The sequence below is a fragment of the Stegodyphus dumicola genome, chromosome X1 (genome assembly GCF_044657685.1).
Source record: "Stegodyphus dumicola isolate Sdum_Otavi_A_Nest chromosome X1, ASM4465768v1".
NCBI lineage: Eukaryota > Metazoa > Arthropoda > Arachnida > Araneae > Eresidae > Stegodyphus > Stegodyphus dumicola.
In genome coordinates this window covers 76,735,049-76,807,137 of record NC_140780.1, presented here as the reverse complement: position 1 = coordinate 76,807,137, position 72,089 = coordinate 76,735,049, and the positions used below count along the sequence as shown (strand labels likewise).

The 72,089-nt window shown below is 32.9% G+C and overlaps 1 protein-coding gene across 1 annotated transcript; it reads right to left on the bottom strand.

The window, feature by feature from the left end:
* Positions 1-18,968: 18,968 nt before the first annotated feature.
* LOC118198852 (beta-1,4-N-acetylgalactosaminyltransferase bre-4-like) lies at positions 18,969-68,433 on the bottom strand. Its single transcript, XM_085807981.1, has 8 exons — positions 68,250-68,433; positions 48,019-48,631; positions 41,354-41,586; positions 33,276-33,463; positions 33,077-33,199; positions 27,041-27,136; positions 20,736-20,910; positions 18,969-19,636 (listed from the first exon to the last, which is right to left on the bottom strand). Exons 2-7 carry the CDS (start codon positions 48,431-48,433, stop codon positions 20,775-20,777), a joined length of 1,191 nt encoding a protein of 396 aa, XP_085664107.1. The 5' UTR covers positions 48,434-48,631; positions 68,250-68,433; the 3' UTR covers positions 18,969-19,636; positions 20,736-20,774.
* Positions 68,434-72,089: the final 3,656 nt, after the last annotated feature.

Here is a 72,089-nt window from a genome sequence, read left to right as displayed (position 1 = left end):
TTTTTTCTTGATATTTATTGTTCATAAAAGCAGCAAGAAACTTGTTATGTGAAAACAGACAAGATTATTTTAAACTTGAAAGTGTATAGACATCTTTCTATAAATCCAAATCATATATCAGCAGGTAATTGTCAAAAATTTAATATTCATAGGTATTTTCCATACATCAGCATTAAAACCACAATAGACATAAAAAACCAGAAGTATTAACATTTTTATACATTTTTGATGAAATAACATTTCATTCCTGTAAAATATATAAAGTTGTGAAGAATTTTACTGTTACTATATTAAATAACAAATCGAACATTTTCATCTGCCAGTAACAATTAGCAAATTAAAATAGAGAGTTTATGACACATAATTATGAAAAGAATGATTTCTACAGGAAAAAATCACATTTTGGTTTCTTCATTTGAATATATTTTTTTTATAAAAACAGTGGGCCCTTGGATCCTGGGTAAAGAAGAGTAGCTGTACGCAAAAATTGTCTTGGAGAATGATGCCAGCGTTGGTTTACAACACACTGACTGGTGGAAGATTTCAATGAAACATGGGGAAAATACACGATTATAGGTATAGACTGGTAGTTTTTTTGAGAAAATTGCATTTGTATTATTTTGCAAAATATTCATACCTAGATCATATACATTTTCTTTTAAACACAGTTTGTATTAAATGGACATTCTCTTTAATTAAATATGGTATTTATTTCATTTTGCTTTAGTACCATCTAGCAGCTCAATTTAAATGATCCTAATATCAGTAGATCAACTAACATGGAATTATTATTTGAGACATTATTCATGTATTACACGGTGAAAGGATATAAGAACGTGTCTGAAAGCAAGTTTTCGAGGAGAGAATCTGCTGCTAATAACAGTTAGTACTGTATCTTCATATTTGACATGCACTATGATTGTGGGGAAGAGATGGAAAGAATCAATGAATTATCTTTATTATACTTGTGGGAAATCACACCTTGGATAACAGTGGTTATCCCAGAATGAATTATTGTCATTAACCAAGGTACTATTACATTAGCCATCAATACAAGCATAAAATATAAATAAAATTCATATATGAAACCTAATTACTAGACGGTTGTACTTAGACAAATATTTCATTTAATGACTTCTTTCTCTACAAACTAAATCCATTTAGTATGTCTGGAGCCTTGTAATTTGTGGTTTAAAGTCAAGCAAAATGTTTCGTAAACAAATTACTGTTACAAGTAATACCTGATGAATATAAATGCTACTGTTAAAATGCAAAGGTAATCTAAGTTTTGCCATGATCCATCACATTTGAGCCCCCTTAAGGAATTAAAAATATCCATTGCATTTAAAAATCTATACAAAAAATAATTTTCTAGGCTATGACAGTGCACTTGGTACATAAAAGACGATGTTGGATATTTTCAAATCTTGTCAATAACAAAGTTAGTAATTCTGTGATATCATGCTTTCATTTTCACACTGCAGCAGCCATCAATCAACACATAAAATAATTTACATCTCAAAGACTGATGTTACGAACTAGATAATGGAAAGGTTACTGTCACAAAATCTGTATGCTCATTGAACGATAGATGTTTATAACATCTTCTTGGAAAGATGAGATTAAAATTATTGTTGGAAAAGATAGATGAGATGATTTTTTTTAATGTACTTATTTGTTTAATGTACATCATTCAACATTTTGGTTGCCATCAAAATGTTGAATGATGTACAATTTTTTTTCATATCTTTTCATAAATGATTATATTTTTCTAAGTCGTATTAAACTATTGAATAAAATCAAAACTATTCAAAACTCATAATTCAGTTACCTTAGAATAAACATGGTCAAAAGCTGAATGAGACATTAAAAATTTGCTGCAAAATTTGTTATTTTAAGCAATAGGATTTTGCATTCTATTTTTGTGCTGAAAAACAAAGAATAAACTTCTGTACTGCCAGAATTTAAGGATACTTTGTGAATCCTATGATATAAAAACAGCCAGAAAAACTAGCTTTTATTTAGAAAGAGGCAAACGACTGTTTAAAATGTTACACACAAAAGAATATAACTTTTGTGTAATGAAAACCCCACTGACTGTTAATCCAAATTCCAGGGTGCAGGTCTTCCTCCCCTCTGTATCCTAAGCAATGCTCTTGGTGATGACAGCTAAATGACCAATGGGTTTAACCATTTGGAACAAATGCTTTAGTATGTAATTCAGTTTAAATTCCTGACCATTTGGAAGAAAACTAATGAAGGGGTAGAATTACAAATTTTGTAGGATTTATTACCTAACAAAGGAATATATGTGTTTTTTTATTTACTTAGCCCTGTTTCAAATAAATGCTAAATATGAACAATTTTGTTATATTAATCATTAAAAAATGCTTCATATATATGCCAGTTTAATAAATTAATACTTACACTACCTTCCCACACCCCTCTTATTTTGGGAGAGGGCAAAAGAGAAACTGGAGATGCAAAAAATCCAGTGCAGAAATGAAATATATATATATATATATATTTTAAAAGTTTCATACTTCTTCAATACAATTTATTATTCTATTCCTTGAAAAACTTTTATTCCTGCCATATTACGCTTTTCTATTATTTCCAGACATATATGGAGATAATTCATTTTTTATGAAATAATATTATATGACCTGCAGTCCCAGATGTATAATTATATGAATTAGATATATTGCAAATGTATTTTTATATGTTTAGAAACTTGTAACACTGAAAAGTACGTCTACAATATACCAAAATAACAAAATTAACAAAAAGTGCATTTATAATATTCTAGCTGCTTAGATGAAACAAAATATTTAAAGCAATAATATTCTGGAGAACTGTGATTCAATTTAAGGGTATGTTATGGCATTCAGAGGATCAAGAAATATACATTTATATATGCATATATACAAGAGTCAAACTTCAAAGCCAAAACTGAAGGCAGCATAAGCAATAAGATTCAGCAAATCATGCTTATTATCATCCAGGATTCTGCATAAATATCCATATGAATATGAAAAATAGCCAAAAAATTGCTTTTAATTTATTTGTTAGTAATGAGCATAATACAAATACTTTTTCATATAAAATAATCCATTATTATTTCAATAATATTTTTTGTGGTAATTGTGTTTATTTTTGGTACCTAGAAAATGAATAAACTGGTTTATATATTTCCCATCTCGGTTCTGCAAATTCTTTTAGTGAACATACTTGATAGAGCAACAGAAATGCAGAAAGAGCTGATATCATCTACTGAACAGGGTATGCTTATTATTATTCCAGCAGATGCCTCCATAAGATATTATCAGATTTTGGTCTGAGACTGCAAGAGATTTTCACATGTTCAAATATGAACATATTGTTGTATAAAGTGGCTAAAGATGTAGATCTAATTATACTGGAATGCCATTTATATGCCTTTTTGTTCTGGTCTAATAAAACAAACTGGGTATGTTTTGGGATACCTTAACTAAGTTGGAAATTATTGCATGCATATATAATTATTTTGATAAACAAAACTTTTGAAAACAGAACTGAAGAAAAATCCAGATTTTAAATTTCATCATTCATTAAAAAAATGCTTCATATAGTAACAAGAAATTATATGGCACTGGTGGAGAACTAAGATAACACGCATTCACTTGAAAGTCGTAATGACACAGTATTTCCTTCATATTTGGTATATTCGTTTTTCCTTTCAAAGGAATGAATATTGTGTGAAAATATTAATGTAAACAATACAACAAAAACAGTGTTTTAAAAACATTACCTCCAGTTTCTGAAGAAAATATATTAAACGTTTTAAAATAGAAAAGAAAAAAGCTGAATATAAGATAGCTGTTTTACTTTATTCCAAATAAAAATATAAGATGGATTTGTAAAATAACATGGCTTTCTGCTACATACATTTTTAAGGCAAGAAAGCAGTTGCTTGCAGAATGCTACTAATAAACCACAAAAACCATAGCAATGCAACTTACTTTAGCACTGACAATGTGTGAAATCAGGCACTGTACAAAGTGCCAAGAAACCTATAGAAGGTCAAAAATGGAACATCAAGGTATGAAGCAACGTTTCAGCCATTTCTTACACATTATATGTCATGACGAAAGGTAAAATATACACAGTATAATTAGTAATCTGCCATTTTACTTCAGTCCATGTTCAGCCATGATAAACAAGTTCAGGTTTATACAACATTCAAGTACAGCAAGCTGTAGTGTCAAAACAAGAATGATTGCATACTGAAATGCAACAATGATTCTACAAAGAAGTATCTGCAGCAATTGATGTTTGACTGTGTGTGCTGAATTGGTTGCATGTTCTAGGTCAGGGATGGGCAAACTCCGGCCTGCCAGAAGGTTCCATCCGGCCAGTGGATAGAATTTTAATGTGCTGATACGAGGCAAATTAAAAGAAATTTATATATTATATATGAAATGTAGAATCTCGTACATTATTTGTGTTGTGCAGCTGGGGCAACAGGAATGAGACAAATTTTGGAATATAAAATGATACGTTTATTTTAGCATCCATCTCACAAGCATTCCTCCTGTACCTCGAGGAGAAGCCCTATTTATGGATATGTGTGCATCAGGTGCTCATCCAATCAGCGATATTAATTCAAACCACGAGGTGACGCTATCTTCTCATCAGGAGAGTTCTTAAGGACTTTATGTAATATGAGAGATTTATGAGCTTGGCAATTTGGCGGGCGCCAACAGGTTAATATAATTTATAAGAAAGAGAGGATTTTGCCAAAATTTAGGAAGAGGGATGCAATTTAGGTAGAGAATCACCAACACATTATTAAGCAATATGATTAGAATTTAATTTAATCAATTGATTTTAAAATATCATTACATATATACATCTCCTTTTCTGCTTTGTTTAAATATTATTTTTTTCTTCCTTTTTTTAAAGGACTGATGATCTTTTTACTTTCTTTATTTTTGTTCTACGAAACATAAATTGAAGGAAACAGTAAGCACAGACAGCTTTAAATCGGAAAAGTGTTGAAAGCGGAAGTCCTTTATTAGTTATAGCTGTATATTGGCACCAACAAGCGTTATCTCTTTTTCGGGGAGCAGACATATGACAACCCAATATAGGTGAATTAGTTCTCTTAAAAAAACTTAATCTGTTTGCTAGGCAGCTCACTAAGAATGACTTGTCTCACTTCCCAAGGTTAAATTCAATACCCTCAGTAAATGAAGAGAAGCTTAAGAATTATGAAGAAAGCTTGAAAAAACTGTATTTTGAGTTCGAACGAAGATTTCAATGCCATTCAAACAGAACTGGATATTTTTACCCTGCCTTTCAAAGTAAATTGTAAAGCAGTAAGGTCAGATTTGTAGTTTGAATTAACTGAGTTGCAATCTAACAATCAGGTCAAGCAGTTGTTTCTAAATATGCCAAAGTTAGAGTTTGACAAATCTTTACCAAAATTAAGTTTCCCAAATTTAATATCTCACGCCCAGAAAATCAGTGCTATGTTTGCTTTATCTTATATATGGGAAGAAGTTGAACTTCATCTTATATAATCATCTTATATCTTAAATAATATGGGAACAAGTGTTTTCAACTATAAATTTTAAAAAGAATTATTTCAGAAGTAGACTGACAGATGAGCATTTAGCCTCGTTCCTTAGAATCAGTACATCTCATTTTAAACTTCAATAAAAGGAACTTTTAAAAATGAAATCGTAATTTCATTCATATCATTGGCATATTTAAATTGTAATACTTGTATATTATTTTGTAAATGTTAGAAAAATTCATCTCGGCCCGCCAAACTTCTTTGTTTCGATTTTGGCCCTCGACCGAAAATGTTTGCCCATCCCTGTTCTAGGTAACGTACAACTGCAACATTGAATTCTAACTTCTTATTAACACGTTGAGCACCACACTATTTCATAGGCAATCCCGTTCAGGCCACTCGCGCCGCTTAAAAGCTCTGGTATTGTAGGGTCAGTGATTCTTATTGCAGTAGAATATAATTTACATTTGGAACGCGATTCCTCTAAGCATTCAATCAACACGTTACACGCCAAGTCTATTTTGTTTTCTTTACCATTTGGCCAATTAAATAACATTTTATCAAAATGGACTCGTGGCCAGTGTTCCTTTTACAACAAACCAGTTCATTGCAGTTCTTGGCTCCATGCAGACAAAAATTTTCTTTAGCCCTGAGCATCAAAATGTCAGTCCGAGAGTGTAAAAGCGATAGCAGCAGTGAAATTATTCTTGCTAGAAAATGGCCCAGAGTGGATGTATTTTTATCATCTTCTGAAGAGGAGGAGGATATTGTTGGAGAATGGCATAACCCGAGAATGGGGCCTGAATGAAAAGTCTAGTGTCAGCCACAGATGGCTGACGTGGCGCTTAACGTGTTAATTATGCATGAAATGCTTAATGATCATTAAAAGCATTATAAAAATATTGTCAAAATAAATTAACAATTAGGCACTAAATATACATCTAAGTAGTAATCAGTTAGCCAATTTTCTTCATCGTCTGACAAAAAGGAAATCCTGTTAGCAGCAAAGTTTTGAGAATTTTCTTGATGATCACTGATTAATTCCACAACTTTTCTTATATCATCTTCAGTCATAAAATCTGCAAAGAACTCTGGACAAAGCAAGTAAAGAGAATTCTCTGAAGTTCTCAATTACAGAAACAACAAAAATTCTGTTGCTAGGAAGAACTGTGCCTTCAGACAATTGAAACAAAAAGTTATACTTTCCTCTTTAAGACCAATAGAAAAGCTCACTATTGCTTCAATGTATACAACTGATGGTAAATTTAGGCTTTTTTTATATTCTTCACAATCCTATTAATAATTAATTAGCTTTCTGTAGATTATTAATGTGTTAGAATTCAACGTCGCAATTGTTCATGATGCACAACAACATGAAACCAAATGCCACTTGCCATCGTTGAATGATTGGGATTGTTGTGATGTAGTTTGCTGCCTGTGTGACAGAAGGCCGTTAACTAAGTCACAGAACCTTATAGCAAAATTCATGCCAACATAAAAAGGCTTTAAATATGCTCACAAGCTCAAGAGGTTTGCTCATGCTACAAAGTACTGCAGAACAAATATGCCTATGATTAAAAGGCAATCCGAGGAAGACTCCGCAGTGACTTTGCTCACTGTGAAAGACATAAATATTCAGTGCTTAATCTTCAAGTGCATTTTTAACACGAGACCAGATGAATCTCTCAAACATGGCCTCCCACTAGCAGAGCAGCTATGAATACTAGCCTTTTCTGATGGTACCATCTATTCGCAAATATTACAAACTACAAAGTGTTCTGCAAAAGTAATTTGTTCTTTATCACAAAAGTAATTTGTTGTTTATGTTATTGATATTAACAAATACGATGTCACTAGTCATATGGAAACAACCCCTGTGCTTTAAGTGGTAACTTGGTCATGCATTTCTAGACTTGGGTAAAATGACAAATGTATGATCAACACGCTCCACAATGCAAAAGGGTCTCAACTAGGTATACTCATTAACACTTGAGCCACAGCCGACCAATGCAATGGTTAATTAAATTTTAATGCAAAAGGCGTGCAACCACACCATAACGTACTATCAGCTAATTTGCAACAAGTAACTACATTCCTTAGCATTGCACTACAAATACTTGAAAGACCTCTGCCAGCAATTACAGCTCACACTGGAAAGCATCCATATATTAGTTTCATACGGCAAGCAGTACTTTAGACTTAGTAGTGCAATATTTGGCTTCTATAAAACAGACCTCAGTTTGACATACAGAATGGTTACTATCCTCAACAAGGGAGGGCAGACTTGTTGTCCAAGAGAGACAATAAGCAGTAAAACATGCTAATGTTGAGCCTCCACCACATATTTAAAGTATGAGCTAATGCTGATACAAGCTATGTTTTCTAACTGTAATAATTTAGCCAAAGTTAGTGATGTGAAAAAGGCTATGATACAATAATTACTAAGAAAGAATCAGAGACTGCTAGCTGCTGAAATGCTATAACTTAATGGTGGCAGAAAACTAAAGTAAGATGATATATCCTGTTAAAGAAAACATCAGTTCTATCTGGCATCACATCAGATTCTCAGATATTGATCAAAATTCATGAGGTTCATTTAGCTGTTGTGCATGGAAGATAAAATGCTAAAAGAACATTAACAGAAATTTAAGAACCGTACTTATCTGGACATATAATAGTACATTCATTTTTCTGAACTGTATTTCTTCCATTGAAGAAATAGCTTATGATAAAGTTTGTGTTATCTATTCAAATTCAATTCCCCATTCTGATATCCATTCCACCCATTTCCAGCACCAGTATGATAAAGAATACACATTTTTAACAGTAAATCATTTTATTAAATTAATATTATAAAGATTCTGACACTACAGACTGCAAATGAAGTATCATACAACCTTGTAGACATAGATATGTACCTTAGAACTAGTGATTGTAGTGTCTAATAACAATACATAATTTGCAAATAAGGCAATAAGTAGCTAGCTTTAAAGATCTTCCTGGGCAAGCCTTGCCACTTATAACTCCGAGGTAGCACAGAAGGAGCTAATCAAGGCACTGAAAATACTTCCATGCAAGATGAAATAATTGACCAATGGAATGGCATATTATATTTTGTCTAATTTATGAAGAACAGGGCCTTTCAATTTGGGATTAAAAGAACACAAAAGAAACTTTCTTACTTTCTTTGGTTGCAAATTTTAAAGGGTTTTACATTTCTAGCATCCCAACACATTTTAAAGACTGAGAGAAATAATTTACTGACTTGAAACAGTACAAGAAAATTAACACATCATGCTATACAAGATAGAGAACTTACTACATGAAACATTAACGATATTATGCTCACGGTGGAAGACATTAAAGGTCCGAAGGCATAGTTGAGGAAAAGCCTTACATTTTTACTACCTGTTCCATCTGTTTAGAGGAAACCTACGAGGGCCACATACATGTTGAGTCTGTCACCGAAACATTCATGCTATCTGCAGTTGTGCCAATAAATAAGACAAAAATAAAAAATGAAGGATTCTAATGTGTATTTAATAAGCTCTTTGTTTCATTATTAAGGTCACAGTCTAAGGTAAAATTACACTGAAACTGAATCTGGAAATACAGGAGAATCTGAGGGAGGAAATCCTCCTGCATCATTTGGGAAGTCATTGAATAACCTTCTATTCCAGATATTAACAAATGCTGAGATAATTCACGCAAGCTGTTGACTGCTGCTCCAGGTCTGGCAGTTGATAAGTTTTACAACTTGGAACTGCTCAACGAATTCTGAACTAATCTACACCATATCAAAATTTACTCTATTTCTTCAGATTACTTTATGACTTACTTAGAGAACGAGCTCATTACTATTCTCCGATCAGCTGTCATCCATCAGTCAATGGAAACTAGCCAAGGAAGCCAAGACCAAGCACTGAAATATGAAGTGTGCAAATATATATATAAAAAAATTGCAACTAAAAATGTATTCTAGCCTTTCTTGCGGTGAAAAGTAGACCCATACTACTAATTTTTTTTTTTATCAAGTCTTGGGCTTAATTTCTTCCCTTTTCCAAGCATGTCTTACAGATGCTTACAGGATTATCTTTTCATACTTTATCTACACAGTACTTGCTATTCTGTAAAATATGCTAGGTTAGGTGTTATACACAGTATCTAAAGAATATAACATATTAACGCAAACCTCCTTTTGTGTGTACGAATGTCAAGCATTCCGTATTCTGCAACAAGCATGGTTTTCATGCATTGTTGGTAATGTATTTAAAAGTTTCTATACAAAAGGCTTAAGCTGCACTCACCGGGAAAGAAATAAGGTTAAGAGATATGATTGGACTTCAGCCTATACAGAAAGAAATATAAAAAATAATTTGAATGCCTTCCAAAAAAAAAAAGTTGCACTCTGAATATCTTTTAGTTTTATAAAACAATTAAAGGCATTTGATTTATAAAAAATATTAAATTTTAATAGATTTCATTAAGGTAAACGATCAGTCTAACATATAGAAAAATAGTCAATATGCTGAAGGAAAAATTCAGATAATTGAAATGTTCAAGAGTATATAACTTTCTATAAAAATTTTATGAATATTTGTAGATATGTGAACAACATAATCAATAAAATGCCAAAAAGATGAGAAATGTATTTATAAGTTGCAGATCTTGTTGAAATTTGGTAAATGAAAATCAATTTTTCTTAGGGGGGGGAACTCTAAACAAAAATATACACCTATATAGTTTTATACAGCTAGCTCATGAAAGCTTACATTTTTGTGATAGCTTTACATGGTTAAGAAAAAGAAAGTAAGGTAAGAACAAAAGCGAATTTTTTTCCATACCCAGAAAAATTTCTATATGCATGCAATAATGGATCTACTGTGGTAGAATTTATGCACTAGAAACAGTACTGTATTCAAATATTAAACAGTTCAACTAATTTCTTAAAAAAAGCTTTCATTAAAAAGTATTGTTTGAAATAATTTGAAACAAGTTTAATGCTGGATAAATTTATTAATAAAGTTCATCACACTGATCCCTCTCTAAATTATCTAATTTATGATATATATCTACTTTATAATCATTTGCCAATGTGACTTTATTATTGACAAAATATTAGAAATATCAATCACTAGTTTTTATAAATGAATGAATCTAGTTCTGCCAAAATTGTCAATTTTTTTTAACAAATCATACAGATAAGCTCTGGTCAGTTTCAAAGACTGACTGCTCATTTTAGTAGTATTGCGCATATTGGAGCATGTGAATAAGATAAGCTTTGACAAGTGTACTGCCAAATTGTTGATTTAAAAAGAAGGTTCAGAAATGCTTAATCTGATAGAAATCAATTAAAAAATATCACATATAACTTAAGTTCTTTGGTTACTTTGAGAACAGAAATTGAGTTCAAAATGTAAACGTATCTAATGCAACAAATAAATTTAAATTTCTAAATCAATAAAAAATATATAAAGGAATAGCTACTCAAAAAAGGGATAACACTTATTTCTCTATATTACATACAAGACTGCACTATATAATGTCTAAATAATATAAAATGCATACAAAATGCACAGAAAAAACAAAGGTCTATAGAAATAAATGTTAAACATGTTCATATATTTAGAGCTTGTGAATAGCTCAATATGTTTGGAGATATTACATGAAGAGTCTTGGGGAACTTTAGTAAAATTTTGTGAAACTGACCATGCTTTCCAGGCTCCATAATTCAATAAAATCTTTCTTATAAGTTCAGTCCTTGAATATTATACTATTCAACTGCTCACTCAAGATTTTCTCCTGACAACTGAAAGTTGAGGATCTCGCAAGAATATAGTAAAAGTGCGGCATTTGCTGAATTTTCATTAGGAATTGTAATTAAGCAGTTTTATCAATGCATACTTCATATGCACATTTTTAGCTTAATGAATCCACATACTTTTACAGTCTTTTTAACTGCTAAGTTTATGATGATTTGAGATTCCCATTGGCTGAGCTCATTTCCTGGAATCTCCATTAAAAGGAAAATTCCATATCTCTACAAAAGTTCCCACCCACTCCCAGACTCATGAGTACAGAGTCATACGAGTTTAACAAATGATATTTTTTGTCTTAAAGTGCCTTTAGTGTTGCATAATCGAGAAAATATTGTTAAGAATTTTATTATTACTATTTTTTATTATTATTGTCTATTTTTCAAAAGTGTGTTTTTGTTTTATTATTGTGTGAAGTTGTAACTATATGTCTTTTCTTGTGTGGCAACAACGCTTCTGTAATTCTTCAATTTGAACTTTAGGATGTGTGCCAAGTTTGATGGCGTAATGCTCTGGTGAGAGCGTCGATTGATTGTGTAAATGAAACATGTTGTTTCAGAACGTTATTTCTTTAAAATATGTAAAATAAATGTTTTGTTTTCTGAACTCGGATTATGCAAACGTTATTTAGTTTCAACATAAAAGTTTGGCGTCCGTTTGACAGGACGTTTGTGTGATTTCGAGTAATTTTGATTTAGGCGTTTTGTTAAAATGGAGTTGTTAAAAGCAAAACGTAAAAGTGAACGTACTTCGTTTACGTTAACTACGAAGATTGTGGAAGAAGAATTGCCTACTTGTACGGATCCTGAGAGATTGCAAGTGTTGTTGGGGCAACTAATTGACAAATTTGAACGCTTGGACAGTACTCAAAGCAGTGTTTTAGAACAAACCAAGGAAGCGGATTTCGAGAATGAATTTAATACGGCTGAAGGATACAGAGATTCCTTTATGGCTTTAAAGGTGAAACTTCAGAATAAAATTGGACAATTGAATTCGATGAATGTTACTACAGATATTGCTTCACTTTCGATTTCGGATCCTAAAGAAAATAAAAACAGGAAGTTCAAACTTCCTAAACTTGAACTGAAAAAATTTTCTGGAGATGCAAGAGAATTTTTAGGCTTTTGGAGCCAATTCTCCAAAATTCATGAAGATGCGGATATTGTGCCGGAAGATAAATTTTTGTACTTAGTGCAAAGTGCAGTACCTGGCTCAAAGGCAGCTCAACTTTTGAACAGTTTTCCTGTTACCGCCGCGAATTATCCTAAAGCTATCGAGCAGCTGAAAGAAAGATTTGGTAGAGAAGACCTTCTGGTGCAGATCTATGTAAGAGATTTGCTTGGGCTTGTTACAAAGAATGCTACAACAGGCAGAACGGCGTCGGACTTAGGAGTACTTTATGATAGTATAGAAAGTAAATTACGAGCGCTGGAAAGCTTAGGACGCACCAAGGAAAAGTTTGCTGATTTCTTAGGACCTTTAGTGGAGTCGTGCCTACCTGAGAATATTTTACGTGCCTGGGAGCGGAGTCGAACTTCTGAACAAGGACAGGAAAAGAGTTCTGAAAGAACGCTTGAAAAACTAATGTGTTTTTTAAGGCATGAAGTAGAATCGGAAGAAATGATTAGATTAGCACAATCAGGATTTACTCATTCTGTTAAGCGTCTTAATAAAAATGTTATTTCAGGTAATTCAGATTTAGCAACAGCTGCCGCGCTGGTAAGTACAAATGAAACCAGTAAAGGTAAGCAAAATGTTTGTATATTTTGTGGTAAGCCTCATATGAGTGCTAAGTGTTTTAAAGCTGAAAATATGAGCTTAAATGAAAAGAGGCAACTTGTACAAAAGAAGGGTGTTTGTTTTTCATGTTTAAGAATTGGCCATTTAAAAAACCAATGTAAAGCCAATATTAAATGCCCCATTTGCAGTTGTGATCATATAAAATTTATGTGTCCTCAGAATGTTAGATCTGTAAAACAAAATGACTCTAAGTTGGATGTTTCCCTTTCTAATAATAGTAAGAGCGAGAAAGTTTATTTGCAAACTTTATGTGTTCTAATTAAAGTTAAAGATCGAGAGAGAAAAATTAGGATTCTCTTGGATTCGGGATCCCAACGATCATACGTTGGGGAGAAAATTATGAAGCGAATGAAGGCTGATCCTATTCGACAGGAGAAAGTAATTCATGGTTTGTTTGGGGGGAGGGAAACTGCGCCTGTAACCCATTCTGTTTTTGCTATTGACATAAGCAGTTTAGATAACACTTTTAGGTGTTGTTTTGAAGCTTTTTCTGAAAAAAAGATATGTGGATTTGTTCCAACAATCAAGAATGCTCAGATTATAGAGGAATTGAAAAGCAGGAAAATTGAGGTCAGTGACACATTTTGCGAGGAAAGTGAAATTGATTTATTGATAGGTGCAGATGTCATTGGTAAACTGTTAACTGACGAATACCTAGAATTACCCTCTGGTTTAACTGCAGTCAAAACAAAACTGGGTTGGACGGTTATGGGTAAAGAAAATGATACTGTCAGGGATAATGCCCTAATAAGTCTTTCCTTGCATGTAAATAATGCTTCTTTGAAATCTTTATGGGAGCTTGAAGTTTTGGGTATTTCCGACCCGACGGAAAATAGTAGAACGAAAAATCTTCATTGCGACTACGAGATTGATTTTCAGAATAAATTATCTATTCGGCCCGATGGTAGATATGAATTAGAATTACCCTGGAAATGCGAATCTACCAATTTATCAGATAATAAAAGCATTGCTTTGACACGTCATCAAAAAATGATAAAGAGGGCAAAAGAAAATAATTCTTTGAAGGAATATCAAGAAGTGTTTAGAGAGTGGGAAAATTTAAATATTATAGAAAAGGTTCCGGAAAAGGAATTAAACAATAAATGCCACTTTTTACCACACAGACCGGTTATTAAGATGAATAGTGAAAGCACTAAGGTAAGACCCGTTTTTGATGCTTCATCTTGTGAAAAGGGAAAACCATCTTTGAATCAGTGTTTATTGAAAGGACCTAATTTAATAGAATTAGTCCCTGATATTTTAGACAGAATGAGATTTTTTCCTATTGGTCTGAGTGCAGACATAGAGAAAGCATTCTTGCAGTTAGGAATTTCTCCGAAGGATAGAGATTACTTGCGATTTTTCTATCCAAGTGATGAGGGAGAAATAGTGTATAGGCACTGCAGAGTAGTTTTTGGGGTTTCCTGCAGCCCTTATCTACTAGGTGCGTCTATTAAATATCTCTTGAATAATTGTCCATCTGACTTTTTAGATGTGGCTGACAAATTAAAAAATTCGTTCTATGTAGATAATTGTATTACGGGTGTTTACAATATTGAGGAACAAGAGGATTTAATTCAAAAGGCCAAAAGTCTTATGTCGAGAGGCAGATTTAATTTAAGGGGATGGGAGAGCAATGTTGCTTCCAAATATACTACAAAACATTCTGGGGACACACCTCTTTTAGGAATATTGTGGAATTTAGACAATGATACTTTAAGGTGTAATATAAATGTAAATATGATAACTTGTGATACTAAGGCAACTAAGAGACTGATTCTGTCTATTGTACAATCAATTTTTGATCCAATTGGAATACTTGCACCAATAACTTTGCTTCCAAAAATTTTGTTACAAGAAACATGGAAGTTGAAATTTTCTTGGGACGAGGTATTGCCTCATGATTTTGTAAGTAAATTTTTTGTGTGGTTATCTGATATACTTTTGTTGAAAAATGTGGCAATACCCCGATTCATTGGAACCTTTGCAACAGTTGAATTGCATGTATTTGTCGATGCCTGCAAATATGCTTATGCAGGATGTATTTTCGCGAGAAGTATTGATTCATGCAGTGTAAAAATTACTCTCTTAAGAGCAAAATCTAGAGTAGCTCCTATTAAGAATTTGACGATTCCTAGATTGGAATTAATGTCCTGTTGCATTGGATCCCGATTATTATATTCTGTTTGTAAAGCTCTTAATGATTTTGATATAAATGTAATTTTATGGTGTGATTCCACAGTCGCATTATGGTGGATCAGAAATCCTGGTAATTGGTCAGACTTTGTAAGCAATCGTGTTAAAGAAATTACTAAGTTGATAAAACCTGAATCATGGAGGCATGTGCCTGGTAATATGAACCCAGCAGATGTGTTATCTCGAGGTTGCTCTGCTAAACAAATGATTAACTCGGAGTGGTTTAAGGGACCTTTCTGGCTAAGAGAAAGCCCTGAATTTTGGCCTACCAATATTGTTTGTCAGCCGAGCGAAGCTGACTTGGAAAAGAGGAAGGTAAAACTTATTAATGTTAACTTTTCAGAGGATACCACTCCTTGGTATGCAGAAAGAGTTTCTGATTATGAAAAAATGATTCGTGTAACCGGTTGGGTGTTACGTTTTATTTCTAACTGTAGGAAGAAGTCAAATTTGTGTAAAGAATCTAAACTAACTGTTGCTGAAATCATAAATTCCGAAAAAGTTTTGATTCGGTTGGTTCAAAGCTCAAATTTCCCTGACATTGGAGCTCTTAATCCACTTGATGTATTCATTGATAATGAAAAAATTATAAGAGTTAAAACTAGAATATTGGAACGCAAAGACAATTCTGAATTTTTAACACCAATTTTGTTACCGAGTAAATGTATCTTTACTACATTGTTAATTGAGTCAGTTCATAAGAAACATTGTCATGCTGGAACTCAAATGCTTCAATCTATTTTAAGAGAAAGATTCTGGATACTAAAACAACGTAAAACTGTGCGTAATGTGTTAAAAGGGTGTGTAATACGTCAACGATATAAAGCGAAACCGATGTCTTGCGAAGTGACTCCTCTTCCTGAAGATCGCGTAGGAGATTATAGGGCTTTTGAAATTTTGGGAGTAGATTTAGCTGGCCCATTGTTTTTGAAAAACGGTAAGAAGGTTTGGATGGCACTCTTCACATGCGCTGTGTACAGGGCAATCCATCTAGAACTGGTGACTTCGTTATCAACAGAATCTTTTCTTTTGGCTTTAAGACGATTCATAGCCAGACGTGGCAGACCACGAACTATTTATTCTGACAATGGGACTAACTTCCGAGGAACGTATAACGAAATGTCTAAACTTAACTGGGACATAATAGAGAATGAGGCAAAAATAAAGAGAATAGTATGGAAATTCAATCCACCAACAGCCTCCTGGTGGGGAGGTTGGTGGGAACGGCTAGTTCGCATGGTTAAAGAACTTTTAAGACGTTCTTTGGGAAAATCGGTTTTATCTTATGAAGAACTGGAAACCTTAATTTGCGATTGTGAGTCGGTAATTAATTCTCGACCTTTAACATATATTTCGGAGAACTCTGAAGATGCTATCCCTTTAACTCCGTCAATGTTTTTAATTGAAAATTGTACTTCGAATGTAGCAGATATAGATAAAATTGACTCTCAGCATTTTTTTAGAAGAATTAAATACCGCACAAAACTTCTTAAAGATTTAAGGAACCGTTTCCGAAAAGAATATTTGGGGCAATTAATAATGAAACAACCACAAAATAAAGTAACCCGGTTGCCTAAAATTGGGGAGATAGTCTTAATAGGCGATGATTTCAAAAAACGCTTGTATTGGCCTTTGGGTAAAATTATAGAGAAAATTCCTGGTCGGGATGGCAAAGTTCGAACAGTTAAACTAAAAACTCAGAATGGGATTTTCATAAGGCCCGTTCAGCGTATTTATCCACTAGAGATACAACTAGATGAAAATTATTTAGTTGAAGAGCCTAACGTTAACGACGATAAGAAAAACGATCAGACTGACGTACAGCATATAAAACAGAAATTTACGTCGTCAGGACGGCTTGTTAAGAAACCTAATGTACTAGACCTTTTTAATAGGATAACATATGTTTTTGAGTCGTTTGCCACTGACTCAAAAAGGGGGAGGATGTTGCATAATCGAGAAAATATTGTTAAGAATTTTATTATTACTATTTTTTATTATTATTGTCTATTTTTCAAAAGTGTGTTTTTGTTTTATTATTGTGTGAAGTTGTAACTATATGTCTTTTCTTGTGTGGCAACAACGCTTCTGTAATTCTTCAATTTGAACTTTAGGATGTGTGCCAAGTTTGATGGCGTAATGCTCTGGTGAGAGCGTCGATTGATTGTGTAAATGAAACATGTTGTTTCAGAACGTTATTTCTTTAAAATATGTAAAATAAATGTTTTGTTTTCTGAACTCGGATTATGCAAACGTTATTTAGTTTCAACATTTAGGAAAACCCTACTCATCTTAAATAAGTTAACAGTAAATAATAATAGTATTAATAAACAATCAAAAGCTAATTTCTCACTTATCCCTAAACTTCTATATCAAAATGAAAGATATTTATTTATTTCTCCTACAAGGTTAGGTATTCAAGACCATTTAATTACCTCAGTTTCAGAAAATCTTCAACTTACCAAGTTCATATATGTGAAAATTTATATGCAATCCTACTTTTTTCCCCCTTACAAAATATCTAAACAAATGCAGGATCATCCGACACGTAAGGCCATCTAAATTTTGGGCCAATATGGTAAAAAAGCACTACCAGATTGTATGGTGCAAGAATTATTGCCTTTAAACAGTTATACCCATCAGTAGGCCTGTTGACTGTATACATTCAGTGGCTAAGCTAATAAAATACATTATCACTGAGCACAAATGTCAGGCCATGAGCATATTTACACAGTTTAACTATCTTATTTCGCATGAGCAAGCTCAGTGTTTTCATTAATTTGCATTTCATTTCAATAAACAATAAGATTCAAGGACAAATAATTTAAATCATATTTAGAATGGATTTTAACTGCTGTTGGTGTTTTCAACTGCCAAAATTGTTTGCAAAGATAATTTGAGGAATTTTTGTTTTTTATTTTAGTAAAAATTTTCCAATATTGGATAAACCTATACTGCATAGCTGGCAGAGCAAACATGCATCTTAAATTGGTCTTTCTGCTCATAAAAGTTTGCCATGGATGCCATGGCAAATACTATTCGTGTCTATATAAATTGATAAACTGAAGCATCACTTTCTATTTCTTGCAACTGTGACACCACTCACCAGAAATTTTAGAGTAATTACATGCTAAACAAAGCAAAACTTAACCTATACATCATCATCAATAAAAATTCCTAATCGTTTAACATCTTATTAGGAAAACTAGATAGTGTTATTAACTTGCATTGTCAGTTCCATTCCAACCTATATGCCATTCCATTTCATTGAAACCTTAACTATTATATTTCATCATCTGTAAAATATTTTGAAGATAGGTTTCATGAAAATTATGTAATCTCTGAAGAGTTACACTTCAAAAAAAGAAGAAAAAACATCAGCAATAGTATCTGCTGTTACCTGCAGCCAGCAAATGTTTTTGAGACTTAAATTTTGGAAAAATTGGCTCAGGCCTTATAATTTTGCGAATAAAATTGATTCTATTCTTGTTTAAAAATTCATCAGCAATATCTTCAACAATAATTGAGTCATCCTATGTCTACAGTGTTTGCCATTGACTTGAGTCATTGTATGATCATTCAAATGACACACAAAACAAGAATCAACAGAACGTTTACATATATACATATTCACATACATGCATATATCAAATCTGACATTGATCATTTCATACATATTTACCCTATATTAAAAATGAACAATTTTTAATTAAGGTGAATGATACATAAAATAAAGTCGTAAATCTATGAATAAATAACTATATAATAGAAATATTTATAAAAAACACATATGAAAGTTTAAAACAATGACTTTTCCATTTCTACATGTAAATTTTAAACCAGTTCCTTTTTCTGCATATATCATATTCAAATGATGTAAATTATCATATTAACATATGTACTAGAATTTAAATAATTATACTTTTTCCTTGCTAAACAGAATGTAATACAGAAGATGACACAGCAACTTATTCTTTTCTTCACAGTTAATGAAGAACTTTTAAGTTCACATTTTCAAGGAAAAAATTTTAAAATAAAATACCACAGGTTATTTTCTCAAATTCTGCAATCAAAACAAACTGCTAGATCCCATAAGGATATACATACTTAAAGTTGAGCAACATTTTCAGTAAAGAAACTGATTCTTCCACATAATTCTGAAGATATGTAATTTCAAATTTTCAAATCAAGATAAAAAGTTAGCGAGAGGATGCAGAATTTCTAACTTTCAAAATACAGTATTAGGATTGAAAAGGACTCCCATCTGAAATAGAAATTTAAAAAACAGTCACTAAAGCATCACTAAAAACGTATAAATGACCTTTGAACTCAGAGAAAAGTTCAACTACAAGCATACATGAATCATGACATTTTCAAGTTTGCACACACAGAGAATAACAGACAGGCATTTTATCAAATTGAAATTAAATACAAAATAATAATCACTATACTACGTTGACAAATTTGATGAAATTTTCAAAAGTTGGATAACTATATACTTTTTGATAAAATTTTCAGATTAATACAGGTGTGAGAAATTTATGTTTGTTTGTATTAGTTGTTTTATAAGTTTGTTCATAGCACATCTACAGAAATATGAATTTAAACACAAATTCTAGGCAGTCACTACATACATTTCATGCTTTCTAAAACTTTATTACTGAAATCCATATTTAACACACAGTCTGCTCTTTCAGTTTAATTTGTCATCCTTTATATATTTAAATGCAAGCCTCTGTTCATCAAGCATTATTTTGCTCAACTTTCATACGTGATATATATTTCATTACTTATATTTTTCAGTGGCCAAAGTTTAAGAAAAAGAAAGATTTATACTTTGATGATTTTTCAGTTTTCTGCAATATATTTCTAACTTGCAGAATGCAAGCTGATACCTCCATAAATAAAGATCAAAGCATTTTTGCTCATACTTGACAGACTGTTCAATGATATATCTATTCAACAATACTGGAACAAAAATTGATGAATAATGTTTTCTCTGTTTGCTCTTGAAGATAGCAACTTCTAGAACTTAATGTATCTCTACTCCAAATTTAGCTTTATGTGATTCTGAAATACAAACCCCATAGTTTAATTACTTTCTACATTTGTGAACAGATACTTTTTCAAGGTTCCTCTGCAGGCTGTGATCTTGATGAGGTGCATGGACAGAAAAAAGTGCACAATATGGTTTTTAATCTTCTAATATTTTTCAGGAGTTCTAAATAATTTATATGCATTTCTCCTAAACATGTTTGGCTATCAATATAACTATTCTCAAATCTGAAAATTACAGAAAACTAATGAATTTCTGCAATTTATTGGCAAAGACATATAAGGAAATGTTATATAAAAATACTCACTGAGAAGTTCGCTAAACAGCAGATCACAAGATCGGAAAGCTATTTTTTAATTGCTTCTATTTCAACAAGTACCCATGTGTACAGTTTCTTTAAAACTACGTCAATAAGTTTATATTGTAAATTGCTTAAACCATCTTTCTTGAATCTGTATTTTCCTTTGTAAAGTTTATTATACCTGCAATATGTAAATAAATAATGTTATATTTTTCAGAAGTAATGAAAAAGTCAGCACTAAGCAATTACTTAGAATTGCACACAACTGACAGATTTTAACACATTTTAATTTTTCAAAAAGAGTAAACAAAAAGGGGGAGGAAAGCTTCAGCATCTTCCCCAAGACTGAAAAAAAAAAAAAAAAAAAAAGGCTAATTGCAAAAGTAATCATAAAAAATTATTATAAATTTAAAAGAAAAATATAAATACTATAGAACTATACGACAAAGAAATGTAGATACACTTAATAAATCTGAATTAACAACACTAACTCTGCATTTAAAGTTAATATTGTCATTAATTGGATCATTTTACTTCAGATAAGGGTTGAGTAAAAAAATTTTATCCATGCTTTACATCTTATGTTCAAATCTCTCTATATATAATAATTTACAAAGTTTGATTGCATACATGTTGATCCATAATGAAGAAAAACGTAGAAGTCATGAAGATACATTGTACAGGCAGAATGAATAAGGTGGCAGTCCTGGCAGATTTAAATATTTCTTATTTTAACTAACATTTGCAGCCACAAATCATTTGGCATACTAATCCTATCTGTTCCAAAACCTTTACATATTTTATATCATTGTAGTAAGCAGCAAAGGAGTGGCAAAAAGTGGAAAGCAAATGCGATGTTTTGGGGACAAAAATCTTAATTGAGTGAAAGACTTTCAATTTTAATGTCATTTCACTGGCTAATTAATGAAGCTTTAAAATGATTACTGAGTTTCAGTTTGCAAAATCACTTACCACACTAGAATTATGAGGAATTCATATGATGGCAGATATTAATTTTGAAATCATGCAGTTTAGAAAGCTTTACTGTAAGCAATTACTATTTTTAGAATAGAAGGCTGAAATAGTCAAATTAAAATGAAGAATGCGCTGTTGTAAATTTAAATTAAGAGTTTTGACTAATATATTTTTAAAAATTTAATGTGTATTTTTACACTAGATTAACTTGCAGAATGAAATTATTTTCAAATAAAGATCACATCAAAGTTTGAAAAAGGTGAGGAAATTGATACAAAATTATAAACCTTTAAGAAATCCAATTTCAAAATTTCAATCTAGACATCCCAAAATATTCAGCACTACAGATGCCTGATACCTTTTTAAGTTTTGTAAATTGTGTAAATGAATCCAAATTATAAGCAAGCCAAGCTCATATTTGAACACATTCAACAAGTTAAAAAGTAAAGTTGCTTATCCTAATCATTAGATCTTTTATATATGCTGCATATAGAGCGCACGCACACACACACAATTGGATTGGATTATTTAATTATGGCAAAGCACACGAGGGCTATCTGCCTAAAGGGACGGATGCCTTTGTGGAGGACTTTCTAAGGGAAGCTGGCTCATATACGCGTTACACATGGAGAAAACCACGAAAACGCCCATGCAGCCAGCCCATTCGCGGGATTCGAACCTCGGACTAAACCACCAGTGTTCAGAGTCTTTACCGCTCGGCCGCTGGTGGGCCCACACACACACAAATAAGGAAAAAAAAAAAAAAAAAACAAGCAACAATACCTACAGATCAATTTTCAGGAAACTTCAAACTGCAAATAAATATACAAGAAAGTTTTAGAAGACACTGCTTTTAGCTGAAGCAAATTCAGTGTATTTCATTGGTATGAATGGGGGAGGGCTAATAAAATGAAAAACGTTGTGCTCTTGGTTTCCATGCAAAAATGAGCTTACGGTCTGATGTATTCTTCATGATTTAAATAGATTTAACTATTTTCTTTTTATAAAATATTTTATCAAATATTTCTACATCAATACAACATTTTGCATTCATACAAGGGCAATTTGTGAAGTCCACGTAATTATGGTAAACCACCGTTCTTTTATCTTTTCAGCATCTTATACATTGAAGAATTTTTTCTAGACTTCATCAGTATATACATTCTTCTGCAAAAATATTTCTAGCATTTTGTTGCACATTAAAGAAAATGGTGCACCTGAAATTTCTTTTTTTTGGGGGGGGGGCACTACTAAAATTTTTAGGTAATTGCAACGTTAATTTAAGTGAAATTCCTTTTTTCAACTGTTATCTAATTTCGCATGTTTTATTGTGGAAAACTTAGTTCACCCATCATCCAATCAAGTAATTACTCACACATTATATGCTCAAGACGCGAATCATGCTTCATTCAATATAATTCATGAATTATTTATTTCATTAATGTGAGTAGCATTATGAATTAATTATTCACTCACATTAACTGACTGCCCACCTTATGTAAATAAAGGTTTATTTCATATTGTGTATTTCAAATTAGTAGACATTTTTTCACTTTCATATATTACTAGAATAAAACACTATCACAAAACAGATTTTCAAAGTAGAATGGAAAGATATTTTCCCTTTCATGAATTTGACCTGTGAGGGAACTAGAGGAAGTTTCTATTTTGAAACTAAAGTTAATAAGTTAAAAAAAAAAAAAAAAAAAAAAAAAAAATCAATGTCTGAGTTGTAAGACATCTCTTGAAAGCACTCATGGTTTAACTACAGAGACAGGCATATGAGGATTAGGAAACTGATGGCAGCTTTTAGGTTAGGAAAATAGTTTTCCTCAAAGGTAATAACAGATTCAATACAATATCTAAACACATTTCAGATAATCCAGAATGCTTAAATGTAACCTTGAAATAACATGGCAAATGGACCTTTAAACACATATTGTCACTTCACTGTTGTGATTAAAAATATGTGGTTTTTATATGTTCGAAATTAACTCCTTTCACCTTGCAAGTTACACAAATAAATACTGTTGAATATTATCTAGGATGAAAACAGAGATTTGAATTATTTTGACAAAATATATTTTGAGTGATGACTTGTAAAAACCTAGAACTTAATTACACAGGTTATTAACAAAAACCCTATTTTTTCCAGTGCTAAAAATTTATAGCTAGTTTCAGAATCACAAATATAATACAAACTAGTAATATTGTTTTAAATGTTTCAGGTAATCTTAAATTTTTTTAAGAGAGGCCACACCATCTAATGAGAGCAAACTACTCTTGAAACACAATGTAACACTAAATTTATGATACTATAAATATGCAACTCTTATAAATAACACTATATTGCCCTTAATGATTCAACATTCACTGGAACATTAGGAGTACTACCCATTTATCATTACCCCCTACAAAAAACTGGAAACCTCATAGTAGATATGTATTCTAGGTACTGCTAATTGAAATGAATTCATGATGAAAGGAGACTCAATGTGGCATAATGATCAGTGAACACAAATTCAATCATTTCATTATGAGGTTCTTGGCCAATTCTATTCTAGATATCACATGAAACAATGAATGACACAGCAGTGAAATGGAAAGATGTGGGAATTAAAATACATTGCCCCTAAACAAAAAAAAAAAAATTATGCAGTCAACCTACCTAAACCTGATTTCAGACACTAAAACCTACATGCATGATGATTCTCAGTATCTTAATAAGAGTGTTTGAATGCATGCAAATGAATGGTTATGAGACTAAGTTTTCAAACCTGCCCATTAAAATATTCCTAAAAATCTGAAATTTTAAATGAAAGAACATTGTAATAGGATTCCTGGGGCAGAAACTATTTCCCCCCCTTATTTATCAAGTTACCGGTTACAAAGTTTATAAGTCATATTAGCACGTGATAATGGCTGTTCTAAAAGAATCAATTTAAATTGAAAAATTAACTGATTTCAACTATTTTACATGAAAGTTTTGAAAAACTTCTAATATAAGAAGAATTACATATTGCAGTATTTGATGAACATAAAACAGTGATAGTTCACTAAGGAATGACCAAAAAAGCAAAAAACCTTTTATTGGCTTCAATATTCTTTATTCACAAATCATAAATGTTTTGTATAATAAATCTGCGAAAGTATGGCAAAAATTTAAGCCAGTTCATGAACATGTAAAATTAAACAAGCTACTTCTTTTTAGAAAAAATGTATTCCATTAGCTGTTCTGAAAGTTGAAAAATGCATGAACATAATGGCAGTATTAGAACTAGTGGAAAAATTGCATAGTATAAGTAAAAAAATTAAATTAATTTGATAGAATTTTAGTATGTTCTTTGTTAAATTCTTACACTGCGTTTATAACTGCTACTAAGAGTACATCACAAACTGAACTATAATTACAATATTCAAAGAAACTCAAGCACAATATGTTAAAAACAAATTAATATATAAATACAGTAGCTATTTTGAAACTAGGCAAGTTCATTAAGTATAATTCAGTGCTCTAAAAGATAAGAGTGGGGCTAAATCAAAATATAAAGTTAAAAGATATTGTAATTTTTGTCATAAAAATAACCACTTTAGAAGTAAGTGTTTTCACTTATTTCTCAAGTGTTTAAAATTAAAGGCTAGAATTTTTTCAAAAACATATGTAAATAAAAGTGAACTGAGAAAATATGAACAAAATCTTAAAAATAAATCATGCCCAATAGCAAATATGAAAACAGTAAAAAACATACAATGAAGTTAAGGCAAAGGCAGTAAGCATCTTCAGGACAGTGCTGATACTGGGAATTCGCAAGTTTAGTTAAAGCAAGCTCTAAAAGGTAGAACATATATATATGAAACAATAGTGCAAGAATGGATCATTGATTCTACAGCTTCAACTCATGTGACAAGTGATATGAACTTCCCCTGCCCTCAACTAAATAAGGGAAATAAACAGATACTAACTGCTGCCAATAGTGCTAAAGTAATTTCTAATGTATCAGTGAAGGTTGTCTTGAATTTCGACTTGAAACTGTCATATTACCCAGACAACATTAGAAAAATGCACTGTATGTATAAATAGTAACTTACATTTAGTTCAATGATGTATGAATAAAGGTTGCATAGTTACATTTAACAGTAATAAGTGTACTATTAACAAGAATAACATAGCTTACAGTAGAATTCAATAAGACTTGTTATATGTCGACTGCAGGTTCAGAGAGAAAACACTTTTTGGCTTATGCAGCATGATATTCTAACATAAACTGCATACTAAAATGGCACCAGAAGTTAGGTACCAGAAGTACACAGGCAATTCAAATGCTTGAGAAAATGATTTAGCAAATGGAATTAAACAAATGTACTTACAGCATAGCTAGGTTTTATTTATTTGATTATGGCAAATCACTCAAGGGTTATCTGAGGGGTACCTTTGTGGAGGACTTTCTATGGGATACGCATTACACATGGAGAAAACAACCAGCCCATTTGCTGGGATTTGAATCCTGGACCAAACTACTAGTGTTAGCAACTTTACTACTGGTGAGACAACTCCCAGTACAGACTATCAGACTTGCAGTTAATTCAATAGAAGAACCATATCTAAAAAAGGACTTTATATATTATAATACTTTGCTTTGATTTTAGTGCATACGGATATATGAGGGCCAGTGGAAGTAGAAAGCTTAAGAGGCAAATAATATTTTGTAAATTTCATTGATGACTATTTGCAATACACTGAAATTATTTTACTCTTTCAAAGGATAAAATGCTGGACAGACTTAATGAGTATATTGCAACGTAAAATTTAAAAAGAAAATAAAAGTTCTAAGACCTCATAATGGTGCAGAGTACTGTAATGAATCTAGTGAAAAGTGCCTAAAGGAACTTGGTATTTCATCAGACTTCATTTCATTAATTTCCAGCTCAAAATACTGTTTGAAGATATGAAAAATCTTTCATTAATAGAGAAATTTATCAGAGTTACTTGGAGCACAATATATCATAATCACTGATGCACTAAATCATTTCTTTGGCATACAAGTCTCCATTCCATTGTTTCAAATAAATAAATTAATTAATATTTGTATTTTAAAGTAATAGCTTTCATACTATTATAAACGGTTATATCAAATTATTCTTTAATTTTTTTAACATATGAACAAGAATGTAACACAGAAATACCAAAAATTCTATTCAGAGATTTAATAAATACATAAAGCAAATGCTATACATAACAGTATAAAAAAATAACTTTTTACATACATCAAAAGTACTAGTTCTTCGACACTAACATACAATAAAAAGCCTTTAAAATTAAATTTTTAACCTCATACCTATCTGGATTAGGTTCATCCTTCTTGTGCTTCAACATAGTATATCGAGCTATTTTAGGAGAATATCTTGAAATTTTCAATCCATGATGCCGTATTCTGAAATACAATTGGGAAAAATGCAATAAATAATTTATACTAAATAGAAATAATAAATATACACAATATCTAAAACTTTTTAATATTATCAAGTAGACACTTATTTATACATTAGAAAATAAAAATTTAATTACAGAGATTCCAGCTCTTGAAGCTTTACTTTTAAAAGGCATAATTTCATGGACATTACACTAATTCTTTTTACATACCATTATCTCGTGAGATAATTCGATCATACCTTAATTTTTTTATTAAAAATTGACAACTAACAAATACAATATGCACATCTGAAGAAAGAATTCCGAACTAATTTTAAAAACACACAGTCAGAAATGCTTAGGAAAGAAAATATAAATATTTCAGACCCCCCCCCCCAAAAAAAAAAAAAATCACATGAAACTTTATGAAAGAGTATAAAGTGATCAAACACCTTTAATAAATAAAATAAAGGGCTTTCTTTAGCACAGTTGCAATTGATGATTCTGCATTTCTTTTATAACAAAGTTCCTTTTATTCATTAAATCCAGACCTGATCACTCCAGACTTTAAAAACAAAACCATAAATACTTTATTTCACATAGATACTTTATTTACACACACACACACACACACACAAAAAGGGAAAGCTTTCAGATTATAATATTTTCCGCAAGGGTTTTTTTTTTTCTTTTAAACTTTTTGTGTGTTACCTTTATTTATTAAATATCACGTTCTTCGGACATAAAGCATTATTTTATGATTTACAGATGTTATAGTCATTACTATTAAAGTGCTTTTTTAGTTTACTTTTTTGCCTCTAAATTTGTGCATACTGTTGCATAAACTTAATTTTCTAAATAAACTGCCAGATGGTAAGAAAAACTTGGATTTTTATTTAAACTTCCAAATGATTAAATTTGATGCAATTTATGAAAGTTTAACACTGCTGAAACTACCAGTAATTCCTTCTATCAAAAAGAATCAAATTTAGTTTCAAGGCACCTGCTGTACAACAGAAATGCAGGAAAGTACATCTTAAAAACAGAGGTGTAAAATATGCACCAAAATCTCAAGCTTGTTCATTGAGTTTGAAAGCTACATTCACTGCCTCCTTTACGGCCATACCCAATTTTCTACCTATACAATACAGCACGGAAGGGACCAAATTTTTCTTTTTGGTCTCACTGTCAGTAAGCTTCTAAATCGAAAATTCCATATAGTTACAAAGGTAACTAATTTTAGCAACATTTTACCAAATACATGTAATTAATCACATATAAGGAAAACTGCAAGATGTGATATTTTCAGCTTTACTGAGCCTATTTGCATGCTCTAAATAGCTACACGCATAAACTACCATGAAATAAAATTGCACAAAGAATTGCATATATAAACACAAAACAAATATATATAAAACCATCTTTTTCTTCAATGGCTCGACAGCCCTGGGTGAATCCTGGCCTTCTCCAGGCATCTCTACTTTTGGCAACCGTTTTCCAGTTTTTAACCTTTAAAATATTAAGATCTTTTTCAACACAATCAATCCATCTTAGCGGAGGTTTGCTCCGAGGTCTATATCTCATGGGCTGCACCAACAATCTTCATTCATTCTAGCCAATTTAAGTCTCTGTAGTTTGACGAATTTTACAATATTGGGTTGTTTGTAAATTTTATAGAGTTCTAAATTAGATCTCCATGATCCATTTACTTGGACCCCATCAAGAATGCAACGCAATATCTTTTGCTCAAGAATTCCCACAACTTCCTCATCATGTAAAGTCAATGCCAAAGTCTCTGATGCATAAGTCAAGACAGATCTTATAAGACTTTTGTAAAGACATAATTTAGTTCTTAATTTAAGAAAGCTGGATTTTAAATAACTCTTCTGGGCATAAAACATCTATTTGCAGCAATGATTCATAACTGATAAGTCAGATTTTAAACAAGGTAAATATTTAGTTTTATTTTCGTTTACAAATAATTCTTTTAGCACTTTGTTCCAATGCCATAAATGCCTGTTTATTAACACGTATTATGATGTATAAACATTTATTCTAATATTAAAGAAACTCCTTTTAATATCTGCAAAATATGTATAAATAAGCTTTAAGTCAGATAAATTGTGGCAAAGCAAGATAAAGACTTGGGAAGGAATAACTTTCACAAAAACAAACTTAGCATACCTTAATTATTGCACTCTGTAGGTACTGTACTCTTGTGGTTTTTTTTTTTTTTTTTTTTTTTACAAGGCTAGAATAATTCTGCAATCAGCCAGTTATCAGCAGCATTTAGCCAACATAATATGCTTTCTTTTATGTCTGTGGCATATTCTGGTACTTCAAAGCTTTTTATTATATTGAAATTAGGCAAGATGTCAGTTAATAGTTATCAGATGGCCTCTATGTATTCAGGGGTAACACTACATGTATCGTCCACGTCTTCAAAAGACTACATGTGATATTACCCATTGTTTAAATCAGATGACTCGCAGCATTCCTTTCCAAAAAATATCGACAGTATTTCTATAAACTTCTTATATATAATAAACTAGTAATTTTTGTAAACATTCAAACGTTTTTGTTAGTACTGTTATCAATTACTGAATTATTACGCTGAAATTAGGATATTATCCTAATAAACCCTCAATTGTCTTTAATATTAAGAGCAATAGAAAAAGTTATCTACACCTCATTAAATTAATGGTTAGAAATGATTAATCTTAGTGAAGTTAGTTATACTGAATGCCAAGAGAGGCTGCAAATTAGTCCTTTTACATAAAAAATATTATCAAGTTACGAATTTCAAACACATGTCTTAATCAGAATTAAAAATATCACTCCAGCACATATCTGAATGACAAGAAAGTGAAAAGTTATACTATATGTAATAGTATGGGTCAACAAACTTTATGCATAAAAAATCCATGCAACTGCAGTTTACAGTATATATACTGCAATTTGCAGTTGCATGGATTTTTTATGCAGTATATTTGAATATCAATCAAAGTGTGATATCAACCATTTGCAGTCCCTTATTAAGCATTGGATCAGTTAATAGACACTATGGTCAAGGGTAACCTCAGGCAAAAAATGCATCAGAAGGTTGTTTTCTGCCATTATTGATTGAAAGAAACCATAAAGTGACTACAAGAAATTTAGATCTTCAAAAGTGCCACTAGGCTCCCGAATCAGCACTCTATTGCTGCACGAAGGCTTAACGAGATTGCACCATATGCAAGAAAACCAATGGTTTGTCTTCCACTCACTCTAGCTTCCAGACAGGCCCATTTAAAATGGAGCCAGGAAAACTGAGCCAGAGTATTGTTTAATGCAGAATCCAGATATAGTCTGAACAGTAAATCTAGACATGTTTTGATCTGGAATGGGCCAGAGTATTGTTTAATGCCGAATCCAGATATAGTCTGAAGAGTGATTCTAGATATGTTTTGATCTGGAAAGAAGGAAATAATAACTTGCCTTCCCTTCTTTATGACATAACCCACTTCTGTGACTGCGGTTTAATGGTTTAGGGAGGAATCGTGACGTGTGGCTGCAAGGAGCTGCATATCCTCTAAGGAGGTTCTGTAACTGTTCATAGATATACGGATGAGGTATTGGAACCCCAAGTAAAGACTGTTTAGGGGTGCTGTTGGCCCAGAGGTTTTGCTAATGGATGACAATGCTTGGCCTCATCAAGCATATGTGGTGTCAGAATACTTTTAAACAGTAGATATCACTCGAGTGGACTGGCCACATTATTTACCCGACTTGAACCTGACTGAGCACGTGTATGATGACATCACCATGCCAAATTCCAGCCCAGACTTTTAAGAGGTGAAAAGTGCACTTTTAGAAGAGTGCCATGCAATTCCACAAGACTTGATCAATGCTTTGGTAAAGTCTATGAAATAAATATGAGAGGTTTGCATATCTTGTTTGAGGAGACTATTTTTCCATCTCTTTCCAGTTTCCATAAAGTTGGTTTTAATTTCAATACTTTGTAAATAATCAATTGCTAAACATTGGAATTTATGTTAACTAATGCTTTTGTACATATTTCTATTAATAATTTTTCATTAAGTATCAGTTACATTTCATTTCTGCCATTACTCTTTAATTTTGATGACTAGTGTGTGTGTATATATATGTGTGTGTGTGTGTATATATATATACACGTGTGTGTGTGTGTGGTATTTTAATTGCATAGGAGGCATCTGGTACTTTGAACAGCTTGCAGTCGTCATGGCCGAAGATGAATATTTTGATGCACTGCAACTTGAAGTCTACATAGTTAGATAGATGGATGCATAAATCACAAGCTTCCAGATGTAGCCATTTCAAAACATAATTTTATTCCATTATTATTCACATTAGATCATTTTTGTAGACAAGGAATTTATCCCATCATACTTACATATGAAAATTTTTTATGTACACTGATTTTAAAAGTATGACGTAAGCATTTTAGATAGGACAGCATAAGCAGCACAGAGTTATTTGCAGTGTAGACATTACGAAAAGGAATGGCATAGTTGCTTGCGAAGAGTATTTATACCAAGTATGGTGCATAAGTATAGTTAATCTGTGATTGGTTAATTTTAGGTTGTAATGTAACATGGAAAGATCTCAAATTTCGGACAACAGACGAATTCAGGGAGGAGAATACCAAATTTAGAATAATTTTGAAGTTGCAATTATTTCTTAGAGTAACCATCATGTTTTGTTGTATCTTACACACACACACACACACACACACACACACAAACATATATGTGTATAAAATAATTGGTCTCACGGTTGATGTTCAGCTGGATGAGCTTAATGGCTGTATTTTTGTATATTACCCTTAACATGAAGCAAATAATTTGGTGTACATACTCAGCTTTTTCTCCGAGATTGTGACACCTCCGAGACAGTCTTATACATTCTAAAGAATATTCCCCTGGCTTTGGTATAGAATGGAAATGTTCATGTCTAGACAAAGATGTATGCCCTTCTTCTCAGTTGGATGCAGGATAGGACCAAAGGATACAGAAATGTTTGTTTGAAAATATTCTAACACAAACAGACATCATAATGACCCTATCTGAGTAATTATAAGATGCTTAGAAATGCAGCAAGTGACAAATGAGCATTGAAACAAACTTTAGAATAGTTAGATTTCTTTGACTTCTGAATACCTGGTTGAGCCAATGGAAATGCAGGTTCAGATTATTAGTGGAGCAAAGATGAACCTACCAGATATGTAGTTGACTGCAATTCAGTGAACACAGTGTATGAAACCTTTTGATCATGACAACAAAACTGACTTGCATTTCTGATTTAAAGGCATTCTCATTTCTTTAGTTTGAAAATAAAGCAGATCACTTCTTTGGGGAAGTAACAAAACTATACATTTTAGGCATGAATGTTCTTGGAAAAGCCTCCTTGCCTGTAAAAACTTCAAATGCATTTATATATACATATAACCTGTTAAAAATTACTCATTTGCAATTTACGGTTGCAGGTACATATAAAATTAAAGCACAATTATGATTTTTCCACCAGAAATATAGGCAAGTTCAAATGCAAGAGAAGAAGGACTTTATATCACTACTTCACTGCATAGCTAAAGCTCATTTAGACAATATCCAAGGGTTTCACAGTTTTCAGTTTATTACCAGAGTGTCTGTCGACACTATTTTCATATCAATCTGACTTGTCACTAGTTCTGATTCCAAAAGACAAAAAAACCATATATTTTCTAATTTCTGTTTCAATTAGCACATTTTACATTAGTAACTATTTTTACTTTTAACACAGCTCTTAAAAATTATTTCGTTGCATTAAGACAACACAGCAGTAATGACAATTACTAGAAACATACACTCATTGAAAAATTATCATAAATAAGAACTTAAGTATATAAAAATTCATAGTACTAAAACCTCAGAAATAATTGATCATATATTTTAGGTTTTACCTATTGGACATGTCATCATCTTCACCACCCCATCCCCAAAATTCATTTGAAAATCCATTTACAATCTCCATGTGCTTTTTTGTCAAGGCACTTACACCACCAAAAATGTCTTTATATGGCAACCTGGAAAAATACCAAGTTTTTAAGAAATCAAATGATAAAATGAATATGAAGTTTAACTCAATGATAACATTCTTACCTATAATTCATTGTATTTATTGCCACAGACATGTGTCTAGGTTGTTCCGGGCAGGTATACAAATTTCTGTCATCCTCTGGAATTAAGTCGACGTCATGAAATATAAAGCAATCATAATCATATTGCTTCAAGGCTTCAACATAACCTATATTCATTAACATTGCTCGATTGAATTTCATGTTAGCAGTCTGCAAAAAACATATTTAAAAAAAACCTCAGAAAAAATGCAAAAAATTGATTTTGTGAATATTTTTACCATTTTATGCTTTAACAATAAAAAGATGACTATCATGCTATTTTGATGATTTTCCTTCCATTTTTGAGCACTATGTTTTTATTCATGCACTCTGACTGCTGAAGTTTAATGACTTTTAGAAATTTTATGAACTATACACCTTTACAAAACTTCACTCAGTTACAAAAAGGGGGAAAATGTTCAATACCTATGAAATCTAAAGCAGCAATTTTGATCGTATTAAGAAAAAAAGAAGAAATGTTTAAAACAACCCCATAAAACTGTTATATAAACATACACATCTGCATTATATTTATTGCGTAAATAAAAGTATGAAATATGTCCATATGCAGCATCTCTTGTAAGTTTTCCAAACTATGAAGTTGCAAGAGATGGAACGATACAGACATATATACATACATACTAATTTTCAAGGAAAGAAAAGATACTTGCAAGCATTGCCAGTAGAATAATTCTTATACTTCTTGACAAAACATTTATGCCTTTGTATATGGACATTCTTGATGTAGCACTGATAAATTGGCACAAGAGGACTGCTTACCCTTGAAGAACTTTAAAATTTTTAATATGTTGTGGTATGAAAAGTAGTAATAGCATCTAGCTAGCTAGAAATGCAGACAGTGAATGTGACATGTGGAAGTTTGGTTCAGAATAATTCTTTTATTTAACTTTAATCTCTATTGGTTGAAAGTTTCAATTCCCAAATCTGAAATTATTAATTGGCTGAAGTATTATGAAAGTCATTAGCTTTATGAAGAATAAGACAGTGATTACTTTTGAAATGACACACATTAGAAAAGTTTATTATAATCAATTACTATTTTTAGGACAAACAGAGATAATTTCCAAATTAAAAAAGAGAGTTAAGGGACTATTGCAAATTAAAGTTATTATTTTGATTTATTTATTTTTAATTTTCCATATATACCTACCAATAACTAGCTATGAAGTTATTAGCATCAAAATATAGGGTGATAATTTTCACCTGAACAGACATGAAGCTATGGAAATTTATCTCGCTGAAGGAAAGAAAAATAGTTTAAAATTTGATCTAGAGATGGCACTGTACTTGTCATAATAAATTAATTAAAAGACATGACATGTGCACCACATATTGGACTTACTAAAAGCATGGAGTACACACAGTTCCCATTCTACATGTAAGAAGCTCATCATGACTAAGCTCTGCTTGTGAAGCTTTTTCATGGTACCATGCTTCAGCTGCCTTAAAGAAATTTGGGACTTAATGGATAGTTTGTCATTACTCTGTCAATGAAGGATCGAGCTCTGCTTGTGAAGCTTTTCTATGGTACTGTGCTTCAACTGCCCTGATGTTCAGGACAATGGGAATAAGATGTGGCTCTGGTCCGATGCCTGTCAAGGATCTGTGGAAGACGATTTGTAAATTTGAAGAGACCGTTTTCTTTGATACGAGATCTGACAAAGGGAAAATAGTAATTGTTTCAATATTAGTGGAAGATGTGGCTATAGCACTGCAAGAAGAGACGAATGGTGTGAGAATATGCAGTAGAAGGGGAATTGGCTTTAGACATGCCTAACAGCACGGTTTATAAAATTTTACAAAACATCCTGTCATACTATACATTCAAAATTACACATGCTCAAGAGTTATTTCCTGCTGTCTTGGAAATACAACAAACTTTTACCCTGCAATTTCTTGATCAGATGGAAGTGGAAAATGGATTTCTTGCTCAAATAGAAGAGGATGGAATGTCTATGGAACATTTTGTAGGCAAATGATGCTCATTTCCATCTCCAAGGTTCAATCAAAACCAAAAATTGAAGACATTGGACCAGAGCTGCATCTCATATCCATTAATGCGTGGAACTTCTTCGAGGCAGTTGAAGCACACCGCCATTCTTGTACAATAAGCTTCATAAGCAAAGCCCTTAATTGACAAATTCACGATAAGCTTCTCATATGCAGAATAACGGGCACTGCATGTTTTGTTTTTATTAACTCTATTATGAGATATTCGGCTCACGTCTCATGCCTTTTAATTAGCATATTATGACAAGCACAGCAGCATCTACTTATTAAATTTTGAACTACTTTTTTTTCATCAATCAAATTGCTGTTGCTTCATGTAATTTGAGGTCCTTCTGAACAGGGTTTTCTTTTTTAACCATTTGCGCTAAAAAGACGTGCCATGCATGTCGAGATGCTTTTGTCTCAAACCGCGAGCGACGTGAACACCACATCGATAGGCATTTATCGCAAAAATGAAAATAATGTGGTACACACATCGCCTAACAACGAGATTGTTTATTTCTCGAGTTACAGCTCTGGATTGCACTTGCAGAGATGGAGCGGCGTAAATGAGACACTTTACCGCTTGTTATATTGTAACGCATGGCACCGCAACCATGAAGTTTAGCACAAGTGGTTAACAGGCTTTTTAAAGTAAAACTTTAATTATAATCACCCTGTATATTACCAGAATCTGGTATAGTAATGACATATGCAAAGAGTCATGATGAAATGAAGGCGTTATGTATTCATTAGTTATATGTAGATCTATGAAAGAGAAAAATAATAAAATACACTGAACAGAAGCTCATCAGCAGTTTCAAAATGATAACTGGTCAATGTCACTTAAATTCAACCAGAGGTATATCCTGATTTTTAACACACAGCAAGCAGTTTAACATAATTTCCTAAGAAATTATATTAACGTGTGGGAGTTAGCATTATATGTGTTTCAAAGTTGGCTAAATTATTTTCATAACTTTATTGATTAATGCATAGCATATAAAAATAATGAAATACACATGATAATGTGGTTATCTCATGTTCAGATGTGAACACCACCAGCTGAAAGCATATTGTTTCGTAATAGCTGCCCATGCCACCACCTGATAACATTGCATTTACCATCAATTCTGGAAAGTTTGAGTATTGTGTTGTAGCTTGTGTTTTTATATGTGTAGCTTTTGTGCTTTTATATTCTAAAATCTGTGTTTATGTTTTAAGAAAGTTAATTATTTTAGCAATGTCTGGAGTCATGTCTTGTAGGAACCAATACTAAACTACACTTAGAAGTCCTACAATTGTGACCCATCTACATACATGAAGTTTCAAATTCAACTCAAAGCTTGGTTTTTTTTTTCAAGACTTCGTTTTCTTCATCTTATGAAGGTAACCATGGAGGAAACCACAGTGGTCCTGCATTGTAGTTTGCTATGTGTGAATCAACTTTTGCTTTAATGATATTAAAGATATTATGGATCCCAAGAAGAAATTCAGCTACTGTGTCACTCATTTGTCACTGGAGATTGCTTATTTGGTTCAAGACGTCACACATCAGGAGCATACTGATGCTTCTTTTCAAGACCTGAGCATTGTGGAGATAGTAGTACCCAGGAAATCTGGAAATTACTCACCAGGGAAGAAACCTAGAAACATAAAACTTGCTTTGTGTCATAAAAAGGCATAGTGAAAAACATGATATCCCCGACTCATTTTTAATGGAGTTGTTTATTCAGCAAATGCTGTCAAATGTTCAATCTATTCTTGCATCTGTCGAGCCATTCGATTCTTCGAAAGCTGGCAGTATTATGCATCAGATACTGGAAGTCACACCATGTCAGTTAAGCATAGTTTCTTCACCTGTATCAATCAATGTGTCTAATAATTTTAAACTAGATTCCCTGTTGGATGAGATCTGCACATTACATGGTGAGGTATTGTCTATGACGATCATGTCATGTTTCTAAAAACTGATTCAACAGAAAGTGAAGCAATTGAGGTAAAGCTGCTTCAAATTTTTCATGTTGCTGGCACCATCATACATTTAATGAGAAAGCTAAAAAATGTGTTCTTCCATATTTGTTTCAGCCATTATGATTTCCCTGGTTCAAGCATGCTGCTCTTTACCGTCTGACCTGCTCTTTACCGTCTGAGTCTTGTTGCATTTTTATTATGCACAGAAAGTTAAATAAAGTCTTTCTGTGTGACAATGGCTCAGATGTCAGTATTCTCTCAGCAACCAAAGACAAAACCTATTCTGATGTTTTATGCTGCCAATGGTATACCACTTTTAGTTTATGGACAAAAATACTTTTATGTCTTGACCTCGGGCTTTGTCAATTTTAATTTCACTTTTTATGCATGTAAAGTGTCAACAAATATTATTGGATCTGATTTTCTACATTATTTTGATTTGTTATCTGACTTAAGGAATAAAAAAACTTGCTTAAAAATTAATTACACTATTATGAAAATTGCAACATTAACACATATTTGTATTCTATAAAAGCAAATTAGTGCGAATAGTATATATGATAAATTACTGTCTTATCCTTCACTGTTGAAAACTTCTTGATCTTAATGAAAGTATTAAGGATAATATTTTGAATTTTATTGAAACTGTAGATCGTCCGTCCTGTGTAATGTAAACCTAGGAAATCTGCTTCAGATAGATTAAAAATTGCTAAATATGAAATAAAAAAATGACTAATTTAGGCCACATGCGACTCTCCAAAATACATTGCTGGGTGTGAGAGGAACAGATAAGTCATTTTTGCCAACTTTCATTGACTGAATGCACATTCATCAGCATGCACTGCCCCCTTATAATAGGGAATGATAAAAAAGAAACATAACAGCATGCAATTAATTCAGCTTTAAAATTGATGGTTAAATGCATAACAACAGATTAAATACAATTAATAAGGATTTAACTGGGTGAATGAGTTGAAAAATCACTTTTGCAATATTAAATTTATAGGCATGTCCAACGATGAGGCCCTTGAGTTCAATGCTTTTTCTAGCTCTTTTGTACATTTAAGGAACACTCTTCATCAAGCTGTTGATGTAACAGAGAATGCTAATAAATAGACTGAAAATATGACATTTCTATAATTCTATAAAACACAGCATTGACATTCTTGTCAAACTTGCTAGAAACTGTTCAATAAAAGTAGGAAGTTGTAGATGGCACTCAGATGTGTTCTATATTTTACATTTGGCTGCAATTAAGGCTTGGATTGTGTACAAACAAGCTACGGAAAGCACAAGTCGGAGGAGAGCATTTTTTACTACAACCTGACAAAGAATTTCGAAGAAAACCCATTGCTAGCAACTGCATTTCACACTCTATTCCACAAGTTTCTGGTCAAGAATAAGAAAACATTTTCATGCACAAGGCCAAATTGGAAAACGGGGGGGGGGGGGGAACCTTATACAGGGTTTCGTTCACATTTCTGCACACGGAAATTAAGTACTTTTAAGGACCATTAATAAAAAAAATTAAGGCCCTATAAGCAAATGGGAACTGGATAAATTCAATTAAAATCTATTACCTATGCCTGAACTTCACTTTTGTAATATCATCCCAAAAATAAAATAGACATATAAGCAAAATGCATTATTATTAATCATAATAAGTTTGAGAATTTACTAACAGCTTTATGTTAATTTTTTTATATCTCATTTTGTCACACACTTGCTCAGTCTAGAGGTTTAAATAGCAGGTAAATTTTATGTTCAGTGTCACAGATTAAAATGAGAAGTGAAATCATAATCAGCATGATTCATAGCAAAAGAGGCTGTTGCCATTGCTGCTGCTTGCCTACAGAGAGACCTGCTGATAAGAACAAACCTGAAAGGCCTGATCTAGGCACGGTTGGCAAGTTTTGAAAGTTAGTTGGGCTCTGTCTGATGCACTTAGTGTTGCAGCTTTCTAGGGGTTGTAACCCAGTTAATATACTTTAAGGTTCCAATAAGACACTAAAGCAGAGTGATGACTTGTTTTATATTATTTCAAGTGTCACTAGATGCGAAGAGCAAGTTTTACATGAATTTTACATTTTTTGTATTTAATTTGGGACCATGGTAAGGATAAATGACAGGCAATAACTCCCTTTAACATGCAGAGATAATTTTTAAGGGTAAGCAGTTAGCTAAACTATAAATAATTTAATTCAATTAGCTAGTTAGATAACCTAAGTTCTTATGGATTTACATGGCCACCATTAAATTTTATTTATTTTTTTAACAATATTTGTTAAAAAAGCCCTATTAAAATCACAATATAATAAAATTTTACAGTTTAAAATACATGCAATTTATGACATTGATTCTTAAACAATATTAGAATTAATTTGAAGCCCTCCACAGACATTTTGGCTAATCAATTTATTTCACTTTAAGAATCTTTTTTAACAATTAGAAATTTGTCTTAATGGGCAAACCAATGTTCTGACTAGTTTCTGTACGCTTTATCTCGTAACTTGTCAAACTCTCAACAATGTACCTATGAGGGTTTATTCGATCTGGTAAAAGTTAAATAGTCCAAAATCCTCACACAGACATGAAGCAAATTGTTGCTATGTCTGAAAGTAACTACAAAGTCAGACAAAGGTCTAAATAAGTCTCTTATTTAAAAAGATTGGATTGGATTATTCAATTTTGGCAAAGCACACGAGGGCTATCTGCCTAAGGGGAGGGATGCCTTCGTGGAGGACTTTCTAAGGGAAACTGGCTCGTATACACGTTACACATGGGGAAAACCACGAAAACACCCATGCAGCCAGCCCGTTCGCGGGATTCGAACCTCGGACCGAACTACCAGTGTTCAGCGTCTTTACCGCTCGGCCGCTGGTGGGCTCTTATTTAAAAAGAACTAGGGTTTTCAGCGCCCACGGACAACTGAAGATTTCGCGCCCTTACTGCTTGCCAAAGATGGAAAACATTTAATTCTAAAATTTCGTAATATCAATTTGGCACCCCTTGGATGCTGCGCCCGGGAACAGATGTCCCCCCTTGACCCCCCCCTCTAGCTACACTCCCGATTATTAACTACTTATTTTTATAACTGATTCTTAACATAATATTAATTACAATGATAGTAATGAACTGATATACTGCACTTAAGCTCAGAAAAACTCGAACAAGGTCAATTTATTATTAAAATTTATTAATAATACCAGTAATATTCACCAGTAATATTCACTCTTAGATGACCACCTCAACAGAAAAACAAAACTGTCTGGAACCATGGTTGGTTCTCTCAGAAAGAATTAACTGTATATTGTCCAGCCAGGTTATCTTTTGTAAGCATTCTGCATAATACTGCCTTTTTTCTCTTCCTACATAAGTATTTAATAACTGTCATCGTCTCAAAGGATCTAGATTAGTTTACTATCTGAAATGAGTTTTGAATGACTGTGAATATATAAGCTTAGTTATGCTTATTATTTGTTGCAAGGGTGTCCATATTACGAATAACACATTATTACCACATTGATTGTATACAATAGAATAGCATTTATTAAACAAAAACATTCTTTAATCGTGAACACTTGCTAGTTAGGTATCTGAGAATTACCACTCAATTTTACTGTCATTTAACCATCTCGTTGGTGAGAACGTTGGCTACAGCCCACAACAATAATGACTAATATTACATTTCCAAGGGGGAAGAACTCAACATACAAACAACCAGGCCTTACACTCAGGAATCAAACACTCACCCTCAGTTTCAGGCTGGCAGTTGCCTTAACTTCGTAATCCATACAATCTTACACAATCAGTTATTGACTTATTTTCCTAATATTTTTGGAGTTAAAATATTTGTTTTATACTGGATCTTAAATAAAATTTAAATATAGTCATTTATTAATGGAAAGGAAGAAATATTAGGCAGATTATTGAAAATATTATGCAAATTATAAATTGTTAATTTCAAGATATAAACATTATTTATAAGAAACTGAACACCAAATGAATTAAAATTAATAAATTTGCATCAATAACAATGGTGCAAACAGCTTAATAATATGGGCATATTTTACTCACCTCTTCAATAACATATATACCATAATCTAACTGCTGTCTCTGGAGAATAGGATGCATATTATGAAGAAATATTCTAAGGTGTTCTTCTCTATCTCTGTAAGGAATTATTAAGGCAACTTTACTTCTTGCAAGACAATTGGATGGTTTAAAGCGTCCACCAGGAAGCAAATCATAAAACATCTGTTCTAACTGATCAAATGTTGGTGAATCAGTAAGAACTTTTAATCGACCAACTATAACATTTTAAGAAAGGGAAAAAAATGAATGATTTATCTTTATAATAAACATATATCATATTAAACAAAATTACAAGTATGCCAATAAAATAAAAAAAAATATAGGAACAGAAATGCTCTACATTTTCATAACATTGATTCTTACATATAAGTAAGAATTACCATACCATAAATTACTGTAAATTCAGTTTTAGTTGACGTTTTAGCACAGAACTACTTTTACCTCAAACTTCACTAGCACCTTAGTGGTGTATGGTACAAGTGACACATAATGTTTGAAAAAAAAAAATTCTCAACAAACAAATTTGAAATAAAAAAAATATATTTGCAATTGCCATCAATAATGAGTAAAACATAACAGTGGGAAAAAAATAGAGTTCCCCCTCCAGGTTTGTTGAAATACATGCAAAATACTACATCAGAATTGTAAGCTTTGCATCATACATGATACCAATAAAATACCCTATTTATTACAAGTAATCAAGTCACTGGACAATAAGATCAGTAAAAACTCCAATCAAAAGTTAAGCTTAATGGTACATTTATGAGCGATTTCAGAATAGAAACAGCATAATGAAAGAAGAACGTATACAGGACAAAGTAAGAAATCTGGAATCTTGCATTGTTTGGCAATTCTGGATTTTGGATCACAGTTTAAATCAAGAAAGATGACATGTAGATATGGCAACATTGAGGCTTCACTTATTGTTTACATCAGACAGAAAAATGTTAACACCTACAATCATGCAAGAGCCGAAAGTGTGATCTAGACCAACATCAATACACCAATCAACATACTGTCGCTGACCAATGTGCCACTCCCTAGCCAGCAGATGTTTAAAATGACATGCAGGAATCAGTGTTAGTATGGAAAAAAATTGCATTTACGGCATAACTACTTTTTGTTCGGTATTATATTTTCAGTCATTAAACTCTTTAAGGGAGGAAATATCTTATGTTAGTTTGTTTGCTTATTTATTTGGCTAGTGGTCCAGATTATGAGATCATTTCAAATAGTGGATGTCTGGATCTTGGTACTGCACGAGTGTATATATATATACTTGTACATCAGCTGTAATAATTAATTTCCATGTTACAAAACTGTATGTAATATTTTTTTCTTATCTTTAGATAGAAAAACTAGAGATACAGAAGTAAAATGTACTAATAGGAAAACTACCACAAGTTGTTGATTTGGAAAGTCTGCAGCACATCTAAGCAGTAAAATAAAAATAATATAATTTCATCTCTAATGATAAATGATAAAGTGAAATCATAATTTTGAAAATGAAGCTTGACAGGAGAAACGTTCGAATGGTAAACAAACAAAAAAGGGTACTGGCATATTATTCCGTCAACCCCGAAACTTTTACTAAGCAGTGCGATTTAATGCCAATAATAGATAAGCATGACATTGCAACACATAACAGCTGTAGTTTTGTTTGATGTAACCCGACTGATTCTCAATAAGCCATCCTTTGTTTTTATGAACAAAGATATAAACTAACTGCTATTGTTGCATTTCTTTCTTGCATTAAAAAAAAAATCTGAAAGGTTTCAGATTTTAAGTTATGTCCAAACGGGCATTTTTTTAACGTTTTGTGTGTTACCTTTATTTATTAAATATCATGTTCTTTGCACTTAAACCATAAAATTCAGTTCAATAGCAATGTCACAAAATTATTTTTAAATGAGCATATCTTTAGAATTTCCGATAAACAGTTCCACGCACTGGAGATAAAAAGGTCCCCCCCCTATAGTGTTGCCATTGCTCGCTTTGAAATCCTTGAGTTTGTTAATCAAAAATTCGTTAAAGTTTTACTAAATATGATTCGATAATAAAACAAATTCCAAATTTCAAATTTGGTCTTCCACATGCCCATATTCATAGGAAGATTACGTCATTCAAAATTCGATGGCTCTATGTACCGTTGTTTTATCACAATGCAAAAAATACATACATTTATGCAGATTTTTCATTATTTAAGTTCTTCAAATACAATGCAGGACTCTAACATTTGGTGGCAACAGTTTGAAAAGTGAAATGGACATTTATACTGATTCAACGCAAAATGAAAGCAATAGTCCTTCGAGGATAAAGCCCCTTTGGAATAAAAAAAGAACTAGAGGGCTGCAGAATCACATTTGTGATGTACTTCATTTACAGCTTGAGAGAATGGCATTTTTTTTTTCCAAGTTTAAAATTCTGAAAAGAAAATACTATCAAATTTAATTCTCTCGTATGTCACCAATTTAGTGCTCCACTTTTTGAGCTGCTACTTTGAGTTTTTTGAGCTCATTCTCTCTAATTCTAGTGCTATGGTTTGCATCAGAATTAGAGAGAATGAGCGTTGAATAAATATTAACAAAGTCACACTTCGGTTTCCTCATCTAATGAAAACACTTTCATGCAAAATGAACCAGTATCTTGGTTGTCTGCAATTTTCATTGGAGATAGAAACATTAACTTCTCAGTACTGTGCCTGTGTAAGGATATACTGATAAAATGAACAATGTGCATTGAAAACTGAATCAATGGTTGTAGAGGCATAATGTCCCACTTTCTTGAAATCTTTTTACAATAAATATATTTATTGTATTGTATTTACAAAAATACACTACAATAAAATATTTACAATAAAATATTTTTACAATAAATAAATATCATTCAGCAAACAGTTTACGGATACCATGTATATGTCACTTAATGACTTTTTTTTTAAATGATGGAAGCAAAACAGATTAGAATTTGAATTAGGCAAAACCAATACACTGAAAATCTTCTGTTTCCCTTGCTAGCAAACACATAATACCGGTCTGGTACAAAAACTCAGTCCTTTCTCCTTCCCCCCCCTTGTCTCCAAGTCTTGAAATCAACTCTTAGTAATAAAAATTGGGGGGGGGGGGAAGAGGACTGAGTTTTTGGTAAGTCTTGAATTCAGCTCCTAGTAACAAAAGTTTTTAACATGCTTCAAATAATCTTTTGGAGAATTGATAAAATTAGTAAATATTGGATAAAAACTTCATATGAATATTAACAGAAAAAAATAATTACTATACCAAATTTCATAACAGCATGTAGAAAAGCATTAAATGCTGGGAAAAAAAGTATATAAATAAGTTGTAAAAACACAGCTTTAAAAATTCAACATTGTATAACTTTTCAGGAACTAACATCTTAATGTAAATCAGTATGCATATACATTTATGGATAGATATAAAGACCAGAATGATATACAGTTCAAAGTCTGAAATCCGGACGTCCATTATCCGGAATGATCTAAAATCCAGACCCCAAAGTCACACTTTTTTTATTAATGCTTTACGCACGCGCATTTGATTTTTAATTCCATAATAAAACATGCGGAGATTTTCACTTAAAAATTCCGATTCTTAATTTCACTTGGGCACTAAATAAAATACCTCGTTATGGAAAAACAAGCATGTACGCATAAATATGCGAGATTAATAATTTGGCTCTGGAGCTGAGTGTCCACTTGGCATACATCTCAAACAGAAAAATTCACCTATTTTATATCTCTGATGCTGACCTGGCGAGTCATTATTTATTATATTTTGCTTTCATCAACGCATGTTTATCAATACATGACAGCTTTAGTAATAACTCCCGGTATGATGTCTAAACTTTTTTTTATATTAGTAAGTGATTAACAAGAGTATGGCAACCTTTTATGCTAACATTATGCTTGGAGATGATTATAGATTTTTAAAAGGTCTAAGAAATGCTGACGAGAAAAAATTCAACAAAGATTTCTTTTCATATGCTAAAAATATATTTTGTTAATGAAACTCATAGGCCAAAAGATTAATTTAGTGCTATTTTAATTAAGAATTACTAACATGTTATTCACCATAATCCCAGAAACGGCAACAGAATATTGTCATCACTAGACAGCAGAATTTAGGGAAGACGAAATTTTTGGAATTTGGGGAAGCACCGAGTGGCGAAATTAAGGGATAAGAGGTGTTTATGATTTAGGGAAAGCACTGGGATCCAAAGTTTAGGTGCGGTGAAAATTTAGAACTCAGGATGTTCAGTCTTACCTCCTTGATATATGAACTGCAAAATGTAGAAAATGCCTCCAGAGAGCAGTGCTGTGCAAAAAGGGAAAATCCCAGAATGCGTTCTCACTTTGGAGAAGTGAGATTTCCCGCCTTTGTGGCGAAAGTAATTACAGAGATGTCAAATAAAACTACAGTCCTAAACTTTGTATGTTTTTTCGAGATATTGAGAAGTTGTGATTTATAATATGAACTTTTTTCATAGGAAGGCGCTTTGTAGCAGAATTTGGAAACCGTAGAGACTGCACCAGGCGGTATTTAGCGCCAGCACTAGATAAAGCGTTAAGTACATATAGATATGTGGGAGTTTATTTATTCAGGACTCGGATTAGTTTTAAGCATGTGCAAGAAATAAACGTAGGTATAGTAAATAACTAAACTAATACAATTCAGGCTTAATTCAGTACGCAATAGGAGCAAGAAAAAATTTAGCGAAACAACCTGGCTTTCATCACCAATCTAGTGATACACAGCCAATACAGTATAACGGATGCTATTAAGCTAGGCTAAAATTATCTTTACTGATTATAAGGCATTTCAGTTAATGTAGTAAACTGCACTTCTCCCTGATCTTCTAATTTGATCCAGCTTATTATTTTCTGCAGGCTGCTATTATTACAGCAATTTTATAAAAACTAAGCTTGAACTTTTGATTATGTTGAAAAGAGTTTCCAATTCTGGAGTTGCCAAAGGATCTATCTACATAACGAAACCATGTTTCGATGTTCATTAAACAAAAAGTGGAATTACTGCAAAAAATGGATAAAGGCTTATCCGTCTCTAAATTATGCAAGGAGTATGGCAGTGGAAAGTCCACTGTATATGTATGACACAAGAAAAAAGAAAAAGGAACTTTTTGAATTTTTTGTGGAAGAATCTAAACAACTTACATTGAAAGAAATGCTTAACCCGCGAGCACACGCGGCGGGTATGTCATACCCATGTGCATTTTTCTTTTTGTATATTTCTCGCCCATTCTTTCATAAAAGGACAAAACTTGGTGCAGCTGAGTTCAAGGTCACATACTTAAATGGGGGAAATTCCTGAGGTGGTAAGTCCAGAATTGTTCGGGCATGTCATACCCGCGCGTGTACTGGCGTTTCTCAGTGAGTCACTTCGCACTTCTCGTTTTCAAGCTTTTAGTATAAGTTTTTCTTGAGTTGTAAGCATGGCGCCGTGTATTCCTTACGATTAAGAGATGAAAAGATTGAGAAATCTCCTTGAAACAGGTTCTTCTGATGAGAATTCATTTAGTGAAGAAGAGGAAGATGTTGATGACGAAGAATATAATTAGTAATCATGATTCATCCATATAGAGTAGTGATTCAGATACAGAAACAGAAAATGAAACTCTGGAATGTAGCAATGAGTTTTATGTTGGAAAAATGGAGTAAAATGGAACAAAAATAAATTCCGGACTAATGTTAGAATTGGCGCCAAAAATATTATAACTAAACTCCCTGGAAATACAAAGTATTCTAAAGACGTCTCAACACCTCTAGAGTCCTTGTTATTGCTTATCAATGAAGATATGTTAAAACATGTAGTTGATAATACAAATATTTATATTGATTCAATACGAGAAAATTTCACTCGTGAATGGGATGAGCACTTTTCTCAAAGTGTTAGGGATGCAATTAATAGAAAATGTTCAAAATGAACGACGACGAGCATCTGTGGTTCCCGATTCTGGACGAACACTGACCACCGATGAACATGTTAACAATGGACCGCCCTCCAAAAAACCTAAAATGACTTACAAGAGGTGTACAGAGTGCTCCAAGAAAAAAGGTAGAAAGACTAGATTCATTTGTGAAAACTGTAGCAAAAGTATATGTACGGAACATATGACCTCATTTTGTAAAGAATGTTCAAAAAATTGTAAGTAAATAATTTTTCCTCTCCTTATTGTTTCCTATTATGTCTAAAATGAAGTATTAACTTGGTTTTACATTTTAGTTTCTTTTAAAAAACCGATTAATTTTTTCAACAAATTTTTAATTGCAATTTTTTAATTCGGGTATGACATACCCGGCGCGTGTTCTCGTGTTCGTCGGATCGGTGCATGTGCTCGCGGGTTAATAAAGTAAATAAATATTAAGCTTTCTTTTGTAAATTTTGATACCCTTTAGATTATAATTGTTCTTTATTTCATAAATTGCGATTTCATATTTTTAATTGTATAATTTCTGCATGCCATCTTACCAGGTTTAAATTGATGATCTATTATCCGGAAAAATCCCAAATCCAGAATCGCCGAAGTCCCGACCAGTCTGGATTTCGGACTTTGTACTGTATTACAATAGCTTTATTGAACAAAACAAAAGTAATGAACGTTTAACATACCTAAATTTGGTGGCACTAGAGGGCACTCTTTGAGGGATTCTTCATGACTAGCATTAGCTTGCTCTGTAGCTACAGATAATTTTTTTACTTTAAACAAGTCAGATTCTGAAGCATTTGACGTGTTTTTAAAATCACTATTTACAGCAGTAAATTCAGCTTTTGTCACAGGCTGCTGAAAACTATTCTTAACAGTAGAAGTTTTATCATTTAGGCCAAATTTCTGGTTTAAAGAATAAGAAATCCAAGCAAGGGCTGGAGCTACCATCTTGCTCATTGGCTGTCTACACATCAATAAGTTTGTACCATACTGTAAAAAAATAATCATGAGTAACACTAGAATCACAGTTATGCATAAATGAGTGCGCCACAACTGGACAGGGGAACAGCCCTGCAGCACTGTTCCAACTTTGCACATCTCTAAAAGCCTTCTTGAAAATTTTAAGTGATTTCATGAACAGCTTGCATGCATTTTTTCAAAAAAGATGAGCATGAAACTAATTGAGATGATGTTCATGTTCTTCTTAGCAACTCTCTTTCGTAAAGGAATATTCAAGCACACACACTTGAAAATCTGTTATAAATCTAGCTCTCATCTTCACAAAGCATCATAATTCTGCAAAAAATACATTTTTAGATATAATAAACATATTTTTGAAGTAATAATAACATCTAAGGAAACTTAATAAATTGTGTTATTTGTTAATGAAGAATAAATTATAGAAACATTCATACAAACAATTATATCAAAATACATTTCTTAAAAAAAGAAAAGTAGGCAGAATAATAAAAAAATAACCAGAAATATATTTTAAAAGAAAACCTGATAAAACCAATTAATAAATGATAAAATACTACTTTTGAACATTGTTTAACATTTATACCATATTTTATCACATATCCCCCGCTTATTTTGCTAATTTTAACAGACAAAAATTGAGAAGGGAAAATTATGCAAACAGCATGCAATGAATAAGACAAACAGTATGCAGTGATTTTTATTTCTGAAGAACACAGTTACACTAAGAACACAACAAATGAAAAGTATTTATCATTAAACTACTCATAACTATTATATTATTTATTTGAAAGAAACCTACATTCCAGTAAGATTACCTAGCAATATTAACATTACAATATCTAATACGTTCATTCTACTTCCTCTACCTCGAATCTCACCTATTCTTATTGTATAGACCATGCTACCCCTATGTTTCAAATCATTAACCAGTAACCTTCATGGTTTGATGGGATAATACGTAAGTACCCATTTGTATTATTCACATTCAACCAGTAAATTATGAGACTAATGGTTGCAACTATACCCTGGCAATTTATCATTTATCCCTACAATAAAAACACTTAGTCAACTAAAAATTTAAAATCTAATGTAAACAATGTAAATAAATTCGTGTGGGAGGTGTAATATGACAGTTTGCTTCAGCAAAATACAATATGCAATTACACTTCCGTATCAGTAGTCCAACTTTTCACGTCATGGGAAAAGAAATCCACTACCACCATCAGTGGTTCAAAGCAACAAAGAAAAAAGGGTTTCATAAATTTTGAAATGTAAACAAGATGACAAAGCAACAATACAACAATTTTAACATGCTTAATACAGCTTTCCAGAGCATTCATATGCTTGTTTTGGACAGATGCAACTAAACATGGTCACTGCAAAAACTTTTGTTAATTCTGAGACTAGAGGAAACTCCCAAACTCTGAGCTCACACCCCAATTTGAGAGTCGTAAATATTCTGATAGGCAGTCTTGCTATCAGTGATCTAAGAGTGTTTAACATCTTAAACTATTTTTGCTTGCTTATAGCATTCATACTATTCTCATTATTAACATATTGCTGCAGCTCTCCTGTCCTTAAAGGTTTAATTTATGGCAACAAGGGCCCAGAATATGTGACCAGTGATGGCACAAAATGCCTGGAAACTATTCTATTACATTCAAATAGCCACTGCAAAGCCATTCTTCATGCAAAAATCCTAATCCATAATCACAGGAACAATTGCTGTGGAAAAAAGTTTAAATTATCTAATTTGCTAAAATCTCCTAATACACTCTATGAGATGGTGGCAACACACACTACAATCTAAATGAGAGAAGTGCCACTACGATCTTGAAGTTATTATTTTAAAGTAACAGATTATACATATTTATATTTTTTCTAAGAAAATAGCTGATTCTTATTTCTACCATACTTTGAAACAATTTGTTATGATGTACCATACGAAGTCTGCATATCTTCCTCTCTTTCCAGTGCATAAGTTAAAAATGCTTGAAATTTTTTCTTTCAAAGGTATAATAGATAGTATACCTTAATTTAAAATTTAAAACTATTGTTACTTTGTGGTAGGAATGTTGTACTTATAAAATTTATCAGTTAAACTTGATTAAAATTATATACCTTAGATGAATATACTTTTCTTATACAGTAAAAAGTCAAATCCAGAATGATCTATAATTCGGACCTCAAAGCTACAAACTTTCTGCGCATGTGCATAATACCTTTACGCATGCGCATAATACGTTTATGCATGCATGTTTAACGTATAACGGACGGTATAAGCTAGGCTAAAATTATCTAATTAGCTATTTCAGTTAATGTTGCAGATTGTGTTGTTCCTTAATCTTCTAATTGAATCCAGCTTATTATTTTTTGCAGACTGTTAGAGCAATTTATAGAAAGTAAGCTTGAACTTTTGATTATATCAAAAAGAGTTTCCGATTCTGCAGCTGCCAAAGGATCTACAAAGCGAAAGCATGTTTCGATGTCCATCATACAAAAAGTGGAATTGCTGCAAAAAAATGGATAAAGGCATGAAGAAAGTGACAGAGAGGTTAGTGAAAACGAAACAATTTCGATTGACAAGTTAGTCGGTATTCTCGGCACAGCAATTACAGGATTTGAACAGTGGAACTTTGTAACTGAACAAGAAATTATGTCTGTTTATAGAAGAAAGAATTAAAGAGAAAGTATTAGCATAAAAAACGAAGCAACTTAAACAACTTGCATTGAAAGAAATGTTTAATAAAGTAAACAAATAAATATTAAGCTTTTTGTTTGTAAATTTTGATACCCTTTAGATCATAATTGATTTTTATTTCATAAATTACGGTTTCATATTTTTAATTTTATAATTTCTGCATGCCTTCTTACCAGATTTAAACTGATGATCTATAATCCGGAATCGCCGAAGTCCCGACAAGTCCGGATTAACGACTTTTGACTGTACTATGATTATTTTTCTGTTAAAAAGAAAACTTGATCATGAAACACTAAAAGAGTGGACGATAGAGCATTCGAACAAAAAAATTTCTGCTTTCGGTGAATTCAGGCATTTTATTTTAAACAGAGCGAATGCTATTGCCTCTTTGGCAAAGTGCCAGAGGGAGAACGCAGTTTTGCCTTCTGAAATTAAAACTCGCAGTTCAGGTAGCAGATACGCTTTTTCATCCCAACTTGTGGCTAATGTATGCATTCATTGTAAGAGTAATTCTCATTCTCAGTTATTTAAATGCGATAGTTTTTTACAACCCCCTATCACAGAAAAATGGGATATTATTAAAAGGAATAAATTATGTGCTAATTGTTTGAAAGATAGTAAAACGCATCCCATTTTTAAATGTCATGCAAGTATGTGTAAATCTTGTTCAAAGCCACCTAATACAGTGTTATGTTCGAAAAATTCAAATGATGAAAAATGTCATATACCCATGGAACATGGAACTTCTGCTATTAGTAGCAATAATGCCACAGTGCCCGTCACACAGGCAGTTTTATTGCCTACTGCAGTTGTTTATGTTAAAGATATTAATGGAGATTTACAAAAATGCAGGATGCTAATTGATTCAGGTAGCCAGGGCTCATTTATTCGGGAGCACTGTGTAAATTTACTGCAGCTAAAGCGTACTAGTGCAAACATAAGTGTAAATGGCCTGAGCTCGCAAAAATTGGAAAGGATTCAGGTTCAGTTCAATTACAAGTAACATTTCCATTTTATAAAAACGCAAGCATTTTGGTTAATGCATTAATTATACCCAAGATCACGTGTGGCCTTCCTGAATATCAAGTTGACAGATCCGTTTTGACATCTTTCAAACACTTGTGGTTGGCAGATACAAATTGCTTCCAGCCTGGCCCAATAGATATTCTTTTAGGCGCAGATGTATTTGGCGAGATAATGCTTCATGGGCATTTAACTGTTCTGGGTGATTCGTTAACAGCCTTGGAATCAATATTCGGCTGGGTCATTATCGGAAAGACTAAAAGTGTATCACAAACAATTGTATCTAATCATGCTAGTTGTACCAATGTTCAGTTCCAGCTTGAAAAATTTTGGAAATTGGAAGAAATTTCGGAGATAAAGCATTACACAGAGGAAGAAATTGAGTGTGAAAATCATTTCAAGCGGAATTTTTCTCGTGATTCAACAGGTAGATTTGTTATTAAGTTTCCATTTCGCAGATCTAGCAATGAACTTGGGTCATTAAGGGATGTTGCTCTACATTGTTTACAAAGCACTGAACGTCAATTTATTAAGATAAATCTCTTTCCAGTCAATATCACAAATTTATGGAGGATTACCAACGACTTGGTCATATGGAATTGATTCCAGAAAATGAAATTGATGTTCCAGTTAATTCTAGTTTTTAACTTCCGCACCATTCAGTTCCGGATAAAAATGGTGATACATTTCGAGTCGTATTTGATGGTTCTGCAAAATCTTCTAGCGGTATGTCTCTTAATGAGAAATTGATGGTTGGTCCACAGTTACAGACTGATCTGACAACATTAATTATTCGCTTTTCAGAATTCACAGAATAGCTATAACTACAGACATATAGAAAATGTACAGACAAATTATACTGGATGTAGACTTTCAAAGAATAGTCTGGCACGATTCACCTTATAAACCAATTCAGGATTTTCGATTAACTAGGATTGCTTATGGTACTGCATCAGCACCGTACCTTGCGGTAAAATGTTTACAGCAGTTAGCAATAGATGAAGCAACTAATTTTCTTTTGGCTTCCAAGACATGCCTTAGGGACTTCTACATTGCTGATTTGATGTCCGAAGATAGTTCAGTTACTGAAGCTATAGAATTACAAATGCAATTGAATCAGATGTTGTCACGTGCAAGATTTGTTCTAAGAAAATGGGCTTCTAACAGCAAAGAAGTCTTGAAGTCATCCAGATTTGTGCTTATCAAATGTTTCTTTAAACATAAACAATGATGATACTGTAAAAATGTTAGGTATCCTGTGGCATCCAGCTTCAGATATGTTTTTATTCAAAGTCAATTCATCATATCCTGAAGTCTTAACCAAACGAACATTACTTTCAATAATCGCGAAGACTTTTGACCCTCTTGGATGCTTGGCACCGATCACGGTTTGCTATAAACTGATCATGCAAAGATTGTGGAAACATCAATTGCAGTGGGATGAAAAGGTTCCTTAAGATATTGAATGTGAATGGAAACAACTTACAGAAGAGATTTTATTTATTAAAAGTATCAAAATTTCACGATCCTTGTTGGTTGAATCAGATAACCAGTTTCAACTGCACGGGTTTTGTGACGCCTCAGAGAAGGCCTATGCTGCTGCAATTTATTATCGTTCTGTGTTAGATACTGGATAAATCAATGTTCAGTTGGTAATAGCCAAGACAAGAGTTGCACCATTAGAAACCATATCACTTTCCCGATTGGAACTTTGTGGAGCATTCCTGTTGACTAAATTAATGGATTTCACCTGTAGAGCTTTAAATACTCCTATATCACAAGCTTATTTTCATACTGATTCCATTGTTGTATTAGCCTGGATAGGATCTCATGCAAGCCGATGGAAGACCTTCATTGCCAACAGAGTAGCAAAAATCCAGACTTTATCTTCTCCTGTCCAGTGGCATCATGTGTGTGGGAATACTAATCCTGCTGATCTTGCAACTCGTGGTGTGTCATCATCTGCACTGGTTACTTCATTGTGACTATGTGGTCCAGATTTATTGTATAATTTATTTCCTTTTCAGCCAGCATTATCTGCACCACTGCTGAATGATTCTATTCCAGAGCAAAGATGTGCTTTACAGTCAACAACTGCTGCCAGTCACCTGACAGACACTCATGATTTATTTTATAAATATTCTTCTCTCACCAAACTTAAACATGTTATAGCATTATGTCTGAGATTTGTAAATAACTGTAGAAATTCAGAATATAAGGTAAATGGATTTTTAAAAACTAGTGAATTAACTAAAGCTATGCATGTGTTAATTAAATTAATGCAATATGTTGAATTTAAGAATGAAATTAACACTTTAAGCAGAAATCAATCATTATCTTGTACAAGCAAAATTTTATCTTTAAATCCATTTTTAGATAATTCAGGTATTCTCAGGGTGGGCGGTCGCTTGCGACATGCAAACCTTGCATATGACTTTAGGCATCCAATTTTGCTTCCAAAGAGGCACATTTTAACTTATCTCATTGTCAGACATTACCATGAAATACTTTTGCATGCAAGTCCACAACTGATGCAATCTTGCATTCAAGAACAATATTGGATCATAAGTGGTAAAGCTGTTATCAGAGATTTAGTTGGGAAATGTATAAAGTGTTGCAAAATTAGAGCACCTGTCACTAATCAATCGATGAGTGATTTGCCCTCTAGTCGCGTTTCCCCTGCTCCCCGTTTTTGCGCTGTGGAGTGGATTACGCAGGCCCTTTTCAAATTAAAGCAAATAAGGGTCGTGGCTCTATGTCATTCAAGGCATATATAGGTCTATTTGTTTGTTTTACAACAAGAGCTATTCACTTAGAATTAGTGACTGATCTTTCAGGTCTTAAGAGGTTCATTTTCCGCAGATGCAAAAGCAGTGATATTTATATAGTGATTGTGGTTCCAATTTTGTTGGAGCAAAACACAAACTCATGGAATTTGAAAGGCTTGCTAGATCTGCAACTTATAACCAAAACGTTAGTAGATATTTGGTTGATAATGGCATTAAATGGCATCTAAACATTCCAGGTGTGCCACATATTGGTGGACTCTGGGAAGCTGGCATAAAATCAACAAAATACCATTTAAAACGAGTAGTTGGCGAGGTAAATTTGACGTATGAAGAATTTGAAACATTTTTCACACAAATAGAAGCTTGTCTTAACTCGCGACATTTAACAAGTTTATCTAATGATCCAAATGACTTATCAGCATTGACGCCTGGTCATTTTCTTATTGGTAGATCATTAATAAGCATTCCTGAACCAAATTACATTGAAGTTTCCCATCTCACTAGATGACAACATATTCAAAAAATGGTTCACCAATTTTGGAAGCATTGGCACAAGAATATCTGTGTTGATTACAACAAAGACCAAAATGGCTTTTGCCAACTAAAAATCTGCAAGTTAATGATCTGTGTCTCATAAAGGAGGATAACTTACCTCCAACTAAATGGAAAATGGGTAGAATTACTCAGTTACATCCTGGTCTTGATAACATTGTTAGGGTTGTGACTATTAAGACTTCAGATGGCATGGTCAAAAGAAATATTACAAAATTATGTCCATTACCAATTTGAGTTTTAATTCATGTAATATAACTTAAGTATTATATCATGATTTTAATATTATATTGTGTTTTAAATTTACTGAATTTTAACCACTGAATGTTCAAATAGTATTTCAAGGTGGGCGGCATGTTGGTGCCTTATGTAAATTTTGATTTTGTTCTCTGCAAGAGGGTGCCTGCGAGCACCGAACTACCTGTATATCTATTCTATGAACTTGTTCTTCTCACAGCCTAATAAATGCAATAACGAACGTTTGTGTCTACTTTCCACTCACAGCATGTACTGAATCCATTACAGAAATTATACACCCACTGCTGATGAAGTTGAAGGCAGTATTACTTGATATGAGTAGATCTGTTACTGTTATTACGAGAGCTGTTTTTTAAGTAAGGTCGATTGGCGTGTACAGTTCCCTAGTTCACCGCAATGAGTCGCTGTGCCATTGACCAGCATCCTTTGCAAACAGACTCGTGCCAGTTTCAACTCTGTAACAGTCGTGTAAGCTTTGCTGTGCATCTTTAAAATGTTTAAGGTGATTGAATCACCTGCCACATACGAGATATGATCTGTTATCAGTTTTTTGAGTGCAAGAAACATGTAGGCTGCAGACATTCATCACCAGATAACAGAAGTTTATGGCACTGATGAGTGATAATAAAGTCCGAAAATTAGTCAGGGAGTTTAAAGATGGGCGTACAAATGTCCACAATGAAGAATTCTCAGGCCAGCCCTCTGTAATCACTGATGATTTGGTGCATGCAGCTGAAAGAAAAATTCGTGAGAACAGCAAATTCACGATAACTACTCTTTCATTGGAATTTCCCATGTTTCTCGGTCGTTGGTGTACAAAATTGTGACTGAAAACCTAAACTTTAAGAAATTGTGTTCTTGGCCCAAACTCCTCACAGCGGAACACAAAGAGAAGAGGTTTGCCAGTTCATTGGACTTTTTGATTCTTTACGGGGAAGAAGGGGATGACATGTTGAGTCAAATTGTTACTGGAGATGAAACATCGGTATCCCATGTCACTCTTGAATCCAAGCAACAGTTGATGGAATGGCAACACACATCTTCTCAGATCAAGGTCAAAGCCAAAAAAACGCTGTCAAAGTGCAAGATTATGGCAACAGTGTTCTGGAATCAGCATGGTGTTTTGCTGGTGGACTTTATGCCACAACGACTATCAACTCAGGTGCCAAATGCACAGCTCTACAGAAGCTCCAAAGAGCATTGTGAAACAACGGTGCAGCATGCTGTCAAAAGTAATTTTGCTCCTCCACGACAACACAAGGCCTCGCACTTCTTAAACAACTCGGGATGATTTAATCAAATCTTTCGGACCATGCATCATATGGCCCGACCTTGCTTCCAGCAATTTCCACCTTTTCCAGTACCTCAAACACCATTTTGGCAGGAAGCGCTACAACGAAGAAGTGAAAGTGGCTGTGAACACTTGGCTGTAGGAGCAAGCGGGAGACTTCTCTGAAGAGGGTTTTCAAAACTTACTTTTAAGGTATGACAAGTGCATTAATAAACTAGGTAGCTGTGTAGAAAAATAGGCAAAAGTATCTACAATTCCTAAAATAAAGGTTTTTTTAAATAAAATATTATCGTTATTTAAAAAAAAAGGGGGCTTACTTAAAAACAGCCTACATAGATATTTCATTGAACTTTAATACAAATTGAAGTACAAATGTGTTTTTATTTCTCTAACACTCCAGATACCCTAATGAGATTATTGAAAAAAATAAGAGAACTACAAAAATTTCAGTCCATAAAATCTGATCTTCTACGAAGTACAACTTCATGGAATGAAAATTTTACATTTTGTATTACTGAACAAAAGCCATACAATGCTTACTTTTGCATGAGCCAGCAAACTCCACAGCCCCATTATTCCTTAAAAGGAAAAAAATAAGTAACAAAATGAAAGAAAAAAAAAAATCAGAAAACTGACAGTTTGAAGGTGGAAATCAATTCTTGTCTGTTGCCTGGGCATGCATACCTAGGTTGTCACATTAAATACATTTTGATGATGTCATGGGTTGCCTTATTTTGGTGGCATAGTGCAGTGCCCCATGAATACTTTTCAGGAGGGGAGGGGTGCACGGATAATCAGAGAGAATAAATTCTCTCTTTTTGGATATTCACATCATTAGCCACCATTCTGAAAGTTCAAAAGGATATCACTTGGAACAGTTGCTGAAACTGCCCAATCATTTCTTTTCGTTTGGTAACATTCCACATGATTTCCCTTTCAAGATGATTTTACGCTTATTAGATTTAGGCACATGGAATTACACAGGAATTTTTAATAATATGACCAAATTTTCGGGCTTCCTCTATTATGCCACATTTGAGCATATTTAATTGGGTTAAAATTTACTCTTTGGCACCCCTTGGCGAATTGTCTCTTTTTTTAACGCCAAGGATCAGCACCAATTTCAAAATGGTACTGATCCTTCCGCCTGCTACACAAAACCAAAACAAGAATTCAAAGACTTATACAAACTCGGTGTCCGTGTACACATCGACCTATTTAACTTTAAAAAAAATATCAGAAAATTGCACAAACTAGGCATTGCACACTGCGTTAACTTTGACCATGTACACATTGATCTATTTTCACTTTCAGGAACCTAAAACAAAATAAAAACTAGCATGTTAACCAGAAAAAATTCTTCGCTGTCTTAACACACAGAGATGAACAAATAACCAAAAATACACAGAGAGTAATAAAATAAAATAAAAACAAATCAAAAAAATCTGAAAGGTTTCAGATTTTAAATTACGTTCAAAGGGGCTTTTTTAAACATTTTGTGTGTTACCTTTACTTATTAAATATCATGTTCTTCGCACTTCAGTTCAACAGCAATATCGCAAAATAATTTTAAATTGAGCATATCTTTAGAATTTCCGATACACAGTCTCACACGCTGGAGATAAAAATGTTTTCTCTGTACAACATTGCCATCGCTCGCTTTGAAATCCTCGAGTTTGTTAATAAAAAATTTGTTAAAGTTTTACAAAACATGAAATCAATAATAAAACAAATTCCAAATTTGGTCTTCCACATGCCCATTTCACTTTTCAAACTGTTGCCACCAGATGTTGTTGCGTTAGTGATTCAGGTTGATCTTTACATTATGGTAACTTGGCAATTTTTTGGCGACCAACTCTCCTACAGCAACCCTCTATTTTTTTTTCCCCGCCGCCATTTTGTCCTCACAAAGTAAAGACATGTTTCTTTTCTTTTTATCTACTGAACACTTTTTCCAACAATCTACTAGCCGAATTACACTTATGCTAGAAATTTTATCTAACAAAACTGCTTAATCATGACAAATATTCACTGCAAAATTGGGAAAAAGTGCACAATACCATACTCCTTACGCGTTTTTCAAAATAACACATACACATAAACCATGTACACGCCGACTTATTTTTACTTAAAAAAAATCCCAGAATTACACAAAAATGGCATTGCGCATACTCTTCACTATATTCATGTACACTGCTTTTTTCTCATAAATTAGAAAACTTTCACGAAAATACATGACAATTTTCTCAATCTTTAAACCCGGTAAAAAGAACATATATGAAATTACCTGATCGCGAAAAAGTATATACCCTTTCCAAATATGAACATTTCCACATATAAAATAAATAAAATATCCAAAAACTTTTACCTCTAAATCATCTATTATATTATACACGTCACCAACGAATTCATACCGCAAGCATAACAAATACTTAATGTCAAATATTTAAATTATTTCCATGCACGTTTACTTCAACTTAAACGTATACCAAATTCCTACAAACATAAAATTCACAAAATAACTATCATTTAATTAAAATATCACTAAACCATGTACACGTCGACTTATTTTTACTTAAAAAAACATCCCAGAATTGCACAAAAATGGCATTGCGCACACTCTTCACTATATCCATGTACACTGCTTTTTTCTCATAAACTAGAAAAATTTCACGAAAATGCATAACAATTTTCTGAATCTTTAAACCCGGTAAAAAGAACATATATGAAATTACCTGATCGCGAAAAAGTATATACCCTTTCCAAATATGAACATTTCCCCGTATAAAATATCCAAAAACTTTTACCTCTACATTATCTATTATATTACAAACGACACTAACTAATTCATACAGCAAACATTACAAATGGTTACAAATACTTAGTGTCAAATATTTAAATTATTTCCATGTACGTTTACGCAAATTACTTTACTTCCACCTTACATTTAGAACAATGCATAAAAATAATATCCTCAAATAATTAAAAATACTAACTTACCTATTCTTCTTCAGAATCTTGATTACGTGTCCGATAAACTTTTCTTATTTCTGTTTCAGGATCTTTAAAATCATACTTATGGTTCACACCAATGTACCAGGTAAAATAAATAACTTAACAAAACATCTTTACTTTTATCTCGCACAACCTTAAAGAAACACTTATTACTAGCTTTTTCAATCCCACTAAATACCCATTCCGAATTCACTTTAGTTAGGGCCATGGGATCTAAAAATTAACGAACACTGTTTCACACAACACAGAATAAAGCCAAATACAAAATTTCCAGATTTTTTCCAGATTTCCCCCCTTTTCCGATTAAAGAACCGTAATTCATCCATTAATATCACATGACATATCCCATGATCTCTCATTTCCCTCACACAAAATAATGCGTAATCGGAACTGAGTACTGCTCACATTATTACCAAAGTCCCAGGTAGTAACCTTTATCGCCTCCAAAATGTCGCCAAACTACCAGTTACCATATTCTAAAGATCAGCCGTGATTCAACGCAACATCACAAAACGTAAACAATAGTCCTTCACGGAAATAGCCCCTTTGGACTAATAACCAAAAATACATACGAGGGCTATCCAGAAAGTAGATTACGTTTTGGAATAAAAAAATAAACAAAGTATAGGAAACAAATTTTATTATATACAGATGAAAGCCACACTCAAATACTACTTTTCTACATAGTCACCATACAAATTAAGGCATTTATCGTAGCGATGTACGAGCTTGGAAATTCCTTCGTCGAAAAATTCGGCCGCCTGCGCCTTCAACCACTTCGTTACCTCTTCTTGCAGCTGTGCGTCGTCATCAAAACGCTGCATAGCCAGCCACTTCTTCATTGCTGGGAATAGGTGGAAGTCGCTCGGTGCCAGGTCGGGACTGTACGGCGGATGAGGAAACAACTCCCACTTAAAAGATTCAAGAACTTTACGAGTGACATTTGCCGTGTGGGGCCGGGCGTTGTCGTGAATCAACAAGATCTTAGAGCTCAACATTCCTCTGCGCTTGTTTTGAATTGCTCTTCTGAGTTTTTGGAGAGTTTGGCAATACCTTTGAGAGTTTATTGTAGTGCCTCTTTCCAGGAAGTCCACCAAAATTACACCTTTTCTGTCCCAAAAAACAGTCGCCATCATCTTCCTTGCCGACATTGTTTGCATGCATTTCTTGGGTTTTTGGGGAGAACTTGTGTGCCCCCACTGCATTGATTGCAATTTCGTTTCACAGTTCACATGTTTCACCCATGTTTCGTCACCAGTAACGATGCGATCGAGTAAAGAGTCACCATCCTTATGGTAAGCGTCCAAAAAGTTCAACGCTGCAGCCATTCGCTGATTTTTGTGGTCCTCTGTCAAGATTTTTGGAATCCATCTTGCACAAAACTTGTGGTAACCAAGCTTTTCGCTGATGATTTCGTGCAACAAACTTCGCGAAATTTGTGGAAAACTCAAAGAAAGTTCCGTTATTGTGAAATTTCGATTTTCACGGACTTTAGCATCGACTTTTTCGAGAAGTTCGGCGGTCACTATGCTGGGTCTCCCACTTCGATCTTCGTCGTGAACATTGGTTCGGCCATTTTGAAATCTTATGACCCACTGACGCACTCCACCTTCAGTGATAATGTTGTCCCCATACACTTCACGAAGCTGCCGATAGATTTCTATCGGTTTACAGTTTTTTGCAGTCAGAAACCTTATTACTGAGCGCACCTCGCAGCTCGCGGGATTTTCAATTAACGCAGACATTTCAAACCGTCACAGTATCTGAACGGAGCACAGCACGAACCTCTCACTAGCACGGCTAGATGCAGACTGAGCTGCGCAACGCTCTGACCCCAAGATGGCCGCGCTAGCCCCGCCCCTAGCGGACACAGACGGAAACGTAATCTACTTCCTGGATGGCCCTCGTATTTCCTAACATAAAAACATCCAACAACAAATCTTTTGGGTAGAGTAGACTTTAAGGTACCTCATGTATTATTGCAAAGTTATCGCCAAGTTGTTGTTTCATTTGTGGTAGCCTGAGTAGTTTTATGTTATGAAAACCCTATTGTGATGTAATCGGGTGCATTATTCTGGGAAATTTTGAATCATGGGATGTTTTGTAAGTGTTTTTGTGGTGTGTGTTGGTTTGATTCTTTAGATGGTAGAATGGCCGGATGTAGTAAGATTAATTTGAAGTTTTTGTACGATTTGGAGTGAAAGGGGAAAAGAGCATTAATTGACTGGTCTGTAAATGAAGGTTTACTTAGTAGCCATTATAAGTGTCCTGTATGTAGGAAAGATATGCGTCTAGTCGAACGTAAAAACCGTTTAGATGGATTTGAATGGGTTTGTAGGAAAAAAGGTTCAGATGATCACTATGTGAAGCGTTCGATCAGAAAGAGTACCTGGTTTGAAAAAAGTCATTTGAGTATGATTGATATTTTGATTTTTACGTGGCTCTGGGTGTACGAAGCGAACTCGAAAATCATGGTAAGTGAATATTTGCTTTTGGTCGTGCTTAAATGTATGACGTTTTTCCTTTTTTATGTTATTTTATTGTTTGGTTTAAAATGTATTTTATTGAGATTATGTGTTTTTTGTTTGCCTATATTGTAGAATTTGGTGCCCCTTTGACTTTTTAAGTGAAAGTAGGTCGACATGTACCATGGATAAAGTTAAAAGAGTGTGCAATGCCATTTTTGTGCAATTCGGGGATTTTTTTAAAGTGAAAATAGGTCGACGTGTTACATGGACAAAGTCAAAGGGGTGCGCAATGCTATTTTTGTGCAATTCAGGTTTTTTTTTTTTTTTTAAAAGTGAAAATAAGTCGATGTGTAAATGGATACCGAGTTTGTGCAATTGTTTGTCTTGTTATTTTGGGTTAGCAAAAATCGCCACTTCGCAAGCCAAAATAACGAGTCAAAGAATTGCACAAAATCGGTATCCATGTACCGCTAAAAATCGCCAAGGGCTACCCTAAACTATACTTTTACCAATCTTTTAACAAAAATTAGCACACAGAGACAATAAACAAATGAAACTTCAATTTTTTAACACCTTTTTTTCACGTGCATATGTTCACGCTTCCCCACCACCATCTCCTCCATCCCCTACGTAAGAATTCAATTAAATTTTTTGTTGTTTCGGCTCATCCGCTGTTAATCAACATTCATTCTCTTACCCACCTCAAACATACTCAAATGATGATACCTACAGAAAATTATAGCAAGTTCAAAATCCAAGACCATACCATGCAAACAAACACAGCAACTGAAAAGAAGGGTAAGAACCAAAAACCCGAGTCCATATAAAGGGTTACTATTATTAAAAAAATTAGCCAAAATCTAAATTTATCACAACACGTTTGGCAATATTCACAGAGATAACCCGTTTTTAATAAAAACTATTTAAAAAAAAACCCCAAGACTAGTTTCGCCAACATTATCAACATGGGGGTTACCAAAAAACCTATTTCACGCAGCGCACTTCCAAATTTCACGAACAACCAATACCACTTCACGATTTTTTCAGAAACTAAGGGGTACTGTACAGTAGAGATCAATCTTTAACTGTCCAATCATTTAATGTGACGAGGAATTATTTCACTATTATTTATGCATTTCTATCTTCACTTTCACAGTTTATCATATGAACAAGTCCAAAACAGAGCTAAAAGATTTAAAGTGACTCTTGGCTACATAGAATACAACGGTGTGAAATGCAACTTTTATATGCTTCTGAAATGAAGAAAGCACTTAAAATACCTGTAAATTAATTTACCTGTAAATTAATTTCAAATACCTGTAAATTAATTTCAATGAAAAGTATCAAATGACAATCCTTTCTTTAACGATTAGTATTTACTAAAAATCTCGTGCATGTAATAATGCTGCTCGGATGAATAAGACTACTAATAACTATACACACATTTAAAGCTAAAATTAGCTCGGAAGGAAAAGTGCAGGGGCGTAGCTAGAGTTTCCAGCACCCGGGGACAACTGAAGAATTTGTGCCCCTTTCTGTGTGCCAAGAATGGAAAACATTTCATTATAAAATTTTGTAGCATCAATTTGGCACCCCTTGGATGCTGCACTTGGGGTCAGATGTCCCCCCTTACCCCACCCTAGCTACGCCACTGGAAAAGTGGTTCAACATTTTTTAACAATCTTTATTTTATCATTTTTTTAAAAAAATGTTTTATTTGTTCACAAGAACAGAGGGTTATCTGTCATAGTATAGATACCTCAGCCGTAGGTAAAGACAGAAATCTCTCATCAGTCTGCCCATTCAGTTTCAAGAATCTGAACAAAGGATGAACTACCAATGCTCAATCAGCTCATCCACTTGGCTATTGGTATTCTAATATGAAGTCAATCCCTCCTTCCCAGTAAAGATGTCTTTATTTTGTTCACACCAAAAAGGATCTTAAAATTTGACTTGTGTCGAATGGAAAGAGAGTGACAACGCACTTTTACTCTGCATCAGGTAAAAGAATGTCTGAAACAACAAAAGGATGATAAGAAGAATTGAGATGGTAGAATGAGATATTTCACTTAGCCACCATCAATCGGTGAAGAAAGATGTAATGAATGAAAATAGACAAAGCAATGTGAAAAAAGTTGGATCAGTAAGGTAGTAAGTACTTCAAATAATTAACAAAATGTTAGGTAAGAATATCCAAAGGATATTTGTGTTTTTCTCTAGGAAAAGGTGAGCATCGCAAAGAACTGATACAACTGTTTGGATGTAATAGTACAGAAAGGAAAAAATGTACTGCAAGTTTTTTGATATAATTTTGTATAGTATCAATTTGAAGATCTCTGTGAATGTATGAATTTGGGATGAACCAGGGTGCATTAATCCCAAATCAGAGCTCCAGTATTTAATACACTAATGAATAACATGAATTTTAGTCTAAAAGCAGACATTAAGGTTTGGTCTTTTATTCACAGCTTAAGTTTACATATTTAAATATTCCTAGCAAGGTATTTGTAAATTACAAGCAATTATATTTATTAAGCATCTTTCCAAAAATTACTAACTGCAATACTTTGGAAGGATAATTTCATTTCCGCATCAATTAATCAGCTGTAGAAGAACAAGAAATAATAAATTAAAACCAATGATAAAAAATGTAAACCTTTTCCAAAAGTAGTCATCAACATGGTTCAAACTCATCAACAACCTCATCAACATGGTTCGAACTCAAGTTCAACACAGTTCATTTCTCAACACAAAACATACTAAGAATCAGAGCAATGCACAAATAACTATCCACTCATGCTCTATCTGTTAGTTTCAGTAATCTTTAGTCCAGATCATCACTATCATTCTAATTACCACATTCATTTGAATAAGACTCAGCCCATGATTTCAAGAATACTAATGAAGGGGGGGAATTAAGCAAATAAAAATAGATGAATTGAAACATTAATATTTGACTTCAGTTCCTTGACAAGAACAGAGCATATATTCAAACAAATATTTTGAAATACTTTGAGATGTACCCTATTTAAAAATGCTTATATGAAAAAAAAAATGTGTAACTCCAAATAGAAGATATTGCCATGTTAAATATATTAACACTTCTAACCTGTCACATAGATGCCATATTTCTCATTATTGAAAAATAATCATGACTAATTATACATTCTACCAATTAAAGATGCATATAACTGATAACCAATGTATTCTTTCATTCTAATTTGATTTTCTGAAAAACATAATTCATCTTTACTCTCAAAAGATAATCTTCCATTAATAAAAGTATTTTTTAAAGAACAGGATTAACCCATTAACTGCCAAAACTAAAAAGAATGATTTTTTTATATACAAATAATGTGTAATAAATTAAGTATTTATAACATAAATTTACATTGAAAATATAAAAAAAAAAATGCTTTTACCTGTGGAAAAATAGAGTGTTGAGTTTGAGCAACGTCAGCGGAATAAGAATACAGATGTTTAGTGAGTATAATTGTACTTGTGTAAAGTTTTCTTTGAGTGGAGCACTGGATTACTTTTTAGCTTACATCTCATTTCTCTTAGGAACAAATCCCAGCATCTGCCGAAATGGCTGAAAGTGATTAAGGAAAGACTCGTTAAGGACATCCCCTTTGGGGATATCCGTTACTGATCTGGTAAGAGAAACAAAAACATGGCTTTTGTCTGACAAATGCAGAGCAAACACATATCTCGCATTAGGAAAGCTTTTGTCTTTCCCTTTGGTAATAATGCTGCAATGTTACTTTTTAATTAACCAAGAAAACTTGTTTTAAAATAAATATTAAAACAGACAACGGGTTTAAATTTCTTCATCAGGGAAGTCAGCAACATTACAAATAGCTTCTCATGTACATCTATCTACCTTAGTATATATTATCAAATTATTGAATCATACAAATACATAATTTAGAAAATAATGGTAAATAAATATGCAGTTCTGGTTGTACTGAAAAAATTATAACAGAGAAATTTCACAAACAGAATGAAAATATTAATCTTTTAATTTGTTGAAGAACAAGTTTATCAATTCAATAAGCTAAAATCTCATTATATAATCAATTATCATTTATAAGTTATTGCTACAAAATACATAGAAATTTTCTGATCATCTGCATTCTAGTTTCAAGATTCAATAAAATATTTGCACTTTTAGTGCATTTCAAGTATACATGTAACAGCCAATCCAAGTACTGAGTAAATGGTGATTATATACTACATATTTGTCATTTTGCTGAGCAGTGCTTTTTTTTATCTGTCAAATTTTGTGAATTTCTTTCCCCTCCTACAATTTCTTATTTCAGCTACAGTTAAGTATTGGGTGCATGTGAGTATTTGACAATTTCACTGTTAGATAATGATTTTGTTCTAGCAACCTAACTTTGTTGCTCGTTAATGATATTATTTTGGCTAACTCAAATCAATGGGATTGCAAGATATTTCTCTCACAGTGACATGCCCTCTGTTTCTGATTACTAATTTTTTTTTAAACAATGAAAAATTATCAAAAAAAGAAACTATTTTAGTAACTTTATAAACTCTTTTACTTTCCTTATATTGAAGCATACATTGAACATCCAGCTGTTCTTGGATGACTGTGATCATGGTCAGCATGCAGTGTTTTGGCTGTATGTGCTACGAAGTTTATGCAATTCTCTGATTTTTCAAAGGAAAGATCACTGTGTACTTGGGGTGAAAAACACAAGACAAAAAATTACAAAAGGATTTCTCATAAAAAGTTAAGTGTTTAATTTCTAATACTTCTTTTAATCCTTATTTAATTATTAAAATTTTTATTTTGAATTGCTAAAGAATGTTTTATTTGGATACGTTAATAATGTTTAAGGATTTATGACAAATATTGATAGGTGGGTGATAATTTTTTTCTTTTTTTTTAAATGGAAAGAACAGTACCAAGTTGAAGTTGCCAATGAAATGCCACCTATTTGTTAGGATGCGGATAATCAGAATATACCAATGTTTATTCCTACAAAAACAAAAGTGGTAAGAATTATGCTTTTGCGGCCTTTATCAATGGCACAGATTGTCTATACTTAAAAACTGCAATAAAATAACACAAAATGTTTCTTCCTTATCAAGAACTTAGTAAGCAAATTAAAATATTTTTCAGAGTTAAAAGCAAAGTTCATACTATGCACATGGATGCCATAAGGTAAGATTCAAATTTCTTTGCCTTTTCTCAACTAATCGAGCTGAATCAAAAATCGTAACGCTGTTTAACAAAGTTGTTTAAGTGCTCTGAATCAGAGCTTCACATAATTAACTAAACACAGTCTAAATACCTACTAGTTCTGATAATTTAACAATTCCAGTTGTTAACGCCGTTTATATACGTTGTGTTTTTACATAACAAAAAGACAGATATAAACTGATTCTTACAAATGTAACACCTTAATTTTTTTAACACACACACACACAAAAATGATTATGTAGCATTCAACTAATTCAAAACTGTCTTTTTGCCCTGCTGAACCTTATACGAAAAACTGAAATATTACGCTGCTTGATTACCAATACTTCGAAAAGATGGGAATTCTGTGCACAAAATTAAAGGTGTAAGTACAGAGTCTAAAGATTGTCCTGGCCTAACTCACGCTGCAAGTACTATATGACTTTTTGCGTAACTGATTAAAATATTTTAGTATACACAAGAAATAAAATTACATGATTTTTTTCCACACAGTTAAAATTTATAAACACACATAATACTGCTTATAACAAATTTAATAATGAGCTGTCAAAGGTATTTCCACACGAAACATTTCACACAAAAGCGGTAATTTAATGAAAAACTTACTTTAGAAAAGCTACAAAAAAAAAAGACGTCTTTAAGATGTACTTCAGGAATATATCAAAATTAATACAATTACAAAAATACACAATAAGTTATGCACATCCATCATCATCCCTTTCCCACCACATAAACAATCTCTGAGTACACCACTCTAGTACACATCACACAGCTTACAAAAGTATTCAGAAACTAACCTCTCAGAAGTTTTGTTTGACGTAGCAAGTTGCCAAAGGAGTAAAACAAATTTAGAATAAATTAGTTTTCAAGGCACACTGAAATGGCCTGCCTACTAGGAACGTTTCGCAGATTTATAATAGAATTTGACGTCTTTTAGAAAACCTTGCGTGAGTGTTTTTGCCAAATTAAAGCAAATATCTCTCTGACACTCTTGTTGTCACAAATTAATTCATAAAGGTTTTAACGTAATCAAAGTTTCTAATATGATTAAATTCAGAACACGTGTTCCGATGTCACTGTTGCAGGCTCAGTTGATTAACGAACCTGGAACAGAAAGAATCTATGGTACACAAAAGCTGTTGTGTTTTTGTGTCTCTGTAGAAAGCTACCAGTATAATAGTGGTGGCTCACAATATCATACCTGCCAGTATTTCTTGCATTCCTCAGCAGAGTGTAAACTCTTGTTGATGTGTGTGAACTATGCAGCTGGCCATAAATCTTCACAATATGCGAGTAACTGGATAAAAAATCTTAAATATTGTAATTATAATTTTATTCAGCAGCCAATTTTAACCAATACCCCCAAAATCCTATGAATCTGAAAAACAGAACTTCTCAAAAGTCTGAATTCTATCATGTGCCAGGCGTGGTTGAGAAAAGTAATCCTGTGTCGTCCAATTCTTGAGAAAAAGGCTATGCAAAATCCTAAAAAGGCAGTTAGGAAAAAAACAGTCAAATTTCTGATGGTTAAAAATACTGTAAAAAATAAAACAAATTTTGTAAAATCCACAGTAACCGAGAACAAGCCTGAAAAATGTGTTTATGGGCAACTGTCCAATTCGGAAATTATCTCAGGGACTTTCTCAGATTTCATTAAAATAATCAAAGAGGTAAACATCATGCTTGCTGATTTTTCGATTCTAGATATCATTCGCACAATGGCTGAAAGAATGTTAGAATCATCCATTGTTAAGATGTTCGTATTATTCTCTGTCTTCGAGGAAATCTTTAGAACACGAGCGCGAATTAATTCTAATTTTCCAATCCGTATTTTATTGTGCATAATATTTATTTTGGATTTTTAGTATAAATTTTTATTTAGCATTTTTGTATATTTTGGTGGACGTTTCTTTGCTTGATATCTTTTGCTTTTCGACTGTATTTTATAATGTAGGCCATTAACGTGCCCTTGAAGTTTCATACTAACCTTTTACTAGTTAAATTTTCTGTGTCTGTTAAACCACTTTGAGAGTTTCTCTTTTCATCTTACAGAGGATCTAGAATGCTCTGCTATGTGATTATTACATCTTCGTAAATTTATGCATCTTAATATGTTCTTAGTATCACTTATTGCTGAATCCCTCGACATGTTATTCTTCGAAGGGGGTTGGATCTCCAAATCCGAACACCCCGGTAATGCGCCCACTATTATCCCACATATTTATTCATCCAACCAAAAATTAACACGTCAGCGATTGTTTGAAAACGACATTTTTGCTGATTTTTAACTTCTGAATATCATTCACATAATAGCTGGGAGAATGTCAGAGGCCGAAGACGCTCCGACACCCACTGATAAGATGTTCATTGTTCTTTGTCTTCGAGGACATTTTTAGTATATGTACGTAAATTAATTATAATTTTCGAATTCGTATCTTATTGTGTACAATATTTATTTTGGATTTTGAGTATAATTTAGGATTTAGCATATTTGTATATTTTGGTGGACATTTATTTGCTTGATATCTTTTGCCCAAAATATAATCTATTTTGTAATGTAGGTTATTAATGTGCCCTTGAAGTTTCATACTAGTTATATTTTCTGTGTCTGTTACACCAGTTTGAGAGTTTCTCTTTTCATCTTACGGAGGATCTGAAAGGATCTGCTATGTGATTATTACATTCTCGCAAATTTATGCATCTTAATATGTTTTCAGCATCACTTATTGCTGACTCTCTCGACATATTACTCTTCGATAGGGTTGAATCTCCGAATCCGAGTATCTCGGCAATGCACCACTATTATATCACACAGGTTGTTGAATGAATAAATTATCCCATATATTTATTCATTCAAACAAAAACTAACACTTACGAGATTTTTTAAAAACTTCGCCGATATGGCACGTAAATTAAATTTAAAAAAAAGATTATGTTTGTAAAAATTAAAAAAATAATGCAGTAGTTTGATCTGGGTAATAAATTATAATTATTTTATATCCACTTCAATCGGTGAAAAAAATTATGTCATTTTTTTTCACAGGTTACACGCACAGAAATTCATTAAGAAATATCAAAGTAAATTTATTGCCGAATTAAATTTTCGACAGTTTAATCTGGCTTTGTTGAAGCCTATAGCGATTTTCTTGAATTAAATCATAATTCTAGCAAGAATGTCAAATAAGTTTAGCTTTTGCAAGCTCTTTCTTTTTAGAAAACTGAACCTCAAAAGCAGCAGAAAATTATGTTACTCATATAACATTTCATTCAGGAAATTCAAAGACTTGAATACATATATTAACCACTAAAGAACAGTTTACCGAATCCAGTTTGCAATGTGATAAATTGGATGTTCTAGGAATTGGGCTTCTTTGCATTTAACATGTTTTGACAAGATAGTTCTTCTTTTGATCCAAGTACGCTATTCATTTAGTTAAAACAAAAATTAAAATTCTAGTACGGAATGGGCTATAAATTCAGGAAAAGAGCTTATTTTTATTTTTTATATTTCAGTCATACTATTTTAAATATACAGTTTAAAAAATAATATATTATAAACTAACACTAACATAAATATAATAACAAATATATATAATTTTAAAAATACTGCTTAATACACTCATGTCCATAAATTAAGGATAATTCGGAGTCACGCGGAAATCGAACTCTAAAATAAATATATCACCTGTAAAATCACTACACACATCTTCAAGAATCATATGCAAATTTCAGAAAGTAACCAGATGACACCAATGGTACGTCACAATGACGAGATTGTAAGAGAGTGATATATAAGGAATACAGACAAAGAAGTAAAATTGTTCGCAGGAGCTTTATAAGCATTTCAGTGCAATAACCGAATAGTTATGACACAAAGGACGCATTTGGATGATTTTTTACGTGGTAGAATTATCGGCCGTCTGGAATGTGGGCGCACCCAACTGGAGGTATCAGACGAACTTGGAATTGCCCAGAGTGTAATCTCCAGGCTTTGGCAACGATTCCAAGATGATGGTAATGTGATTAGACGTTACAGCACAGGTCACCCCAGAGTTACAAAGCCGAATGAAGACCGGTATTTGGCAGTTACTGCCAAAAGAAGCATCGGAGCACAGCTTCAGACCTGTCTCGTCAGCTCTCTTCAGCCACTTATACGACAATTTCAAGGCAGACCGTGTACAGACGCTTAGGGCAGATTGGTCTATATACTCGTAGACCTGTCAGATGCGTTCCACTTACTGCAATTCACTGTCGCCTGCGGTTAGGCTGGAGTAGAGAGCATGCATTGTAGACACCGCAACAGTGGACTTGTGTGATGTTTTCTGACGAGTCCAGGTTTAGCTTGCAGTCTGATTCTCGCCGGACTTTCATATGGAGAGCTCCAGGTACCCGTTACCACCAAGAAAACATCATTGAACGACACCGTTACGGTGGTGCAGAAGTGCT

What these genes read in the sequence shown, in the direction of transcription:
- LOC118198852 (XM_085807981.1), bottom strand. Translation starts at nt 48,433, where the DNA reads ATGTGCAAAGTTGGAACAGTGCTGCAGGGCTGTTCCCCTGTCCAGTTG. An exon ending in GTATATATGTTATTGAAGAG is followed by an intron (nt 33,464 to 41,353) that starts GTGAGTAAAATA and finishes TGTTTTTTGCAG; the next exon opens with ACTGCTAACATGAAATTCAA. An exon ending in GATGAACCTAATCCAGATAG is followed by an intron (nt 20,911 to 27,040) that starts GTATGAGGTTAA and finishes TACATATTGCAG; the next exon opens with GTATAATAAACTTTACAAAG.